At 36.9% G+C, this 55,788-nt stretch overlaps 4 protein-coding genes across 12 annotated transcripts; 3 read left to right on the forward strand and 1 right to left on the reverse strand.

Moving 5' to 3' along the window:
* The first annotated feature begins 2,383 nt into the window (after positions 1 to 2,383).
* LOC149947352 (uncharacterized) lies at positions 2,384 to 17,532 on the forward strand. The gene is made up of 11 exons (XM_090170882.1): positions 2,384 to 2,403; positions 4,177 to 4,403; positions 4,530 to 4,687; positions 5,004 to 5,169; positions 6,632 to 7,165; positions 12,038 to 12,350; positions 12,410 to 12,954; positions 13,021 to 13,478; positions 13,539 to 13,714; positions 13,808 to 15,896; positions 17,443 to 17,532. Exons 1-11 carry the CDS (start codon positions 2,384 to 2,386, stop codon positions 17,530 to 17,532), a joined length of 4,776 nt encoding a protein of 1,591 aa, XP_090027008.1.
* A 100-nt stretch (positions 17,533 to 17,632) lies between these two features.
* On the reverse strand, positions 17,633 to 18,463 carry LOC149947353 (BET1 homolog). Of its 2 annotated transcripts, none has more exons than XM_090171345.1 (4): positions 18,289 to 18,463; positions 18,037 to 18,134; positions 17,923 to 17,979; positions 17,633 to 17,859 (listed from the first exon to the last, which is right to left on the reverse strand). In XM_090171345.1, exons 1-4 carry the CDS (start codon positions 18,311 to 18,313, stop codon positions 17,704 to 17,706), a joined length of 336 nt encoding a protein of 111 aa, XP_090027471.1. In that variant the 5' UTR covers positions 18,314 to 18,463; the 3' UTR covers positions 17,633 to 17,703. The 2 variants fall into 2 exon arrangements, with proteins under 2 accessions (XP_090027471.1, XP_090027472.1); XM_090171346.1 differs by having other exon boundaries at positions 17,766 to 17,859; positions 17,930 to 17,979.
* Snup (snurportin-1) lies at positions 18,179 to 19,602 on the forward strand. The gene has a single exon (XM_090170883.1). It carries the CDS (start codon positions 18,577 to 18,579, stop codon positions 19,600 to 19,602), a length of 1,026 nt encoding a protein of 341 aa, XP_090027009.1. The 5' UTR covers positions 18,179 to 18,576.
* A 188-nt stretch (positions 19,603 to 19,790) lies between these two features.
* LOC149947355 (uncharacterized) lies at positions 19,791 to 54,481 on the forward strand. Of its 8 annotated transcripts, none has more exons than XR_016480621.1 (16): positions 19,791 to 19,938; positions 46,491 to 46,750; positions 46,852 to 47,127; positions 47,199 to 47,334; positions 47,423 to 47,598; positions 47,669 to 47,826; positions 47,895 to 48,042; positions 48,102 to 48,193; positions 48,309 to 48,549; positions 48,614 to 48,931; positions 49,016 to 49,324; positions 49,406 to 50,120; positions 50,180 to 50,258; positions 50,323 to 50,490; positions 50,558 to 52,632; positions 54,003 to 54,481. XR_016480621.1 is itself a non-coding variant. In XM_090173259.1 (16 exons), the coding sequence occupies exons 2-16, from the start codon at positions 46,648 to 46,650 to the stop codon at positions 54,042 to 54,044; spliced, it is 4,551 nt and encodes a 1,516-aa protein (XP_090029385.1). In that variant the 5' UTR covers positions 19,791 to 19,938; positions 46,491 to 46,647; the 3' UTR covers positions 54,045 to 54,481. The 8 variants fall into 8 exon arrangements, 5 of the variants coding, with proteins under 5 accessions (XP_090029385.1, XP_090029389.1, XP_090029386.1 ...); XR_016480622.1 differs by having other exon boundaries at positions 50,558 to 52,357; XR_016480623.1 differs by having other exon boundaries at positions 50,558 to 52,234.
* The last annotated feature ends 1,307 nt before the right edge of the window (positions 54,482 to 55,788 follow it).

A 55,788-nucleotide genomic window follows, 5' to 3' on the forward strand; every position in this document is an offset into this window, starting at 1 on the left:
AAGTAACCAAATCCGACGCTCTGTTTAGGGAAGCACCGCGAATCTTAGCAAGAAAACTCTATTGATGGTGAGCTCGGACTAGCGAAGGTAGAACCATTGAGTTGGGAATAAATAGAGGTACAAAAAAATCTGGCTAGCGCAGGACCAATTTCGTTCAATATGGAGACTTTTTAAACTATATCGTTCAACCGTGGCGGCATCTGTCTCTAGTGGTGGCAACTATATTGCAATTGAATTTTTGCGCGAATCATATAACTTTACAAAATATAGATGGCGCTACCGCCCAATTATAAAGATGAATATCGAACAGTCTTCTCAGAACAGGTCCCGCGTAACCATGGCAACCGAAATGGTAATTGTAATTCTAGCAGTATTATTCCCAATTCAATGGGTAGAACGCTAACCGATCGGCCTTGACATGGCCAACTTCGCGCGCTCACTACGCTCGCACCAGGCGGCCTACCCAAAGAATTTCAAATCCATGTATTGGCGCGAAATAAAAGTTTGGTTTTTAGTGTCTTCGACGGCCGTCGGGAGCGCTACTTCCGGACCTTAAAGTCGGCTCCTTTTACGATATAAATAACATGGTTTTCTATGGCGCGAAACTTGACCATAATGAGTACATAGTACTGGAAATTATTTGAATATCAGAAAATTGTATTTATTTTATACTTAGGTTATAACTTAAAAGTTCAATTTCCATAAATAACCCCTCAATTTTTAAATATTTTGTATGAATAGTAAAGCCTTGTTGGATTTTAGATTTGTTGTCTTTTAAAACAATTTTCGCGGCGGGAAATTCGAACACTTGATAATTACTTACTGCTGAGTGATATCAGATTTATGTAAAAAGATATTTATTTAATTTTTCAATTATTATTTAAAGTTGTTACATATCAATAATTTTTAAATTTGTAAAAGGCAAAACACCTGGAGTTTCTTTCCACGAGTTTCCTTCCGATGCAGCGTTGAGAGGCATGTGGCTAGAAAATATCTCTCGGGATAATTTTCAAATAAATGACAGATCAGAATTGAGCGTTGTATGTAGTTTTCATTTTTGTGAAACAGATTACCGTAAAGGTCTTAAATTACGAACGCTGGAAAAAATGGCAATACCTACGGTATTCCCACAGTGGCAGTCATATTGCTAGTAGGCCAAACAGGCAAACCCTTATGTTATTAGGCCTAACTCCCAAGGGCACGGGTGGTGGCACCAGTGTGGGAGTTGGTATAAAAGGAGGTAGCAGAGAGAGAGAGATAGGGCTTTTAAGAGCATAGAGGCAGAGCTGTAGAGTCAGTGGTTAGTAGCAGTCCGAAACTAGTATGGGAGTGGTTAACTCCCAGCTAGCCTGCTAGTCAGTTCTAGTTTTCCCCCAATGGCTGCCAGGTTGCATTCTCTTCCCTTGGTGGGAATATCTAAGAAATATTAGTATCTTATTATAATAGGATAGTTATTGTATAGTTCGCACTAAGGCCTCCGAAGGCACGCTACCCAACCTTCTAGAGTAGAGTGGCTATACAGTATCCAACTTATATGATACCAAATGCGTTGAGTACAGAGCCTGATACGCAACGAACCACTTTAAAATTGGCAAGTTTGGCTTACGTAGCTGGTTTTGTGGTACAGAAAATGGAGCAGGCTGAATTTTGTAGCTTGTGTCTCGAGTGCATTTCCGGACCCTTCTCTAATTCACCACTTTTAGACTTTATTAAAACATCCGACAGAGGAGGTATAAGTTACCCAAATAAGGATTTTGTAATGGTTCATTGAGGCAGCACTTCCTTATTTACGAGAATCAGCAAGAATTAGCGAAAATATTGAAGCTCCCGTGTTGCCGAAACTTACCAGGTGTCCAATTTTGCATTGCAATTTTTATGTCCCTCATGCCTCGATATCTGCCAAATTTATCTGTGACAAAATAATACCACCCGTAGTTGATAACATAACTAGGACAATTTGATTTGAGAAAGTAAAGGAACTAGTTTACAAACCTCAATCGAGAAAAGGTCTTTCATCTTCATTATGGATTTTCATATTTTGTTCACCATACACCAGTGATACTTCATTGTTTTCCAGGATTCTTTCATATCTACCATTCATATTTACCAGCGTTCATTCTATTCTACCAGTATTCATACTTTTTTTACCAATGTTCATTCATGTTTTCGTTCATTATCACTATTATTCCAACTATATATGTCTCTAAAATTTTATGAAAAAATGCAATTATTAACTTTTACGTCAAACAAATTATTTCATAAAAATATTAAAAGTATATTTTATGCTCATTACACTAAAATTTTAGTTGCATCACTTTAAATATCAGTTTAATTGTTTATCTACTTGCCATAAAATAGTTTAAAATCCAACCCCAAACGTTTGATGAAAAATTCCACATGTCGGTTTGTTTACATTCCATTCTAATCACTGGCGCCTGAGCGGTGGCACTTTTGGAAATAGTCGATCTCGGCGGGAAAAATGAATTAGAAAATTTTGAAAAGGGTTGTAAATCATGGAAAAAGGTTTACTCTACCTCTGACATCGACGAATATATCGAATAGTTTTCAATAAATTCCTTAAAGTAACGAAAAACCATAATCGTTTCATTCGATTCTATGCTAATAGTTAGGTCCGGAGGTGGCTCCAGCGCCTCCGTAGCGGCAAAGAACGAATTTCGCTATTTTTGATCTTTTGGGTAGGCCGCCTGGTGCGAGCGTAGTGAGCGCGTGAAGTTGGCTTGACTTCTTTTAACCAATAGACTATACTAAGTTTTGTCCACTTTTGACCGCTGATACTGGACAAACTATAGGAGCTAGGTAAAAATGGCAACGAACAATTTTGCTCCTTTGATCAAGCTTAACAACATGTTTCAATTTCAGAAAAACCTGTCGAAAGCCAAATCCCACAGAAGAAGTACGATGTCCTTTTAATTTTTTTCGGGTCGGGCTTTTTACATAAAACTGAGCAGGTCGGGTCGGGCTTTTTACATAAAACTGACCAGGTCGGGTCGGGCTTTTTACATAAAACTGAGCAGGTCGGCTCGGGCTTTTTACATAAAACTGAGCAGGTTGGCTCGGGATTTTTACATAAAGCTGAGCAGGTCGGCTTGGGCTTTTTACATAAAACTGAGCAGGTCGGGTCGGGCTTTTTACATAAAACTGAGCAGGTCGGGTCGGGCTTTTTACATAAAACTGAGCAGGTCGGCTCGGGCTTTTTACATAAAACTGACCAGGTCGGGTCGGGCTTTTTACATAAAACTGAGCAGGTCGGGTCGGGATTTTTACATAAAACTGACCAGGTTGGGTCGGTCTTTTTACATAAAACTGACCAGGTTGGGTCGGGATTTTTACATAAAACTGAGCAGGTCGGCTCGGGCTTTTTACATAAAACTGAGCAGGTCGGCTCGGGCTTGTTATATAATAGTGATCGTGCCTTAAAGTTTCTATTTTATTCGCAACAGAAAATCTCTACATACAGAAAGCGAATCATTTTCACGTGTTAACCAGTCTTCTGGCACGTTCACTAATTTTTAAGCGTTTCTCAAAGAGCTCCAAGCACCATCTACTGATAAAAATGGAATCTGGAAGGCAGCTCTAACATTTAGTACAAGCGTATTCTATAAACATAAAAAGTACGAGTTTTTTTGGGTCGTGCCGGGTTTCAATTTTATCCGGCCTATTCGGGTCGGGTTTAAAATTTTCAAAATTTTCTCGGGGTGGGGCCGGTAGGCTTTTAACTTTGGCGAGCCGGGTCGGGTTTTCGAAATGAATAATTTTGGTGAGCCGGGTCGGGTCGGGTTTTCGAAATAAGTCATTTTGGCGGCCGGGTCGGGTCTGCTTTTCGAAATAAATATTTTTGGCGGGCCAGGTCGGGTCGAGTTTTCAAAATAAATAATTTTGGCGGGCCGGGTCGGGTCAGGTTTCAATTTGGTATTTTTTAATCTGGTCGGGTCGGGTCGGGCTTTAAAACTAGCCGGCCCGACTAATCTCTACCATTGTGGTACATAAGTTAATGGTAGTCGAAAAAAGCTCCCTTAGTTCTGCTTATTTAAATTAGATGGAGCTAAAATTAAGACTTTCCGAGAAAAAATGATCTTAAGAATCTGTCAAAATGTCGGTAGGAATTTCCCCTTCAATTTTTTAAATTATTATTTTTTTTTTTTGGTTTCCGCGCAGACATCCGCCTCCCCCGAGCATTTGTCCGCACGGACGCAAGACCATCACTCTTCCAATGAACGCCAAATTTATTTTGAGTTTGTGGTACGAGCAACACAAATCCAATCCTTTCCCGAAACGCCACGAGAAGGAGCTACTCGTCCTTCAAACCGGTCTCAGCATGACCCAAGTACAAACTTGGTTCGCCAATCTCAGAAGAAGAAAATTGAGAAATTTAAGAAATCAGGGTAAAAACGAAATTTTAAATTTTATTTCAACTTTTTACAAATACGCCAATAAACAAATACGTAGCGGGAATTAAATCTTGGATATAAATTTTAAAAGAATACGATTTTTTTCGTTTATCTTTAAAGAATCGTCAAATTACGTCCAAAACAATCCATTTGAGAATTTCAGCCGGCTGAATCGAAGTAACTATACGGACAGGAACGAATCTGATCAGACGTCTAGTTGCGTATCCGAAAGAGATATCGAACCAATGGATTTGTCCACTGCCGCGGCCATTCAAGAGGTATTCATTACATTATTATTATTAGTAGTAGTAGTAGTGGTGGTATTATTATCAAGAATCCATAAATGTAAACCTAGACCCGATGTCAATCTTGTGGCCTATTTTAGCGTCCTCCAGGTTTTATTTTTAAAAACATTAAAATCAGAAATGACAAAAATATAGGAATAAATATCGACAGCTTATTCTAAAATGAGTCGATTTTGACTTAAGTATGTTGAGACGCTATCCTTAACGTCTAGGTTATATTAATGGATTATTGTGAGAATTATTTTCTTCGTACAAATTATTTGAGACTCTATAGCCCCGCATTTTTTAGGCAAACCGCAGTTCGGAGGAAAATCTACTCGAAGAAAGCAATCACGTACCAAGAGCGGCGGAAGTCAGTCCTTCTGCGGGAGGAAGTTCAATTTTGCTTCGTGATTACGCGAAGAATAGCCACTTCTTGGAGGCAGATTCTGGAGGCTCGATGCCCGCTTCGTCGAGTACTAAGGCGGATCTTCCGTCATCGTCGAGAGTGTCTCATTACGCCGCTGAGTCTGTTGGTCCTCAACGCGACGCCACCTGCGCCTTTAGAATCAAATATTCCCTAAAATCCTATTTCGATAAATCGATTTTTTCCGCGGATCGTATCATTTCCAGTTCTATTCGCGAATGCCCCATTGATTTACGTTTACCAACCGTAAAGAGTCGTCGGCCTATTGAATGACATCGTCTTAGACTCGAGGGGTATGGCATTTTGAATCTCAAAGTGACTTGGGTAATTCCAAAATGATACTCTATAGTTGGATTTTCAAGCTGATTTCCATTTTTCATTTTGATATCTAGATATTTTACGATAGTTGAACATATTTTCTAATCAATTCACGAAGTTATTTTAAAATTAATTCTTGAAGATATTCTAAGATTAATTTGTTGAAGACATTTTAAGATTAATTTGTTGAAGACATTTTAAGATTAATTTGTTGAAGACATTTTAAGATCGTTGAAGATATTTTAAGATTGTTAAAGGTATTTTAAGATCGTTGAAGATATTTTCTAATTAATACTGTTGGATATTTTAAGATTAATATTCAAAGATATTTTAAAATTAATTCTTAAGGATATAGTTATGATTAATTCTTAAGGATATACTTATGATTAATTCTTAAGGATACTAAAAAAATAATGAAACCCAGAAATATAAATAAGGAACAGCGTAATTCCCTATTTTCAACCAATAGATATAATCATGACATAAAACACAAGCAATACTAACATTGTAAGTAACCATTCTATTCAACCTTGTCCAACTGACGGGCACCAAAACTATCACTATTCAAAATTGTCATTTTTACCAGAAATGTGTTGCCTAAAGGTGGTAACACGCGACTATTTTGTCAAGTTTCAATGTCAAATTATCTCTCTAGCGTCTGATCGAACAATTTTCTAGTCCATCAATATTTTAGTCAATGAAAGTTTAAAATGCTGTAATGAAATTTTTAAATACTTTAATGAAAATTTAAAATATTTTGTAAAAGTTCAAATATTTTGTGACAATTTAATTTATTTTGTTTTTATTAAATCTTCTAGCCCTTTATAAATAAATAAAGTATGTTTAAATAATAATAAAATGAATATAAATCATTTGGATTATTCTGATTTGGCGTCCCATACGTTGGTCATACTTATTTAGTAATAATAAAATGTGAATTTCGGTATAAACTATTCCCTGCAGTGTTATTTAAAATCTATTTACTGTCCTACAGTATGCAAGAGAGAGTAACAGTTTTGTGTGTAAAACGCTTTTTATTCTTACTGCTAAATAAGCGTCTTATAATCAATCTCGAGATAGCCGTCACTGATATGTCCGCGAGCTAATTAAAAATATGCACGTTTTTATTCGATTTAGTCTTTTTAGGCTTAAAGAATATATGAATATGGTTATAAAAATCGCCTTATTTTCAGCGTTAATATTATTTACGCTCTTTATAAACGCTAACGCGGTGGGTGAAGATCCGCAAACGTTGTTAGACTCTGGAATATTGGAACCAATTTCGCTAAAGCTAATTGAGGGGAGATTTATCGCTAATCGCGCTAAACGGCATTCGGACAACGCGATTGGACCCAGTCCTAAAGGGTCGATTTATATTGACGGAGATCAGATGCTGGTACAATTCAGGGCATTCGGTCAATTCTTCCGGTGTCTCGCCACGCGGAAAGCGTCGGTGATTTCTGGAGAATCTCTGGCGGTGACGGTACTGGATTCGCCAGCTCAAAGGAACTATTGGCTCCGAGAAAAAGACATTGACCATTTCGAAGGACATTTAATTGGCGATCGAAGTCCCTGCTACGGCTATTTGGGCGAAAAGGGTCGCTTGTCCCTAACGATTGAAGATGAAGGTCAAGGTCACATATTCGTCGAACCATCGACGTATTATTTTGACGTGGATGTAGCCGCGAACGATTCTTCGAGGTGGCACAATAACTTGATTTACCGTGGTAAGTATAATTCTTCGCAAACTGTTGCTTTGTTTACGTGAAACCAGAGGCCATTGAAAATAGGTTAACGCTTAGCCATAACTTCCGCCCTTCTAACTAGTTCTGGAAAATTTCCGCTCTAGGTTCCACAGCAGCAGTGAAACGTTTAATTAATTTATTTATTTTTATTTACATCTGCTCAATAAGCCTCTAACAATGCTTTTGTTTGAGCATCGATACATGCAAGTTGAGTTAAAGACGCGAAGACAGTAAAAAAATACAAATGTATTCAATGTTATTACGATTTTGAGGGGAATCTATATCACGCTGAAGGGAAGATACATGGCGGCGAAAAGTGTGGCGATTGGGGATAGAAATAATTGCTTTTGGAAGAGAGTTCCAATCATTGATGAAAATTGACGAAAAGTGATTTTGGCGCTGCGTAGGACAAACTCGAGGGAATGACCTCTAGTTTGGGAGAAATTGAGAGAAAATAAATCATCATAATTTAGAGTTACGTTATTATAAAAAAATCATGGAGTAAACAAAGGTCATTAACACGGTGGCGCAGATGGACAGGGTCAATACGAAGGAAACGCGGACGAGAAGGGGCTGGAAGAGTAGAAATTTTGTGAGGAAGCTTCGCAAAAGCATTCTGAGCTATTTGGAGTGCGAGGAGGTCCGATTGAAGTTGGGGGCGCGAGATAGGGGAACAAAAATCAAAAAGAGTTATAAAGAGTTTGGATCAGCTTGAGAGAACGAAAAAAAGATAACGACGAACAATACCGGTAATAGAGCGAGCCTTCTTCGATATTTTGTTAACATGACTAGACATTTTAAGTAAGGATCACCATAACTCGCAAGTCCCGCTGAGAGAGTAGTTTGAATGGGGACCCTTGATTTTATATACATGATTGGGGTTATTCCTGCCAAGGTGTAGAACGGAACATTTATCGACTTTGAAAGATAGCCCCTTCGAGTCAGCCCAATCAATAACAGCATCGAGATCAGATTGAAGACACAGACAGTTAGACACGGACTTGATACAATTAAATAACTTAGTGTCAGCGGCAAAAAGGGCGACGAACGCATCGAACAACCTCAGGGAGCAGGGTTGGCATATAACCAGCCATACCGGTTATAGCCACCTGGTTAAAACCGGTTATGGCCACTTGAAAAAATCCTGATTTTTTTTTGCCTTTTTTTAAAAAAAATTACATTATGAATATTTTAGTAAATTAATAGTTTTTATTTAGAAATTTAAATTATTTTTTGTTTCATATTTAGAAACCGGTTTACTTTGGCCAGTTTTTCGGTCAGTTTAAAGTTCGAAAGTTCGCTGCCCCGCTTCTGTCGGTGCGTCATACACATAAACTAGGAGGAATTTCCCGAGGAAATCAAATAATTGAGTTATTTTATATAGTTATTTCGCTTTATTTGTTTAGTTTCTTATTTACGACAATAACTGTAGACAATTTCTACTTACATAAGTAAAAGGTACTGTTTATATTTTAGCCGGTTATAACCGAAAAAAAACGGTTATAGCCAATTAAAACCACTGGTCTGGATTTTTTAAAAAAAAGCCGGCTTTTTTTCAACCCTGTAGGGAGGGAGTTAATTAACACATTAAACAAAAGGGGGCCAAGAACAGAGCCCAATCTGAGACGGGGGCTTTTCTGTCAAACACCGGGCGCAGAGAAGCGCAGTTGTAGGAACCGTCCCGTCAGTTAAAGAGTGGGGGAGACAACAGTGCTGCGCTAAAACATGGACTCTCCCCGTCCGTGTTAGGTAAAATTGACTTACTTTCGTTAAATTCTGGTAATACTACGTTCTCCTTTATTTTTACTTTTAACGGTGGTGAAATTTTTAAAATGGAAAATCCGCGTATAAAAATTTATATTAATCCAATTCTTTATATTTGTTAAAATTTATCTCGATCAATAATCAAACTAAATAGAAATTGTTTATTTTCTATCATTTTTATTTTTAATGAAAACCAATATTCAACAAATAAAGAAGCCCAACAAATTAAAAAAAAATATGGAAGACGATTCCAGAAACAAAAGTACAATTACTTATGTGGTTTTCTTCGGGATGCTTTGAAAGTCGATGCACTGCCGATTGTGTTGTCCAAAGTAGATCCCGGAGAGAATCACCTGTTACACTGGGAAGTTACTCCAACAGAAAGGGCAGCCAATTTCTCACTTGATTAAAAATTAAAATTGCGTAGTTAATAGATTTTCCAATCGTATATCTCTGGAATAGAACCTATTTGACTGCTCCTCGACAGTAAATAAAAAAATTGACATTTGACTCTTGGTGGACATCAACCATTTTATTTTCTATATTTAACCTCTAGTTTTTCTGTCGCGCACCAAAGTTTCCGATATTAGCAGCTTCCTCCCGTCACTTACGATATTTTTGGCACTGCTTAGTGGTTTGTTGCTGAGGTAATCCCTAAAACTGTTACGGGTCTTCCGTATAGAGCGCGCGTTACTGGTTATATTCCCTTTAAACATAGTGTTTAATAATATTATTCGGACATAGCCTCCGTTGAATATGAGCGGCTTCAATTTACTAATTTGCCTAAACACTTGGGAAATTTTAAATGAGATTTGAAGGTCAACGTATTTTTAATTCCTAGAGTTAGTATTTATAGTGGAATGGAGATATATATTTGATTGTAACTCTAAGTGGAATCTATTCCTAGCAGACTTCTCAACAATTTCAAGGCCTTTAACTACTTTGCTCTGGGTAAGAATAATTACTTACTTCGACCAAAAGAAGCCTATTAGCGAACTTTTACTACACCCTCTTTCGGTGACGCGTGAAAATAGCAAACGATAATAATAATATTAATTTAGAGTTAAGAGTGAAGGAATTTAGGAGTTGGTTCAAGGCTGAATTTTTGAATTCGTAAGCCCTATGCATTTTTTAATGAAATTGTTGCTAAGAAGTGGTAAAATGTTTTCTTATCTTCTTCATAGACCTTAATGGCTCCTTCGTACTTCATATGCCCTAGCTAGGCATTGTGCTTAATGTGTCTTAAAGTACATAGGCTTCTTGCGTAATTAAAGGGCAACGCAAGCTCTGTGGCAAAATAAAGAAAAAGTAACGTGCTTTTTAACCCCCTACACCCCCCTCAGTACTGGCGAGACCACGCAGAGTTTACCGGAAATTTCGCATTTTGCATACATATTCACACAAATGACAGCTCACTTGCGTTGCCCTGTAAACTATTGGTGAGAAAGAACATCATCTACCGACCGAGTTTTTAACTGGAAACGTGAAAGCTGTCTGCTCATTCAAAATGGCTTAAAAGGCCTAAAAATCATTGGAATTTGGAAGGTGGGGCTACAAAATCACTTGTATTACGAAGGTATTCTTAAGTCACGTAACAGAAGAGCAGGTTGAAGTACATAAATGTGCGATATTCACGTTGGCTTTAAAGCGTAATTACTTAAGCTTTATTTATTTATATATTTTCAGGTTTAAAAGAACAATGAGTAAAAATTACAAAAACTAATTTACGAGGTGAGAGGGGTCGAAACGAACAATGCTTCTGTTATAACCTCAATGTAATTTTTAAGTGTTTTGGTAAATTAGTTATAGAAACTCTAGTCTTTGTTTCAGCCTAAAAAATTAAATCAAAATCTCGCCTGCTAGCTGTTTCGTCACGAATTTAAGTTTTATTTTTCTAAGCTCGAAAATAGTGGACCATTTTGTAGGCCATTTAATAGAATTTGAGCACGGCAAAAACTTGCTCCTAGAGCGATCTCATTCCCTTGATCTCTCCAAAACGGCAGATCAGTTTCGACCGATCTCAGGGCGCTCGATAGCGGTAAATGGAACATGCGAATATTGATCGGGGCAGATTCGAACATGCAAATGGAACAAGATAAGTTGATCGGAGCACTCGAGAGCAGTCAAATAGAAAACGCTTTAAGACAGCTTAAATTTATTTAAAAAAACAAAGGTGATTCCAGAACATTCTCCGGTTGCATCTTAAGACACCGACTACACCATGTGAGGCAGAGTGTTGCTAGGAAACGCACTAGGCGGAAAGTTTGAAATTTCAAACCTTAAATTCTGTATTTTTTGCACTCGTTCAGGATTTTAAACAAAAATAGATTAAAAAAAGTTTAAATGAAGTGATAATTTGGAATGCCAATAACTTTATAATTCTACAGTTTTTATGAAAACACGCGAAACCTAGTTAGTTCACGTTTAATTTACAAGACAGTGGCGGCGCTACGGGGTAGGCCAGGTAGGCCACTGCCTACCTTAAAATTTTGAGGGGCCCCAAAATCATCCTATAAGGGGCCCCAAATTGATCTAGAAAGGGTCTTAAAATTGTCCCAAGAGATAAAATTATTTATAAATAACAATGAAACAATTGTCGATAATGTATTTTTGAGGTAAATTTTCGATAATTTTTTAAGGTATCTCCTAGTAAATAAAACCAGTTCTGTTATATTTGGACTCGTTTTACTGTTGTTAGAACTTTTTTTTTCGTCATGTACATCACTACTTTACTTTATTGAAGCATTTCGTTGAGAAAAGGGGGGTCCCGGGTCGGGGGCCCATTTATTTGGTTTGCCTACCCTCGCGAAAATTCCTGGCGCCGCCACTGTTACCAGATGCTTTTGTGGTTTTCTACCTAAAAAAATTTAAACAGAGATCTTCTCGTTAAACGATTTCTTTGATTTATTTCGATAAAATCCGTGTTTAACACTAATAGTACTGCAGTGAAGTTGATTAGTCTATGGTTTGGCGATTCTACAGAAATTGCGATATATGTTGCGGCAGTTATTTGTTAAACGACTTTAAGTATCAAACTTCTATAAACGTCAAGAAGTAGTGTTTCGTATATTAATAAGTTACAAATGTTAGGTAGTGATTTACATCGTTGCGATCGTGGTTTTTGCTTCACGAATGAGGCTCCGGAAAGAAATTCCGTTGAAGATAAGACTGACCAATTTGTCGGCCAACGCCCCAGTCGTCTACGGCGTTCTTCGGAAGATGTCTACGGGGAAAAATATCAGAGTTCGTTGTCGGAAGATGACATGATGCGACGTTTGAAAAAGTTGAACGGATCACATATCACCATTAGAGCGTTTCTTCACAGTTCACTTTTTTCGTTGTATAAGGACAATGAAGCCTTAGTTATCGGTGAATTGGTAGCCGTTTACACGCAGCTTGACAAGTAATCGACTAATTCTAATTTTTTGACAAGTGATACTTAAAATACACTTCTGATTGTAGGTTATTTCGTTTATTGGACTTGGACAACGATGGCTTGGGAGATAACTTGGGATCTCGCCTAGTTAATATTACGCTCATGAAAACGCCTCTGCAAGGCTTATTGGGCCAATATTACAAGAATGAAAACTCCTACATGGGCAACATACGCGATTCACTGTTTTCCGTTAAAAAAGCTAAAGTAGAGAACCCCGATCTGTTTTCTCCAGTTAGTGTGGAACATTTTATTCATGGCACTAAGATGTTGGCCACCGGACAGGCGTTCGTCAGGACCATCTGCCGCCCTCCGTGGAACGCGTTGTCGGTCACCTTCAGAAGAAGCGGAGGAAAAATAGCTAGCAGACCCAACGCCGTATTTCTTCTCGCGCACGAAACCCTGCACACTATGGGTGCCAGAGACATTCAATCTAAGAACAATATGACGTGTATTCCCAAGCAGAGGCAGAAAAACTTAATAGACTATGGGTTTTCTTGGAGTAGGAAAAATCCATCGGGAATTCAGTTCACCGATTGCAATCGAATGAAAGTTCTTAAAACCGTTACTGAAGGTCAGTAACCGTAGTATCGTGTTTTATTGAAGTATGAAAAGCGTAATTACTCTTCTATTTTTTCAGTGGTGCCATTTAAAGGGTGTTTCACGCGAGATAGTTCCCTAAAATCCGAATGCGGAAATTTAATACTTGAAGTGGGCGAAGAATGCGATTCGTGGCCGAAAGACAAACGACCCAAGGACGGAGAAAGGTTTTGTTGCTCTCCGCCCTATACCGGTACGCATAACGAATCGTACGTCCTGGACAAACCATGCACGCTAGCCAGAAAATCCTATCAAGCCGTTTGCGATCCCCACTCTAGTCCTTGCTGTAACGAAAGTTGCAAAATTGTAGCGAAAAATGAGAACGTCCAGTGTTCTTCACCCTCTGACGATTGTATTCGATCAACGTTCTGTGACGGCCAGTCCGCATCGTGTCCTTCGACCGAATGGCAACCTGATGGTACACCTTGCAACGAGCAGACGTCAGTCTGTTCGAGTGGAGTTTGCGAAGTTTCGATTTGCGAAAAGAACGGGTTTGCGGTATAGTTCCGAAGACCGTTGATGATGCGCTTTGTCGTTTAACTTTGTTCGGTTTCCTAGGATTGCGATTGCCAATACGATATTTCCAATTTTCCGTGCTTTCCTTGTTGTTTGAATAATAACACAGGAAAATGCGTACCTTCGGTCCTCTTGGGAAAAAGTTTTCGAGCCAGAGATGGGAAACCCCTCCTCAAGGAAGACGGGACATTTTGCGCACCCGGTAAATCCTGTCAAAGGTATATTTTCTACTATTATATATATAATAGGCTCGTTCACTTCGGTCGCGTTGTAATAAAACTATTAATTTGGATTTCGTTTACCTTGTTAAGGGGACTTTGTCTAGCCGAAAATGATATTCAGGACAGCGTACCATTGTCATTGGTCACTGAAGATGTTAGCAATAATCCCACAAACGTTCCCAAGATTTCTGAAAACCAACATTCCACAGAAGACACCTCAATTTATTCCACTCTTCGTGCCAGTAAAAGCCTTGCTTCAAAACTCACTGAAGATGTTGCCAATAATCCCACAAAAGACCAGGAGACTTCTGCAATCCAACATTCCACAGAAAACAGCTCAATTTATTCCACTCTTCGTGCCAGTGAAATCCTGGCCTCAAAATTCACTGAAGATGTTTCCAATAATCCCACAAAAGACCAGGAGACTTCTGCAATCCAACATTCCACAGAAAACACCTCAATTTATTCCACTCTTCGTGCCAGTGAAATCCTGGCCTCAAAACTCACTGAAGATGTTACCAATAATCCCACAAACGTCCCCAAGATTTCTGAAAACCAACATTCCACAGAAGACACCTCAACTTATTCCACTCTTCATGCCAGTAAAAGCCTGGCCTCAAAACTCATTGAAGATGTTACCAATAATCCCACAAAAGACCAGGAGACTTCTGCAATCCAACATTCCACAGAAAACAGCTCAATTTATTCCACTCTTCGTGCCAGTGAAATCCTGGCCTCAAAACTCACTGAAGATGTTACCAATAATCTCACAAACGTCCCCAAGATTTCTGAAAACCAACATTCCACAGAAGACACCTCAACTTATTCCACTCTTCATGCCAGTAAAAGCCTGGCCTCAAAACTCATTGAAGATGTTACCAATAATCCCACAAAAGACCAGGAGACTTCTGCAATCCAACATTCCACAGAAAACACCTCAATTTATTCCACTCTTCGTGCCAGTGAAATCCTGGCCTCAAAACTCACTGAAGATGTTACCAATAATCCCACAAACGTCCCCAAGATTTCTGAAAACCAACATTCCACAGAAGACACCTCAACTTATTCCACTCTTCATGCCAGTAAAAGCCTGGCCTCAAAACTCATTGAAGATGTTTCCAATAATCCCACAAAAGACCAGGAGACTTCTGCAATCCAACATTCCACAGAAAACACCTCAATTTATTCCACTCTTCGTGCCAGTGAAATCCTGGCCTCAAAACTCACTGAAGATGTTACCAATAATCCCACAAACGTCCCCAAGATTTCTGAAAACCAACATTCCACAGAAGACACCTCAACTTATTCCACTCTTCATGCCAGTAAAAGCCTGGCCTCAAAACTCATTGAAGATGTTACCAATAATCCCACAAAAGACCAGGAGACTTCTGCAATCCAACATTCCACAGAAAACAGCTCAATTTATTCCACTCTTCGTGCCAGTGAAATCCTGGCCTCAAAACTCACTGAAGATGTTACCAATAATCTCACAAACGTCCCCAAGATTTCTGAAAACCAACATTCCACAGAAGACACCTCAACTTATTCCACTCTTCATGCCAGTAAAAGCCTGGCCTCAAAACTCATTGAAGATGTTACCAATAATCCCACAAAAGACCAGGAGACTTCTGCAATCCAACATTCCACAGAAAACAGCTCAATTTATTCCACTCTTCGTGCCAGTGAAATCCTGGCCTCAAAACTCACTGAAGATGTTACCAATAATCCCACAAACGTCCCCAAGATTTCTGAAAACCAACATTCCACAAAAAACACCTCAATTTATTCCACTCTTCATGCCAGTAAAAGCCTTGCCTCAAAGCTCACTGACGATTTTGCCGATAATCCCACAAACGTCCCCGAGACTTCTGAAAACCAACATTCCACAGAAGACACCTCAACTTATTCCACTCTTCATGCCAGTAAAAGCCTGTACTCAAAACTCACTGAAGATGTAACCAATAATCCCAGAAACGTCCCCAAGTTTTCTGAAAACCAACATTCCACAGAAAATACCTCAATGTATTCCACTTTTCATCCTAGTAAAAGCCTTGCCTCAAAAATCACTGTGAATACGTCAGAGCCCACAATTTCTATAATTCATACCTCTACAAAACCCGAAAGTTTTTTTCCCAATGTGACGACCTTGGGGAGAGATAATTGTTCGTACAATACTAATGTAAGTATTTTTAAACTTTACTAAAATCTAATTTGAAATTATGCAGGCTATAATTTAATTATCATTCCCATTCTGAAATTGAGTTCTTATTTAAAAATATAAAATTAACCATCCCTACACCTAGGCTACCTGTACAAATCCTTTTTATTTATATTTATTTTTTCAATGGTGTGCCTCTTTCCGGAGCCAAAATCGTGACTACGCCACTGAATATACCCATTCATAAATCGCTTACAAGGGCGTCAGAGAGAAACATGTGGGAGAAGGCCTTCGAAGTTCGATTCTAATGTTTTTCTTCATACTAGAGGGCGCTAATTTAAACGCTTTGTCGTTAAGGAAATAAATACTTACTAATTAGCTTTTTCATTTTTAATAGAGCCATGTAGAGGTCAACGAGAGAAGCTCATAAATTACTAGATTTTTGTCTGCAGCTTAGCAGACATTTTCCTTTTTTTGTAAAATTGTAATAACAAATTGTCTGCTTAGCAAACGGAAGTCAAGCCGTTTATGAACTTCTTACGTTTACCGCTACCTTCCTCTACGTTAACGGTAAACTGAATGAGGTAATTTTAAAAAAAAACTTATTATGAAAAATATTAATATTTTTTGCGGTTTCTGATAGCGTTTTCCATTTGACTGCTCTCAAGCGCTCTAGATCGCTCTGATCAACATTTTATGTTCCATTTGCGTGCTCGGATCTGCTCCAATCAAGTTCCGCGTGTTCCTTTTCCCAATCTCTGAGCACCCGAGAGTCTCGGGTGCTCCGACAACGCCCAAAACCGCTCGCCCAAAACTGATCTGCCAAGACATTGAGTTGGGAATAATAATCTAGAGGTCTAATCAAAACGTCGGATTTCAGCATTTCACGAAACAAGTTTTTAAAAAATAAGAATACTGCCGTCTGCTCCCAAATGACGAGAAAACTATCATTCTACCCGTTGCGCCGTCTATCTCTCAATGGTTCGTTCAAATAAGACGCGTTTTCCGGCAAAAACTTTTTTTTTTCAAAAAGAATGGATGGCGCCACGGGTCATATGATAACGTTATCTCGTCATTTTAGAGGAGACGACAGTCACGGCACATTCGTAATTTTCAAAAACTTGTTTCGCGGGGGGGGGGGGGGGGGGGAGCAGTTTTGATTGGATCTCTAGATTAATATTTCCAACTCAATGTGCCAAGACGCGAAAATTCTAAATACTAGCAGACAAAAAACAACAAAGCGCGGGAATAATGTAATGGAATGTTCCATTTGCAGTTCTACGATGTCAGAGACAGATTCGGAGCTAATCTCGAGCAATCAAATGGAAAACGTTATTAAATTCGTGTACGTGGCTTTAAATCTTACCAGATGGCGCCAACAGTCTGAAACGTAGAAAATTGAAATTATTAAAAGCTACTTGGCGCAGCTAAGGTTTACCCTTTTTATGTTTCATGTCAAGATCATTTCCAGCAGGGTTTATTAAAGCCGAGTACTGATAGATATGATAGTATTTTTCTTGTAAAGGTTTTGTCTAACTTCATTCCATATGATTTTTTATCTTTCTAGGATCTTTGGCTAATTTCTACAATGATTTTCTTGGGTTCAATAATTTTATTTCTACTTGTGACTGGATTGTATATAAGTATTACTTTATAAAACCAAATACATGTATTTCTTAAAAATATATTTTTATTTTTTTATTAACAAATAATTAAATACTTTAATAAAGCATCCCATAAAAAACCCGAATTTTATAGGAATTATTAAAAACAATCCAGATCATAAATAATGACTATAAACTGATACAAAATTTCTGGTTTTAATACTTCACTTTAATTTTAATATTATATAAATCACAAAGAAAACAAAAAATGAAAATAATATTAAATATAAAATATATCTATTGTGTCCTGCTTTGGATATTTTAATTAAACGACCCATGGTTGAGCCTAAAAATCCATGTGTTGAATCAAAATCATCATCCTGTAATTAAATGTATAAATATTTATTATTTCAATTATTATATTGCTTTAATCAAAATTTTACCATTTGCCTTAAATATTTGTTTTGTTCTTTAACTTCATGTCCAATATCAATTGAAAGCTGAAATAATTTTGATAGTTAAGTGGAATTTAATTATTTCAGTTTAAATTATATTACCGATTTTAATGCTGTTATTTTATCTTTAAGCCCATCAACCAACCGTTCATTTTCTTCTTCTACAATTTCATTTGAAGGATTTCCATAGTAATTTCCATCTAAAATTGATCCATAATATTTAATTAGGAATGTTATTTTCCAATACGTGGCGCCACTTTCCGGTGGTGTAACAGGAAAACATTAGGGGCCTTGGCCAACGTTTAGGCTGGATAGACTAAAAACGTTTATTTTAACTGCAAGATAAAAACCTACTTGAATGAGTCGCTGTCCGTTTCATTTTGGGTGTTTCAGGAACAAAAGTTTAAAAAAATTGCCAACAAGTATAGGTTAATTTTAAATAATTCGAAAAGGGTTACGATCAACCAATTTTCCGCAGTCTCTCCATTAACACGTCAACTTCGATAATTTTCCAGCCAATGAAATACTTTAGATATTTTGCCAAGATCTAGTATATTCGTCTGCTACATAGTATGATAATTGGTTCTTGTGAGTGATTGTCACTCAGTTTTTCAAGAGTTTATAAATCTCGTCACTGTCAGCATGGCGACGAATTTTAATGACCTTCTTTCAACGTTAAACGAAGTAAATGTTAATTCAGAATCAATTTCGGATCCAAAAAATCGTTTGGTTCAATACAAAAACAATAGTAAGCAGCTTGTTTCCCAAGAGGAGAGGCGATCAAATTTCCTTAAACATTTAAAAGAGAAAAGAGAAAACTATCAAAAGTTAGCAAGAAATTTGGCTCTCGGAGATCTTGCAAAATCAGCTGGTTTGTCTGATGATGATGATGTTGAAGAAATGCAGTGCGAGTCTAAACCTTATCAGTATCGAAAGAAAATGTCAAAAGGAAAACAACTTTACAAAGATCAGCTAATGCTCTCGGAATGGATGCTAGATTTACCATCTGATTTTGAGACTTCATGGGTCATGAAATTATGCCCCGTTGCTAAACGATGTTTGGTCATAGCTTCAAATGGGATAACTAATGCGTATTCTCGTAGAACTGGACAGAGAATGACTACATTTCAATCATTATTACCAGGTGGAAGTCGTGAACCTAACCATAAAAGTTCTAATTATACGATATTGGACTGTGTATATGATCGATCTGTAAAATATTTTTATATTCTCGATGTCATGTGTTGGAATGGGTTTCCAGTCTACGACTCTGAAGCTGAATTTAGATTTTATTGGTTGAAAGACAAACTCTCAGAAGTTCCAAATATTGCAGAAAAATCAACTAAAAACCCCTTTTCTTTTGTGGCATTACAAAATTACAGTTGTGACTCAGAAACACTTCACATAATTCTTAACTCTCCTTTACCGTTTGAAGCCAAACTTGATGGCTTACTTTTTTACCATAAGGGGGCCCATTATACAATTGGTAAAACTCCTCTTGTTACTTGGCTTAAGCCCCATATGGTACAGGAAGCTTTCCAAGTTGCGGTCCCAGAATATTTCATGCAAGACAAACTAGATTCTTATGTATCATATGATGCCTTTGTTAAATCAAAAATTCAAGATATACATATTCAAGACCAAATTAAATGTATGAATATCGATTAAAAATTATTGAAATACATTATTTTTTTATTTTGAAAAAGTTTAAATAGATAGCAGCACCATTGCAGTAAAAGTGTGAATTTTTTCCAATTTCTGTTTCATCGTTTTTAGATAGATGGCGACACTGGTTCTGGATTATTGAAATTTTCGATAAAGAACAAAATGAGATGGATTACGTAGTGAAACGTCACTAGGGAACGACATTCCTGGAAATGGCTGAAGTGCATAGCAAGCGCGAAATGTACCGCTGTGATTAAATCGGCTTATATAATATTACACAGTAGATATAAATATACAGATATAAGTGATTTTCTTCAACAAACACCTAATCCGTACCTAGTAAGTCTAAATTACTTTTTGTCTTTCGGAATTAACTTTAAACCGAAGTATTTTTACGACTACTTCTCTAACCAAGGCTTCGAGAAAGAATGATAGCGATCAATTTTTAAGCCTTGGCTTCTTCGTGGTTCGGGAATCGGGCTTTCTACGGATATTTCCTCGGAAGTGGCTGCTTAGGCAATCCGGGAAGGCACGGTCGATTTTGCGCGCCCATTCCGGAATAACGTTAAGTCGAGGTTTATTAAATCCTCTTTGCCAACATAATTAATACGCCCCCAAATATAAGGAACCTTTTTTGCAATAGGACTTCCTATTTACGAACTTGAAACTTTAGACCTGTGTAAAATTTTATATTCCTTTGATATGGGTTGACGTTACTACGCTATAATTCGTTCCCCCCCCTCAATTCTTACAGACCCCAAACGATACGAATTCGTTTGTTTTAGTGGATAGGCAGCGGTTGAGAGAAACATATCGCAGACATAACTACAGCGAGCCGACTTTAAAACAATAAACAAAGCTGGAAAATATGGCTCCAATATCCCGTTACGAATTTGTTTTTCGTACCCTGAAAAATGCGCCAACCTGCCATTACGACCCCCGTGCCCGGCCAAATACAGAGGCGGTGCAATTTATTCACCCTCTTATTTTTGGGTCCCTCACCACGGTCCCCGCACCACTTTTGACCTTCGGCCTTGACTTTGGTTTTCAATTTCAAAGGCGCGTTTTCCGATCCGCGAATATCGGGGCCCTCCCTCCCGAGATAAATCGCTTTCGCGCGGCGCCAAAACTGGGCTTTCTTTTCACACCGAATAACAAAGTAACCCCCCTTCCTAACAATTTCTCCCTTCACGGGCTGGTTCCATTTGGTGTACGAACGCAAAAACGCTGGAAGTTTCTATTTATAGTGTAGAAAACGTCGATTTCTTTGTCCAGTTTGAGGCCCTTAGAACGAACTTAAAGACATAGGCATGGCCGATGACATTATTGGTGATTATTTTTCGGAAGATGCCTGTTTTCTGGCGCTAATCAGACCCTTCCCTCTGAGAAAGAAAAACCTTGCCTTCGAAAAATTCGAGTCCTTCTGGAAGTTCTGGTAGCAATTACTAAATGCGTATAGAAAAAGAGGTCAATTTTTTTTCCCAAATATTCTTCCTAAAACCTGTTTTTTGTCTTTCCTCATACTTGTTCGGATGGAATGATTTCTATCCCTCAGCCAAAAGCGGAAGAATGACCCTGGCGCTGCTGGAAGGAAATTTTCAATCACATTTTCGTAACGGCTAATCGTTTCATTTAGAAAATCGACATCAATACGAATAATTATTTATTAATTTTGGCATTGTTGGTTTTTTTTTATTTCTAATGACCCGGTCGAATAGGGAAAATGACTCGATACATTTTTCGTCAACTAAGCTTCGTTCGTTTTGTAGATCGTTGCATCGTCTATTTGCCCTGATTGTTTAACGGTTTTTAGACGGATTTTGCGCGCGATGACTTCGATATCTTATGTAAATATTTTGCGGCGATATCCTCGTTAAACGGGAAAGGGTTTTCACCCACCGCGTTGCAAAAACGTCTGGCGTTTATTTACGCTAGTTTTCTCATTCTGGTGTGGGTTTGAAATATTTGCGTCGCCGAATTCCCCCTTTAAAAAAAAATGGCGCCACTTGTTAGCTAATCTCTCCCGCTTAGAATTGGGAAGATGCTAAATTTTTTCCCATCCGGACGTCTTTGACTTTTTTTGTCGTTTCGCTGGTGTGTCTTAGTCGCCCGTCTGGCTTACGTATCTTTTCGGAGATGTCTGTCTAAAGTCGCTATAAATAGCAAATCGCGACGAGAGGCTTTTAAACATCCAAGTAGGATCTTCAATTAATTATTGATTTCCTTAACGAGATATTAAAACAATAACAAGACTTTCTAGAGCGTGCTACGTAAGAGTTATCCTTACCTTTAAAGGCCTCGAGGGGCTGATCACTCCCCGTAATCGGTGTACAAGCCTGTAGCTTTGACTGCACTAAAATGATTACGTAAGTGAGTACAGATTTAGCACTACCAAAGGCTGTACTCATTTTCATATTTGTGTAATCGGTGTACAGATTTTCAGAGAGTGGTTAGCCCCTCGAAAGGCCCAGAAAGGCTGTTCAATTTTTAACTAGTTTTCGGCGCGATCTTTTAAAATTGGTTTGGAGAAACTATGATTGGCGGGATTCGCAATTTTAGGCCAGGTTTTTTTCAAAGGGTCCTTTAATTTATTTCAGATGGCGAAACGATCAAACGACGTTCGTCTGGCAAAATGTACATATTTTATGACCATTTTTTAGGAAAGCTTTATTTATTTCAATCATTTTTGGATAGTTTGCGAAATCAGATCTCCGCAGCTTAGTCGTCGCCATAATCGTGTACTCGTTGATTTGATTTATCTAAATGATAGGTCGCTATTTCGTAGAAACGTTTCCCGCTCCCACAATACAAGTTGGCATTCCGTTAGTCTTGAATTCATCATCCATATCATTTGCAATACTAGTTAATCCTTTTAAAAGAATCAAAGAAGCCCACCTCGGATTTGAACAGGTTGACAATTTTATTCCACTTAAATCGTTGTAGTAGTGGAAAACGTTTGCTGAAATATTTATAAAATCGAGATTTTAAAATCGTCTCGGCGGTAGACAGGTTTGGGAATATTTTGGCAGTCAGGATTACTATTTTACGGTAGTTGACGTGCGTATCGAAAATACTGCTACCAGAAGTTTATAATGTATAAGTATCTGTCTAAACCAAAGACTATATAACGCTTCGCTTACTAGACAGGCGTGTTCCTAGGAAAAACCTGTTAACACCTCTGTAGCGCTGTAAAAACTGGGGTAATATTTGGACCCGTGGCTAGAGGCGCCACTAGTAACACAGCTCAAGCTAGGGGAAATTTTGGGCCAGCGTCGAGATGGAGCCACAATCGGTATGCAAGTTGAGCCATAGAACACGCCTGTCTAGTAAGCGAAGCGTTATATAGTCTTTAGTCTGAACCCTCTTTCCTCAAAGACTTATTGATCCGAGTATTTCGTCAGTTTTATTACTTTAAATTTGTGAGGGTTTAGCTTTTTGGTCGCCTTTTTACTTTGGACGTTTCTACCTGTATTTTAACAGGATTATAGTCCATTGCTGTTTTTTTGTAATGATTTACCGATATTTATGATTTCCATTCATTTTATAGTAATTTAGCGCTGTTATATTGAAATTTCCTCGTGTTCAACTTAATCTTCCTTCGCTATTTCGACTTAACAATATAGAGTACTAGTACCGCGTAGCTAGCGGCCATTTTGGGGACGTGTATATTATTTGTATCACTATGGGAAAATAGTACGAGTGACGTCGTTGCGTGTCAGGGGGAGGAGTCAGGCGTTGTTGAACGAACGCGCCGGCTTGTTAGAATGAGCCGTTTTATTTTATTTAGCTCGCTACCCCTCGACCGAAAATTGTTAATTTATTCCAATGTTCTGGAACCAGTTTCGAGCCTTGTCGGATTTTAGCTCGAGACCCGTATAGATTAGGGTTTCTCTCTCCGCAGACTCAACTAGACCTAGAGGGGACGGTTTAAAACCATATTTTTTTTCATTTCTGATTCGAGTGAAGGCGAGCTCCGTATCCCCGAAAGCTCGTCATATCTGACGGGCGTTTCGCGTCGAATTCGATCCTGTTATGGAAATCCATCTTTGGCGACATCGAGCCTAGACCCAGGACACCAAACATCGTCGACGAGGGGCCCCCATTGATTCTCTATCTCGTCAAAATTCGCCCAGTTTTTTTTAGTCGCGCGGGGGCCTGACAAATTTACCTTGATGATAATTCAGCGGGATGATGATGATCTACGACTTTTTTCCCACCTTTCGCTCGTCGACGATGCCTTTTGCGTAATAGGGGGAAATATGAAAATTTACCAGAAAAACTAACCCGGCGAGTTTTTTTTTGCCATTTTTTTTCGGGGTATCTGGAATGAATAAATTTATTAATAAACCTTTGCCGATTTCTTCCCAGCTAACACCGCTAATTAGTTAGTCGATATTTTAATGTTTGAACAAGAACTTGAGAATGCTAATTCAGGGTTGCCACACGTCAGGGGAAAATCGGGGAATTTTGCTAATTTTTTTAACTTTGCAATAACCTTTGTACTGAAATATACCGATTTAAATTTGGTAACTTCTGATAAAAGTAAAATATAAAGTTAAACATTGTCTAATTTTACCCTTTAAAGTCGTGGAATTTGAATTCGAAAATATTGTGGCAACCATGTAATTTGAAAGGTTATACAAATGAATGGCTTAAACAGGGTTCTTACACGACCTGGAAAAGTCGGGGAATTTGAAAATATTTCCAAATGGTCAGGGAATTTGAAATTTGTCCAAAAAAAAAACCGGCAAATAAATTTTTGAAAGATGTATTAAAAATACATAATCAAGACTTTTACCTCAAAACATAAGTTTATTCAACAAAAATGGTCAGGGAAATTGGAAAAAAAACCTTGAAATGTCAGGAAATTTAATTCCGGAAATTTTGTACGAACCCTGTTAAAATAATACGAAATTTATCTGTGGTTTAAAATAACCCGAAAATTAAAATGTACCTATGTGGCTTAAAGCTATCGTCTTACAAAAATAAAGAGTACTCAATCTATCCGAGACGTGAGTTCATCTAAGGGTGGGTGAACTTGTAAAGGTTAGCGTAAAAGGGTATGAGAGCGACCAGTTGGATTCCTGACCCGTTCTTATGTGAGTAAAATTTAAAGGTCATGAATAAAATCGCTCGGCATTGTAATTGTCTGGCCGGCTTTTACCCCGCCCACATTTGGTTTCGTCATTAGGCGATAGGTAGCGCCTGCGTACCAGGTGTTTTTGTTACAATTTAGTCTGCAACAGATGGACTCGACAATTGTCGCGTGGTAACTCGTTTACAAACCCTTCATCTACAACGAAACAGCGGTTGAATACTTGACGCGTTTTCCACTTGACATCCAGTAAAAGCGACCTTTGGGCAATTTTTATAAGCCACTCGGTTTACGAATTAGTTTTCCCTATTCCGTATGTAAATTTTCGTTGAGCTTAACGAGATTTGGTAAATACAGGATGCTCTTCAGACCTACGGTCATTTATCTAGAAATTGATAATAAGGCCTACCCTCTTAATAGTTGATTTTATAAAATAAAAAGTAGTCTCGCCCAAATTATTAAAATGTTGCTTTTACGTCACAAGACATAGCTTTATTAGTATATTCTTCGCTCTAGAAAAACATATATTCCTCTGGCGACTGTAGCGCGCGCTCGTAGACTTATAAAAAGCCGCGTTCACACCTACCCTCTGAAACGATGCGAGCGCTCCGGCAACGTTTGGATGCCGTCGTGTGAACAGTGACCGTTGCGCGTCCCAGCGTTTCAGATCGCTTCGTCGACCAGTTTGGCAGCGATTCGTGACGTCATCGAGTCGGTTTTTCGCGAACCATGTTCTTTAATTTTTAAGAAAATCGACAATTGCGGATTTTTCGCGCCTAATAAAATGTTTATGAATATTTTGCAAGAAAATAATCTTCCAGTTTTTTGCATATTTAAATACGAAGATTTCTTCCGTGTGCATTCGTTTTTAATTAGATGGTTTGAAATCGTGACTAAAATGCGTGAGCAGACGAACTCCTAATTACGTGGCTATACTACGCGCACCCAATTTTCTTCAAAACTCGCTGGAAATCAAACTTGTGAACGAACAGATTTCCAAACGCACCGCAGTGAAATCGAAACGAGGCAAAATGTTTCCGAGGGTACGTGTGAACGTGGCTAAATTAATAGGCTGACTAGAGCAGCGGTTCCCAATAGGTGTTCCGCGGAAGGGTCACAGGGGTTCCGAGAATTCGCAGCGCGGCCATCTTTGTTTGTGTCAAGAGTCTTTTAAGATATGTAAAAAAATTAGTTGGGGTTCCGCCGGAATTTGGGGGATAATTTAGGGTTCCATAACAAAAAAATTGGGAACCGCTGGACTAGAGCATAGGGACTATTTAATTTCAGTCGGCGGCGGCGTTTGGCAAATCTAATTTTTTAAAAATCCTCGGCAGCGTGAAGGGGAAATAATATCTCCTCCCCCCCCCCCCTTTTGATAATTTCAAAAAAAAAATCAATTTACGTAGGAAAACTCAAACTATCTCAAAATTTATCGGAGGCGCGCCGAATAGTAAATGACTCGGCGGCGCTAGTAGCTCTAACTGTGACATAAGATTAACATTACTTTATAAAAAGCACTATATGGCCAAGCTTGGCACCGGTTTATAAAAGGGGTCGTTTCGCGGGAGAAACTCCCGTAACCACGGTAACCTTGACGAAGCTTAAAACAATATGGCGTCGCCAACTGTAAATCGAATGTTCAACGCGGTTGGAATTCCAACTATGAACCACCGAAGCGTAACGTCCCTCAACTCGAAATGTTCATTTTAAGCGCTCTAGCGGATTATTACCCGCGTTAAAATAACACTGTTTAAAGATTTTAATTATCACTTTTCGTTCCACAACAACAACTCGGCCCGCCCCGCTGGTGAGGGGAAAGGGGTGCCGCTTCTAAACAATTCTACTATCCGAGAGACTTCCACTAACGACGGCCGAGACACTATCTTCGCCCGAAACCAGCACGCTTCGAACAGGGCTGCCACACGTCAGGGAAAAACAGGAAAGTCAGGGAATTTAGAAATGGGCCTAAAAATCAGGGAATTTTAAGAATTGGTAAAAATTCAGAGAATTAAATTTTATCTTGGCACTTTTGAAGGTAATTTAACTCTAGATCTATGACAAATTCCACGATTATCATTTATTTCCTTGGATGTTTGGCTAATTTTTTCAACATTGCAATAACCTTTTTACTGAAATATAAGTTCATCTAAATTTATTAACTTCTGATAAAAGTAAAATTTTGGCCTTAATAAGTCGGGGAATTTGAATCTGAAAATTTTGTGGCAACCCTGTCGAATGACTATACTCGGCCTTCGCGTTGTTGTTGTTGTTGTTGTTGTATTAAATGTTTTTCTTCTCGTCGTCCGAAATGTCCGTCTTACGTTTGGTCACGCGCTTCTGCTATCGAATGTCCAATATGTCGTCGGTGAATAGGACAATGTTTTACGCGCCATTAATTGGTCCGAAATAGCCTTTACCGTCTCCCGTTACTGACCAACGGGCAAATAACGGCGGCGAAAGGTCGAACGATTCGGAGGGAACTTTTTGTTTAATTCGTGTTGTATCGGCCCGTTGATGGCGGTACTGGATCTACGCAGTCTTGGCGTAATGGCGTTATGTCCTCGTGTTTACTGGAAAGATGAAGCTTCGGGAAAATTGATACGTGGACGTAGAGAGAGTGGCATTCGAGACGTGGGAAGCTCTCACTTAGCCTCTGCCTTCATCAATAGTCGCGGATTTATCTATCTTTGTACAGAAACGTGCTTTTGGAAATCCCATGCAGTAAGTAGCGGAGTTAAATAGAACTTCCATCTTGACGAATCTCGCATTTCTGACACCAGATCTAACAGACGCTAGCGATGATTACGCTAGTTACGGAAAAACAAGCCGTCGCGCGTATTCACGGCGGGGTTGGCAATTTTTTATTTTTTTAAAAACAATCAAATTAATCGATTTTCTTTATTTAAATCGGATTTTTATTGATTTTTTTGATTTATTTGATTTTAATTAAAATTTCAAAGTTTTATATAATTTAGTATCATAATTTTACCTAAAACAAATATGTTTTAATTTTTAAAGACTAATATGTATAATGAATTTATTAAATTTAAGCTAATAATCATATAGAAATTTTTATTTTTTAAAACCTATTTTGGTACTTTTACAAAACCAATTCGGCGGAATCTCCACCCACAGGTAGAATCCAATGCAACACTAGGGGGAAAGTACCGGAAAGATTATATTTAAACAAATTATAGCAATTGGCGAGGTTTTATATTTTTCATAAATACTTTATAAAAATTGATTTAAATCGTGATTAAAATCAAGTTGATTTAAATCAGCCAACCCTGATTAACGGACGATTTTTAGATTTAATACGAGTTACTTGAAATTTATATGTAAAAGTACTCTGTACTTCTTTTGGTGCAAAGTTCATTTTATTGGATACGTTCGATATGTTCAAAGAGTCAGTGTGTCAGAATTTGTAGCCCGGTGTACCGGTAAGATTAAAACCACACCACCGGAGGACTATCATCATAGTGCCCTACGCCAGCGTCCACAGCCCCGACAGGTGACAAATCCAGCGTGGGTAGTAGTACCCTACTACTGTTGGTCTCACCTTAGACGCGAGCCACTCAACCCAGCAGAAGGTGCATCAATGGGACGACCAACCCCCCACTTCGCACACAGCAGTGGGAATAAGAGCGGATGCTATAGCAACTCCAGCCGACACCCTACCTATGGAGGTAGAGAGCCATACCTTTAGGAGAGAGCTCCTAAAGGGGAACGACGGGCACACAGCGGTCCACGTCACCCGGCACAGCTGACACCGGAGATCCCGGTGGACCCCAAAAGGCCGAGAAACAGGACCACCGTGCCCTTATACGGAGGCCCGCTGCCCTAAAGCAGGCTACCCAATCCTCCGAGGCGGACAGTTTGCCTGGACCCTCTCCGTTAGACTGAGTCGAAGCTCAGTTTTCAGCCCAAACCTGACCGAAGTCGGAGATGGAGATAAGACCATTTGATCAGAGCTAACATCTCCCAGTGCGCCACCGCCCTTATGGGTTACAAGAGCCGCACCCCGATTCCCCGGTAAAGCCACCAGTTATTGCACACTTCAACCCCTTAAGGGCCAGTTCAAAGGGTCATAAGTAATAATTCGAAACCAAACGCAAAGCGGCAATTTCCTTTGTAAAATTAAAAATTAATCAAATGGTCGAAGTCTGTAGGACCGCCAATGTTGAAGACGATTTGTAAAAGATTCCCTCGAACGAGCCAAAACAAGAAAAAATCAACGGAACAAATTCGGAGAAATTTCCGAAATAATCGATACATTTTTTATTTGGAAATCAAGCAAAATCAAACTTGATTCCCTCTAAGAACGAAATTTGAATTGTTAATCAAAATCTTTTTTGAACAGTGGTATAGCGTTTTTAATATCGCAGCCAGGTGAACCAGCTTGGGTAACTAAAAATGGTTTGTCTGGAATTTAGCCTGCGCCAGTGACGTCAGCCCAGGTGTTACAATATTTTGTATTCTATATTCGCATTTACACGCATTTTGGCTTCCGTAATTACATTTTAATAGATTTGTGTCGGAATTGTTTCGTGCTCAAAACACCCGTTATCGTCATCGTTCGAACCAAGCTCGGGAATTTTTTATCCGCAGTTTTCGCTTTATAATCTCTTTTCTGGCGCTTCGTCGGCGATATGCCATTGTTTCAAATTTCCATCTCCTCCCCTCTCTGAACAATAAAAACATCTGCTCGACATAAATGTATTATTGTACTTTGCATGTTTTGATTTTAGATCAGAGCCCGAGATACTACTTAGGCAATTTATTTTTATGAGGATTACGATCATTTTCTGTCGTTACCTGTTAACGATTAGTGTAACGAGGGTCAGCGAGATATACGGGATCTATTATACTTAAAAAATTACGAGTAGTTAAAATTAAATAAAGATAATTTACGTTCCCTATGCGCGCGAATTGATTATTAATTTATTCTCTAAGAAGAGAGGCATAAAATTTATTAAAAGCATTAAAATTAATAATTTTTATTTAAAAATGAACATGATAATTATTATCATGGACTCTGGATTTTTAAATATAAATTAAAGTAAAGGGAGTATGATCTAAATAACAAAATTGTTTGCCCACTCACGCTACGAATGGAAACGTAACTAGCGCCAATCATCACTAGCTTCTTTTTAACTTGGTGGTAGAAATTTTCAATTCTTTGATCCCCCACCAAACACGGAAGTTCGTTTTCCCATTGATATCGAAATCAAACACGTGATGGTATATTGATTTAGTTTTATCTGCTATTTTTCAGTGATTTCGTGGTTTTTTTAGATCACATTTAAGATATTTAGTGCGATTCCTGATTTTGTTTGAGTTTTCCTTTCGAAATTACGGTTAACTATCGTGATTTTCTGATAAATTACTTGAAAACAGAAATAATCGTATATCTCTTTCGAGATAGTTTTCATCAAGCGAATATCATTATCAGTATAGTGTCATGAACAATTTTATACAGGGTGTTTCAAAAGGTTATGCAAAAATTTTAAGGAGTTAATAATAATAATCAGCTAGGCTAATACCCAAGGCACCACCTTAGGCCCAAGTCATCTAGCGACTTATAATGCCTTTAAACAGGTGGCCGGGTTACAATGCGTAGGAGGGTGGTGGCAAGCCCTTCATGTTGTAAGTTGAGAAGTATGCCTGTTTCCCCCCCCCCCCCCCATTTTCCTACGATGAGTTAAAAGAGCGCTACAGAGAGCTTCAAAGGGTGGCCTACTAACCCCTGGGAGTAGGCTGCAACAAGCGCAAAACCAAGCAGCAGGGAAACGCGAACATTAAGGTTTGAGTTCGTGTGATAAGTAAACAAATCAAGCTAACCAGAGTAAAAAAAGTACACTTAAACAGTATTTACTATTTAAAGTCCCTGCTGCTTGGTTTTGCGCTTGTTGCAGCCTACTTCCAGGGGCTAGTAGGACACACTTTGAAGCTCTGGCGCTCTTTTAACTCAACGTAGGAAAATGGGGAAAAACAGGCATACTTCTCAACTCGTTAAAAAATTTGAATCACCTTTTGAAACACCCTTCATATTTCTGGTGAAATATATGCGATTTTTCATGACTTTCTCGCTAAAATTGTAGTTCACCCAAACTCAACTGTTTTATTTTTTTATCTAATAAAGAATATTTAAAAGATTAATATTAAAATGATTTAGAAATTAACACTTTACAAGAATTTGTCAGTAAATATTCCTGGGAGAAATGAAATACTTTGGTTGTCGATTGGAAGATGAGCCGGTTTCGGTGTAAGGCCTTTTGCGGGGACATCTCGTTCCCAGCCAGTCGGTAAATCGTGGGAGGCTCAATAAGCTGACGTCGTAGCCGCCAATTTTCTCTTTCTTGTTAGTCGGCAAACAGTTGACCTTACGGACGTCGAAGGTCTTTGCATCGATTTACTATTACTTTTATTGGTCGCGTTAGATGTAGGCGAATAAAAATAGGGCTTATAGGCTCCCTCCCTTGTTAGCCAAAGTCTCTATAAGAGTTAAGAGATATATTATGCTCAAGAAACTTTTAAAGGGGGTGCTACTTACGCACCCTCGCCCTATCCCGCCTAATGGAAGTTTAAACTTTGACTTATTACTCCGTTATTCAATCTCGAAAAGAGAGACTAAGTGCGCGTCAGAAAATTATTTGGCAGAACTACCAAAAATATAACAAACCACTATGTATAACTCTAATTGACCTTACGTTAGTAATGATTAAAATAACTATTGTTAACGTTTTCGATATATAGACAGGTTTACTGTAGTTGACCTCACGTGCGTACCGAAAATACTGCTACTAGAAGCTTATAATACAGGGTGTCCACTAAAAAACGAAATATGATTTGTCAAATTAGGCCAAATCAAAGTTATTTGAACTAATAATATAGCGAGAAACAACTTTCTAATTGGAACCAAATCCGTAAACGCAACGGTTCTCGAGATAGATTTTGAATGACCTTGAAGACATGGTTCAAGGTCGTAAAATTTTACACTAGTAAATGTCCCCCTGCACGATAAATTGTCCATAGAAAGTTGAAATTTTTCATAAACGTTTTTCAGTTATCATTTTTGTTTTTTTTAGTGGACACCCTGTATATCTACTATACTATTGAAGCGACAATTCTAATAGAGTTTAATAAAACTCGCGCGAAGAATACACTAATAAAGCTGGGTCTTCTGACGTAAGAGCAACATTTTATTTTATAAAATTAACTATTAAAATAAGTCAAATATCTGATTACATTTTCGGAATTCGTTCAAGGGTTACGCGTTTGAAGAAGGGGCTTCGAAATATTCTAATAAATGAAGATTCAATATCTGGAGTGTAGCGAATTCGATTACATTCTCGGAATTCGTACAGTGGTAAGATTCCATAGCTGGTCCGCCGGTTTTTTAAAAGATGCGCTAGTGCCCCGGAATCTTACCTAGTTTTACTTACGTTAGTGACGAGTGATTAGCTCGAACCCCCGAGTATTTGTTTACTCAGTAGACACGCGTCCGATGTTGGGGGACGCTACTAGCCATAGTAACGGAAGGGGAACGAAATGGGGGTACGTGAATGTTATTTGGAAAATATTGACGTGGCGACAATTTCTTCGATCCGTCGGTCGCGCAAAAATGTCCAACGTCTACCCATTGAAAAGCTTTAATTATAACTAATAGGTGACTATAAGTATATATACGTACTATAAACTCGTTCCCAAGGTTCCGCCTCTACTGATCGAGCCACCGATTTACGTCATTTATAAGATATACGAGATTAAGCGTATGGCGTTTGGAACGGGAGCGTCTAGCAGGGTAGCAGTGGAAAACCTGGAATTCCTGGAAAGATCAGGGAATTTGAATATGGGTATAAAAGTCATAGTTTTAAAAATTAGTAAAAGAATCGGGGAAATGTCACGAAATTTAATTTCGGTTGCAAATAGGAAACTTTTATTAAAATATTGGTTAAAAAGCACAAAATAAGTCGGGGGAAATCTCCGGAGATGGTCAGGAAAAACCTGGAAAAGTCCCCCCCCCCGTTCCGCCGCCACTGGATAAAACCATGGAAGTACGATTTTCCACGCGGTTTTTAACAGGAACACAATAGGTGGAAAAATTTAGTTTTTTCCACCCTTGGCAAAATTGTGCCAAACCTGCAACTGAATGAAAAAATTCTTTCCTCTAGACCCCCAAACTATCCCAAATTCGAGCTTTCGTTCCTAAAGTAAATCGAATGATTTTCTTAAAAAATTAAATCAAATTGTTTTTAAAATCATTGATTTAAGTCGTCTTTGGTGCATTTACATAATATATCAAAGTACTTTCTGTTGCTATGCCAATTCAGAACAAACTAAATTATTCAAGTTAGAAGCTATTTTTTTATTCAGATTAATTAAAATTTTAGTTTACATTATCACTGCACTCCACTTATTAATCAATTTGCCAAAATATTTTAAATATTTAAAAATAAAAAATAAACATTTAAATAAAATCTAATTCTTTCGTTCTTTAAAAAATAAAACCGTGATATTTAGAACTTAAACCTAAATCAATTTTAGGGATACTCTAGATGAAATAAAGATAACTTTATTTTACGTAAGTCCATATTGATTTCTTATTTTCGAAAAGTGGGTTCCTATTTTTATCGTGAAAAGTCCCTTTTTGTCCCTAATAATATTTGAGATCCGAAGCCCTATCTTACGCGAAATACTTTACCAGTCCTCCCTGAATTGTAAAATATTTTCAGCGCTTCTCCCGGGAGACGTCAGGGAATTAGAAAGTATGGCTGGGGGTCGTTGCGCCGATAACTTGGGAGTGGAATAAGCAATAAGACGCCATCAAATATATCCCGAAACCTTTTGGACATTGGTGTCTAACGTTCTTTTCCTTTAGCCGCCACCTTAACTCGATATTTTCGATAACGTCTTAAGAAAATTCCTAGAGACGCCTCCCATAGGTTAAAAAGGATTGCGCCCGAGAAAAGATGGAAACGAATTTTCCAAAGCTAGTTTGGACGGTGATTATGGATTCCGAAAGGAAGCCCAGTGATGAAGAGCTAAAAAGAAAAGTGTATTCTATCTTTTTCGCTCCCCCATTTGGGGCGACGTAACCGGTAAAGAGTAGACGTAACCGGTAAAGAAGCGATATCTTTTTATAAGCGCCCCGACTTAAGCCTTTTCCTTTAGAGGCCTTAGACCGAGGTAGTTGCCGCCTGGTCTAAGCTCGGACGATTTTAGTTGCAATCTCGGACGACGTTTGTCGTTTGTTTTCCGTTCCCTCTGGAAAACAGTGTCATTTATTTTATCTTTAGGGTGGGCCTATCCACTAAAGCTGGGTTATCTTTTTATACCTGTGTCTCGTCGTATCCAGGTAGCGAATCAATAAGACGTCGCTCATGGTATCCAGATGGTTTCCGCTTAGCTATCCCGCAAAAGGCAGCCGATCCGCTAGTTTTCCCGGGTAGGATTGTAAAGCCTTTATTTTGAGAGACGTTTTCGCACTGATAAAAGAAGTTTTACGAGTGAAAACTAAGCTCCAAATTTATCTACTCTCGGGATGTCATAATACCAACGTATTTGCGAATTATGATCTCCATAGTGAAAGTTAAATTTGTTTTTAAACAAATTTCGTAGGAATAAGACGAAGAAACGAGAACTGTAATTAAATAATTAATTGGGAAGTTTTCCATTAATCCCTAAGAAACGCGTTTCCGAGAAAAAGAAACATACGGACTTGCTATTACTGTAAACGCTACAATTTTACGAAGTCGTGTTGTCCAGGAATTTTGCATTAATAATGCCATTAATGCGATAATCTATTCACGAATGAATTATTTCGCAGCGCTCATTATTTGATCATGAAAACCTAAATACTTGTATTATTTACGCCAGTATGTATTTTTATTTCATTGATTTAAATAATATTAATATTTCATTAAAGGTATTATTATATATAAATTGATTTTGTAGCAATTTCAATTCTAGGCAAACCATTTTTCAATTTTCAGATTAATCTAGACAGTAAAAAATCGTAACTTTTTAAAATTCGAAATACAAATTAATCTAAAACCTCAATTACAATTTTAAACGTCAGTAAAAATGTTACAAATCCTAAAACAAATAAAAATTTAAAAACAATTAAAAGTTCTAAAACAATTAAAAGTTCTAAAACTCCAAAAAAAAGCAATTAGAAAGCAAAATAAATTATTTAAAATTCAAAAATATCTATTAAAATATAAATGTTTAAGTAAATAATATTTCTGTGAAAATGCGTAGCTTTTAATAACAAAAAGGTAGAGGTGGTTCTCGAGTGTGTCTACACAATTCGGACACACTCGCCGCTCCCATAAGAGTCTCCTCTCCAGCAACGGGGGGAAATATGTATTCAAATAAAAATACAGAAGGTTGCGAGCCAGAGCTACAACTGTACGAGATGATATAGAACGGGAGGGGGAGTCTTCGATCCGCGCAGAGGCGGCGCTACTTACAAGCGCGCTTCCACCGACGTTCTCCGCCAATACTCGATTGGAATACTAAATATTGTTTTTCTCCCTTTTAAAATATATAAAGAGACGAACGCGGCGGCCCTTTCGCCGACAGCCACGTGGGCGCCGCCATGTTGTTCTTAACCTTGTCAAGGCTGCGGAATGTTTCTCTAGCGAGCGGCCAACTTCGAATCGGTTCGCCGGCGTGGCGGTATTAAGAGAGTGGAGGACGATTCGCAACCGGTCCGTATCCACGATTCCAGCTCCGCCCGAAGGGACGAAATCGCCGACGGTCTTTTCGTAAATTGGCGGGCTATCAGATTCGGGGTGTTGATAAAGAACCCCTCTAACGTGCTATTATTCAATCAAGATTTAGCCGGCTATCCTACCGTTTTTTTTTTTGGTCTTTCTCGAAATAGTGTCGGGAACATTCGTATCGATTTAAGCGCCGATCGTCCTCGATCGAATATTCGCTAATTAAAATCAATTACCCCCGGTTTAGCCTGCCTCAAACGAACCGCGTATTTAAGGATTCATTTCAAACGACGCCTTAGGTCAATTGAAAGAATTAGGTAGAATTACGCCGGAAGTAAATTTACCTTACTCGTTCTATTTACTTAATCAGGATTCCTTATTTAGAGACGGATTTGGAAAGAAAAATATAATATCGTATAGCGTTACCAGAAAACCTTCCAACTAAAAATGAAAAAGAGACCTATTTACATTTCTTCATTTAAATTAATTTATTTAAATTTGAAAGAATGAGCTCTGTCGTACTACTTGAACGAACTTGCGTGTTTCGCTCAGCTCAAACCATGCCAACTCTAATTTTAAAATAATAAAATACTCCTCCAAAAAGCTTCAAACGTGAAATAATTTGAGACAGAAATGGTTTGCGCTGATTGGTTTGGCTTAGTTTCTCGATGAAATCTTTTGTTTCCAAATCTTTTCAAAGTGTAGTTCAAATTTAGTTAGATAGATGGCGGTAATTTTCCGTACTTCCGAGCATAAAGGGCAGTGGCGTAGACAAGGGGGGTGTTTCCGGGTCCAGACCCCCCTTGGGACTACCTTTGACCGTACTAAATTTCTACCCCCTTCTCGACCCCCCTTGACGAATTTCTGGCTACGCCACTGATAAAGGGCAACACCGATATTTGAAATGGTTGGCAGGGTTGCCACGGTAACTGGAATTCCTGGAAAAGTCAGGGAATTTGAATATGGGTATAAAAATCAGGGAAAAGTCAGGGAATTTTAAAAAATTAGTCTAAAAATCAGGGAAAACTCAGGGAATTTAATTTCGGATGCAAATAGGAAACGTTTACTAAAATATAGGTTTAAAAATGCAAAATCTTGGCACAAAATAAGTCAGGGAAAATCTCCGGAGATGATCAGGGAAAACCTGGAAGAGTCAGGACATTTGATTGTAAAAATACTGTGGCAACCCGGGTTGGGTGAAAATCTAGTATAGCTCCTCCTCTTACGTACCTCGTGATAGCGGATCCTTCCAATCAAATTCTGGTATTTTCCAACCCTGTTTCCGGAATTTGCGTGCGAAACTACCGAAATTCGAACGTTGATGTGCCCTTTAATTATTCCCACGGTAAATAACGGCCACTAGAGGTTGCTGGCCTTATTGCCAGTGCCGTATTAACTAGAGATGCACCGATATGGGTACAGCCGACGGATATCAACAAAGTTATCTGTCATAACAGTAGTGTATATGATAAAATCATTGTAAAATACTGTTCAGTACACGGTCAGACCATTTTATTCTAATTTTTCATTACAAAAAGTTTGCAACGATGTATACGAATGTTTTTTTTTTTTTTTTCATTTTAAAGAGATGGTGTCAGAATTTTCTACGTATATGAAGTTTTTTCATCAATTATTTAAAAATATAGTAAAGAAAAATATAGCTATAAAACATTTGGTATAATTATAAATATTCACGATTAATTTCAAATTTTAAAATAGAAAGATAGCGTAACTTTTTTTTATCACATACTGTCTACGTCATAGATAGGTTGATGTTTATTGGCTGCTACTAGAGCGAGCTGGAAATATAATTTTTAGGGGATTACAGGAGGAAATTTGACTCCCATCGCTTTCTTTTGATCCGAGTTTCCCGCTTTCGCACGCTTTAAGACCCTCATTCGATGGAAAGTAATGGAAAGATAAGCCACTTTTGTTGTTATTATTACTGCAGGAAGGAACTGCACAATACACGGTCTTCGGTGCTTTCGGTGGAATCTTTCCGTAGAATTTAAATATTGTTATAATGACTACGTATAAGAAATAATGATATAATTTATAAACAATACCTTGTTATCGATTTTTTCTTCAATTTCTACTTTGAAAATAATATTTTCACACGTAGCCGGCTCGTGAAGTCGTGATTCGAGAATCTCGAACCGCGTGGTCCGCGAGAAGAAAGTCAAAAAACGCGCTTACAAATCCTCTACGCGATAGTAGAAAAAGACTACTGGAAATTCCCCGCCGCTCGAGCGCGCCGAAATCGACCAAACTCATGACGTCAACAATCTGTAAAGTTTTGCGCGGCTATTGAAATACCATTATTTTACATTAAAATATAAAACTAAATACTAATTGAAAGTGCTAATATGTATATATATTCTGATTCCAGACTTAAAAAGCTATCATAACGTGTAAGCCAAAGAACAAAATTTTAAATTAATCTGAGTTGGCACTATCTCTTTAAACTAGATTTTATTAGCTTATGACATTTGAACGCAATCCCTTTTTTTTTGGTTTTTAAAACGAATAAAATGCTGCGATGAAATAACGAAAATGTGAAAAATTATTCTGCAGGAATTCAAAGTAAACGAAACACGATAAAATTCACTTTACTCTCACTTTACCCATACCAAGAAACCGTCAATCATTAAATGTATCGTTAAATGTGTAAAAATACCTGAATTATTAAATTAAAATGAGAAAAATTTCCATCGTTCGTTTTTTCGATTTCCATTATTAATGAAGGCGTATAATTTCGTTATTTTGCGCTCGTTTCGTAGATTAATATTACGATTCCCAAATATTTTAGTCTCGAATGTCGAATTGGAGTTAAGGACTGAAATAGGCAGACTTGGGATTTCGAAATTTAATGAAAACCCGTTCTTAATTCCCGAATATTCCGGTTCTTGAGAATTTGTATCCAACTCTTCTCGCCAACTTTCGGTTCCTCATTCGCTTTTCTCGAGTGGCCGCGGCGATGGGGGAAATCGAATATTTTTTTATATATTGCTTAATGAGATGATGGCGAAATCGGCGTACCACTAAGTAGGGATTAACAAAAGGGTTCTGGTGAAGGGCTCGTGTACCCCTTCAATTCGATTCATTGCTCAAACATTTGGCGGACCGTTCCATTTTTAGAAAAGAACAAATCTTGGAATATTAATAAATAGAAAATATTATCGGATCAATTTATCTAATTGCAGGGTCAAAGTTGAAAATAACTGAATGCTTTTGACTCTGGCGAATTTTTTTATCTATAGTTTTCGTTAAGGCATACGCAAAATATTCCGCGAATAATATCAGCCCATAAAAATTTAAACCTATTTTTTGAATAAAATGAATGGTAATCATATTTTGCCTGTTTGATATTTTTATATTTTATTACTTTAAATTACTTTTAAACCCCTACGAAATTTCAGAAAATCAGATACTATTATTATTGAAATACCGCGCAACGGAATGTTTTCAAATTTTAGACTTTAGAAATTTAATAATAAATAAATAATAATAATAATGATCAGCTAGGCTAATACCCAAGGCACCACCTTAGGCCTAAGTCATCAAGCGACTTTTGAAGCCTTTAATTCAGGTGGCCGGGTTACAATGCGTAGCAGGAGCTTAGTACAGGGTTCGTACAGAACCTGGATAAGTCAGGGATCTGTAAAATGGAGGAAAAATGTCAGGGATAAGTCAGGGATTTAAATAATTTCGTTGAAAATCATGGATTTTAGTTAGTCAACCAAACCACACATTAATAAAATTTTTTTTAACTAAAATAATAAAAAAAATCCAAAAATATAACCAAAAAGGTCAGGAATATTGGCAAAAATTGGTCGGGGATAACCTTGAAAAGTCAGAGATTTTAGATCAGAAATTTTCGTACGAACCCTGTTAGTAGCATATTGGTCCCGAAACCATTTTGAAATCGGTGGTCCTTCGAAGTGAAACGTGGCTTACAGAATCGTAGGATCTTTCCCACTTGGCCAGATAGCCATAGTCTCAAACTTATAAGGCGTCATCATTCGTCAAAGAACTCGATATAAACTACCAACTAAACAAACAAAGTTAAATATTTGTTCTGGCATCCGAAGAAATGTAATCACGGTAGGAATTTTTTGTAGGCGCTCATTTCTCACAGAGGGTTGGGACCTCGAACGGTGGATGGAGGAGACGCCAAATTCTCATTAAAACAAAAAGATCTCTACCCATCTAGTTCGTACGAGAAACGCTGGCATACCGAGAAACCACTCTTTATATATTTGAAATCGTATATGATATGATTGATATTCGTAAACATCCCCCGTTGCTGCCAATTGATAATCCAACTTGTCAATGCTCGACCCTTGTGCTTTTTTACTCGTTTTCTTTTCTAGTTAATGCCGATTTAGGTCTTAAGTTGAATTAATTCTTGGTAATCCATTCCGTTCTAACGAAATACGACGAATTCTCCGGAATTATAACGTTAAGAGAGACGCCGTGATAAATGAAGCCATTTAACAAACATTTGACCCCAAGAGTGTCGTTCATTTCGACAGTTTGACCTTCTTCATCCCCCTCCCCCGGAGGTCAAGGATTGATCATTCGATACACCCTTTTCATCGCGATTTGACGAAATTAATTTTTGGAGTTGAAGGAAAATGAGGGCCCTTCGCGCTGTGGTATTTTTAAAGAGAACTATCTCAAATGAAAACTTCTTTGTATAATATACGAACTTTAAGGGGGGTCGAATAAATTTGAGTTTCCTATTTGACCCCCGTTTCGGGAGTTCAGACGTTTATAATCGGCCGCGCTTGGTGTGTTATATAAAATAATCCAACCCAAGAGAGAGACAGTTATTTGGTTCCAGACTGGAGAGTGTGAGCGGCATCACGAGTGTCTCGGAGTGCCAGTACCGAGATAGAAATAATTGTTCCGTTCTGCTCCGTTCTAAGGCTGCGATCCTAGCCCCACTATTTATCCATTTTCCACGCCAATGTAAGACACTTTGCTCTATATCGTTCTGTATTGTCTACTGTCTCGTTTCTAATTCTTTCATTCAATTCGCTTTACGCTCTTCTTACCTAATACTTACAAGGAGAGTACCCGAGGTTATAATATCCGAATTTGTTCCAAGTCGGCCGTAATGTAGACCTATATGAGATATGAAATTTCCCAAAAGGAGACGTTGCACTACCCATTCGATTTGCCATGGTAACCGAAAATGTTTTTGACCACTTAAAACAAGAATAAGATTTTTTTCCTTATTTTACCCAAAAATGTTCCAGTTTACCCAAACTTGATGAAATTTACCTAAATGTGGTCCAAATTACCCATTTCGTGATTTTAAATTTTTTTTTTTTTAATTTTCGTAGGTGAAACCGAGAAAATCCCATGCTTTTTTGAATGGAGATTTTTCTGTTTTAAGTGATCAAAAACGTTTTCGGTTGCCATGGCAAATCGAATGGATAGTGCCACGTCTCCTTTTCGGAAATTTCATATCTCATATAGGTCTACATTACGCCCGACTTTGAACAAAATCGGCCATAAACACCTCGGGTACTCTCCTTGTTAGTGGCGGAATACGCTATATCAGAAGTATATAACCTTCGATAGATGTATTCTAAAAATCGGTATTACTCCGACTAACGATGTAAAATGTAGAACTTAAACTACGTAGGAATATTTACTTATCTACAAATTATATTTTTCCGCAGGGTTCGTACAGAACCTTGATATCCTGAAAAACCTGGATAAGTCAGGGATCTGTAAAATGGAGGAAAAATGTCAGGAATAAGTCAGGGATTTAAATGATTTCGTAGAAAGTCAGGGATAAGTCAGGGATTTTAGTTAGTCAACCAAACCACACATTAACAACGAATTTTTGACCTAAAATAATTTTTAAAAAATTCCAAAAATATAACCAAAAGGTCAGGAATATTAGCAAAAATTGGTCAGGGATAACCTGGAAAAGTCAGAGATTTTAGATCAGAACTTTTCGTACGAACCCTGTTCCGGTTTAATCGCACGCGCTAGTTTTTCGAAAACTTACTTTTAAAACTTCCGTGTTTCTAGCTTATAACAGGGTACCGATATAGATATTTACATCTACGAGGCATATTATCTACTTTTGACTATAAAGCATTTTTTATTGTTTTTCGCTGACAGTCGATTGAAGTGTTAAGTCATCTGCATTTTTTTTTAAACATAATTTTATTGTAGTTTTGTTAACTCGGTGTAACCATTCGGTTCCTCCCGTATTGTTTTATGGATTTTTTTCCCATAGTCATAACTAGTCATTTTGTCGGTATAACTTCCTCATCCCTGTTAGGCAATAACCGGTTTCGTCTCGTTCATTGATTCAAACACTCTCTGTCAGATTCGCGGCCGCCCCCTCCATTTAATTAATGCTCTATTGAGCACGTGTACGGGCTTTTTGAGCGAGAGACAGAAATGACGATTTATGAGCTGGTCGTTTTAGCCGTTTTGTCCCCGTTTCATTCCGATTTCCGAAAGTTAGTTTTTACGCGTTTCGATCTCCTGTTTTGAAGTAATGGGGTTGATAAAGAGATGTCTTGTCTCTTTGAAATACCGTTTATTGCCGAATTTTGAACGCTTGACAGAAAAAAATATTAGAGACTAGGGCTGTGCGAATAGTGGTTTTAGGCAATCGAGTCTGTTATCGAGTATCATTTTTTTCGAGTCGAGTAATATTGAAGTCGAGTAATCGAGTACTTGATTAAGGGGAAACTTTATCTTATTCGAGTCGAGTAATATTTTTAACGAGTATTTGATTGGGAGCTGGTTTTGTTCAAGTAATTATGAGATTAAATTTAAAAGGAGTATAAAGTAACTTTCAATGCTGAAAAATATTCCTTTAATTTAAATAAACCATAGTATCCACAACTTTGTAGGTACCGTTTATTGCCTCCAAAAAGTTGTAAAAACCCCTCTTTAAACTTTGAAGCAACGAGGATAGAAAAAAAACAAATATTCCACGAGTTTAGAGAGAAACTTATTCGAGTAATCGGGTACCCGAATGTGCAATTTTTTGGTACTCGCTAATCGACGAGAATTCTACAATTACTTATTCGAGATCGAGTTCGAGTACTCGCACAGCCCCATTAGACATTAGAGACATCGATCTCGTTAAGGGATTATTAAATAGGGATGCACCGTTATGGGTACAGCCGATATTAACAGTAGTGTATATTACAAAATCATTATAAAAGACGGTTCAGTGCACTGTCATACCATTTTATTCCAATTTTTCATTAAAAAAAGTTTCTTTTCATTTGCCGTGATACATATTTTCTATCGCAAATCGAATATCCAGTGTTCCAAGGTGGAAAAAGCCAGGTGGACAATTATAGTGTGGAAAATAGTGGACAATTATAGTGTGGAAAATAGTGGAAAATTCCAGCCTGGACAAAAGTGAATTTAGTGGAGAATCTGGCCAAAAGTGGACAGTAAATATTTAATAAAAAAACATTTTAACACAGAAATTACAGATTTGGGCTACTTAAGGCAAATATATATGCTTAGAAATATACAGATTCTGATTAACATTAGAATAGTCCTTTAATTGTTTTTGGAATAATTTATTCTAACATTGTAAGTTTAGTGAAAAACTAAAACATTTTTACAATAAACTTCTTAAAAATTAATTCCAATTACTTTTTCTATCTTTTAAATGCAATTTTCCTTTATTAGCCACTATTTGACAATTTTACACTATTTGCCACTGGCATGGACTTTTCTCCAAAAAGGTTTACACTCTTTGTGCCTTTTAAAAACGATTTTTGCTTAGTGGCGAAAAGTTCTTATCATTAGTTAATCGATAATTTTCTTATGTAAAAGTTTTTTCTGAAAATATTTTTCTTGTATCAGTATTAGAGAAATAGGCATCCATTCCTCTTCCTAAATCATCTTGAAATAACTTGTCATTGGCGTCTAAAGACTAAAGGGTGTATGAAAGATAAATCAGTTCAGAAACAATGGCATTAATACATTGTGGTGTTAATCCTCATATGTAAAAATTTTAATATGTAATAGCTTTACAATTATAAAATTAATTAACGATAAAGTTAATTATAGTCAAGAGGGTAATATTTTAATTACCATATGCAGAAATCATCTATTTTATTTGAATCATTTAAGTTTAGAATTAATTCTTCTATCTCATATTATTTTTATTTTATAATTTTTAAATTGAGGTTAATGGTAAAAATAATTGTTAATTTCTAAAATCTAATGAAATAATAGAAAAGTTAAATGTTTTTTGGATAACACTGTACAATTTGGAGAAGTCAAACCAAACTAATTATAAATAAAATTAGTAGGTAACTTGTTTAACTGAAATTTTTATATTAGTTATTGCATTAAGTTTCTTTATTCGAGTCTTAGGGTTAGTATTATATTACCTTAAAAATGTATGTTAATAATTAAAATTAATTTTTAAAGGTACTATAATTATAACCCCAAGTCTTCAATAAAGGCTTTGTTATTGACTTATGTACTAACTGATATCAAGTTTTCAGGTAAACAAATGCCCCTTCTTTAAAGGTGAGACTCTGGTTCTAATTTGTGTATTTGTAGATGCAAATATATTGTGACTAATTCATTTAAAGAGAGTATCATTATTATTATTATTTTTAATAATGATCTCAATTTTATATCTGAGTAATGTCCTTTTTCAATTAAACTATATCTTTAATCTAGAACTTGTGTACTTTAATTTAAGAAATTGAAAGAAACTAAGTCATTTTATTGGAAGAACAAGTACCATCCCTAGCATTGATTAATTTGGGTATATTTCTATTGTTAACCGACAATTCCATCTGCTTCGAATTTCGATTAGAACTCCCATGAAAAAGGTTCAAAGCCTCAATTTCCTATTAATATGCAGGTGGGAAATTCAAAATTGCGCATTTAATCGCCATTGCTCCATCGTCAAAACTTAACTAAGAAAAGTCAAATTCTTACAAAACGCCCTTGGAATGAAATTCACATTTTTGGATGAGAGGGGAAGGCATAGTTTTATTCTCTTGAATAAATATGTTAAGCTGATGAACTTATTTATACAGCAACTGGTGTTGAAAAAAACTTGAAGGAAAAAATAGCTAATCGATGGCACCTCAAGCCAGTTTTTCGCATGCTAACATGTTAGTCGGAATAAAATTCTCATTTAGAAACAAATTATATTTTTATGGTCATAGATGGGGAATTTTTATCTTCCTGATTTACATATTTCTTTTCTCCCTGCCATTATGAGAGTTACTATCTGTATAAACTTTACCCCTTTTTTACCCTCTACCCAAATATCAGGCTATCCTGGTTTGAATCGCTTTATATCCATACCGCTACCCATCTTAAAATTTTGGAGGCAAAACAACTCCCTTGAAATATTTTGCCCAACCCCTTGCGTCGAAATTAACATAACTCATTAGAAAGAAAACCTAATGAACTTGTTATACTTCCTTTCAATCACTCTTTGCGCAGTGCTACTTTTTCTACTACTATACAGGGTGTCCACTAAAAAACGATCCAGGGCGAATATCTCAGAAACCGTTTTCTCTAGGAATTTAAAATTTTTATGTTACGTAGCTCGTGCAGGGGGCCAAAGAAGAATGATAACCTCGATGACCTTGAACCATGTCTTCAAGGTCATCCAAAAACTATCTCGAGAACCGTAAGTGTTAGAAAGTTGGTTTCAATTAGAAAAGTGTTCCCCGTCACGTTTTATGCCTACATAGCGTGAACATGATCGGATTCGACGAATAGTAAGTCTATAAAATTGTTACCAAAATCACAAAGGTCGTAAAAGGGAAAATTGCAAGACAGCGCTAATAACTCCAAAACAAGTCGTCTACATTATCGAAATTTGCTAGACAATCGCATCATGGTAGGATATTTTAATATTTGGAAAATTGTACGACCTTGAACCATGTCTTCAAGGTCATACTAAAATTATCTCGAGAATCATTACGTTTAGAGCAAAAATTCCAATTAGAAAGTTGTTCTTCGTCACATTTTATGTATTAATAACTTAAAATTATAATTTCTAATTGGAATTTTTGATCTAAACCTAATGGTTCTCGAGATAATTTTAGTATGACCTTGAAGACATGGTTCAATTTCGTACAATTTTCCAAATATTAAAATATCGTACCATGATGCGATTGTCTAGCAAATTTCGATAATTTAGACGACTTGTTTTGGAGTTATTAGCGCTGTCTTGTAATTTTCCCTTTTACGACCTTTGTGATTTTGGTAACAATTTTATAGACTTACTATTGGTCGAATCCGATCACGTTCACGCTATGTAGGCATAAAACGTGACGGGGAACACTTTTCTAGTTGGAACCAACTTTCTAACACTTACGGTTCTCGAGATAGTTTTTGGATGACCTTGAAGACATGGTTCAAGGTCATCGAGGTTATCATTCTTCTTTGCCCCCTGCACGTGCTACGTAACATAAAAAAAAATTAAATTCCTAGAGAAAACGGGTTCTGAGATATTGGCCCTGGATCGTTTTTAGTGGACACCCTGTATTATAGTAGTGTATAGTCCGCCTAAGCTTTTCCATGTGTGGTAAGGTGGGACTGAAAGGAGCTTAGTTTTCTTAGTAGAAATAAGGTTTTAGGAATAATTTCTACTATCTAGATCTCTGAGATGATTCTTTATTTTATTGTGAAGCATAATTATTTATAGCTTGTCACTGTCGAATTTTTTTGAATAATTAAAATTAATCTATGGGTGAATTTTTTATTTCATTTAACAGAGGTTTCATGTCATTTTACAAAGTGTTGATTTTTCAAATGAGAATTCTGTGTTGTAAAATCCTGTCCTTTAACTCAGGGTAGTGGTTTTTCTTTTTCCTGTCTTTCTCTTATCTATCAAAGCCACTCGCGTTTCCTCTTAAAATGGGTCTTTTTACCGAAAAAATTTAGGTGTTGTATAATATTTACTGTTTTATTAAATTGATAAATTCATTCTGAATTTGTGAATATAGTGCTGGGAATATTGTCATTTACAGTTCAAACACATTTTAATTATTAAAAAAAATTCATGTTTGTATTTTTATTTTCAGAGTTTCATTGGTAAAGGTGAAAGTGTTGGTTCAGTGTCCACAATCACTCCGGCCATTTTGAATGATTGAACGCAAGTGGAAAAACACATTCTTCTAAATTATGATTGACTGAGAGGATTTTGTATTTCAAACTCTCGTTACTTTTGGAAGATTGAAAATGTTACAATTGATTTCGAAGATTTTTTCTTTAATGCTCTTCTTAATGTGGAATGTGCAGCCAATCATTGGCTGTTTAAAAGGCTCTAATCATAATTTTGGGTGTACGTATTCAATAACATCATGCAACTAAAGTAGACTTTAAGCACAAAGTGTAACAGATCAACTAATTTTCATTAAAACCCTATTTTTCTGTTTTTAATAGATTTGTATCCACATGGGGATAATGTTTTCAAAGTGAATACCTCTCATACCTTCAATTGCAGTTTGCATAGTACTAATTTCACCATAAATAATAAAACAGTACATGCAAATTGCTCCGACCTGAAAGTTTCAGTTAATAATCGAACTCTCGCTACTCGTTGCGTTGATAACTTAACTGTAGAGTTTGATGTTTTAAATGCAACAACGGATGATTCTGGTTTTTATATTTGCAAAGCTCATAAAACTCTAATATGCATGTCATCGTACCTATTTGGATGTAAGTTAGAAGATTTTACTTATATATTTACCACTATAATGTATTGATTTTTTTTGTTGATTATGTGATAGACGAGCCAAAACCAGTGGAGAATTTTACTTGTATCAGTGAAGCTTTTGTAAATCTACGGTGCAGTTGGAATCGTACCTTTAATCCAATTCCGACAAACTATACCCTTAAATACATACCTGATTACCTGGAAACTTAGTAAGTTCACAATATATTGGGACCCAGACTTGGAAAATGTTTGTTGGATAGTTTTCTAATTTTTACTTGATAATGATTTTGTTAATAGTGTATTTGGATGTCCTCAAAATGCTAGTAAATCTCGGGCGAAAGACTGGTGCGAGTGGACTCTACACACACCTCAACTCTATTATCGACAAGCTAACATGTTGTATTTTCGACTAACTGGAGTAAATGCTTTCGGTACATGGTTTAAAAAGTACACCTTGAATCACCATGAATTAAGTAATATATTTGGGGGATTTTAAAATTTAAATAAAATTTCAAAGTACTAAACCTTTTGGGTTGTAAATAGTTCACGCCGGTCCACCGACTAAACTCAACATTACAGAAGTTGGGAAAAATTCTGCAAATCTAACCTGGGTGCACCCCAAGGAAATGCCTGAAATACTTACTCCTCCAGTAGTTTATGAGCTTGGATACAAAGCTGATGGATATGATGACCATTTTACGGTGATTAACTTTTTCCTGGAATTTGTTGGATCTTAAAAGATTATTAATTTTTAACTGTCTAACAATAGACCGAAGATGTTGGAACAAATGTTTTTAATAAGACAATACAACTGATTCCTAATTTGAGATATAGCATTCGAATTCGCTGTAGGGTAATAAATGCTACAAACTTATGGAGTGACTATATCTATGATTCGCTGAAAACATTACCAGATGGTAATAACTCTTACTTTGGTTTTTTTGTATCAGGAACTAATCAAAAGTAATTCTTACAGTGCCATATATTCTACCAAAAATAATTAATCAGTCATTTGATGTGAAAAATTGGGAAAACCAAGGCCGTCGTTCAGTCACTCTATATTGGCAGGTAAATTATAGTTATTTCCCTTTAATGTTTCTTTAATTAAACATGTCTACAATGCCATTGAAGAAAATGATGTCATAAAACACATTTCTGAGATCTTTTTCTAACTCAAATTTAGGGAATTGGTAAAAAAAACTGCAATGGTGAAGACTGCAAATATATCATCTATGTCTCAGAAACCAATGTCGAACGGCGTAAAAGAACTAATGGCGAGATGAAGGAAGTCGATATAAATGATACGTTTGTCACTTTTTCGACTCTAAGTGTAAATAAAGACTACCAATTTGTAATTAAAACCAAGAATAAGGAGGGAGAATCAAATGACAGTGCTAGTGTTATTTTGCCAAAAAAGAATAAGAGTGTGTTGAGAATAATAATAATAATTAGTTTAATTTTTTTTTCTAATTCAATGTATTTTTTCAGTACCAAATCCACCGAATGAAGTTTCCGCATCTTCGGATGATGACGGATATAACGTTACTTGGATACCACATCATAGTTACAAAAATGGCGATATTGTTAGCTATACTGTAGCCAAATGCCGTGTTTTGCAACCAAGGCCGAAAGAGGGTAGATGCGCTGGTGAAATTGACTGGATTGAACTTCCAGCCAGTGCTAAATCACATTTTTTCCAAATATCTGATAATAAACACATTTACAATTTTGCGGTGGCTGCCAATAATAAATTTGGTTCATCTTCTGGTCTGGAGTGGGTACCATGTATAGTACCTTACAATAAAGGTGAAGTTAAATTATTTAAATATTTAACTATAAGTTGTTTCTACCTTACCTTTTATAATTTAATATTTTTATTTTATTATTCAGTTCTTGAAAAAATTAAAAATGTAAAAGTTAATAAAAAGAGTTCAACTGAGCTGATAATAACTGGAAACTTGGACTGCATAGCTTCGTCTGCTGTTGTGGAGCATTTCAACATTTCATATAGTCGTTGCCTTCAGGACTGCAATCCGCATTCGTGTGTTGATCCAAAATATGTAAATCTTCAACCCAATTCGGAATTAACACTGAGTGGTCTTCAACCATTCACGACTTATTCCGTGCGAATTGCTGTGAAGGTAAAAGCTGGCTTGAGCGAATACAGCGATATTGTATGTGCCACTACTAACCAAGCTGGTAATTCTATTTTTGTATGGCTTTGGTATTTTTCTCTATTGTCCAAGTTATTATAAAACCTTTTGATTTTTCTAATTTCAGCACCTGCCGATCCTCCTCGAGATTTTCGTATTACAAATGTAACTCCAAATTCGGCTACTGTTTTGTGGAAACCACCTTTAACGCCTAATGGAATTATAACAAAATATATTATTTTGGGCGGTCCTAAAGAGATCGACATTGTTCCTGGGAATGGAAAATATGAAATATTTAACGCAACCTTTGCGAACCTCACTGCCTACCATGAGTATTCTATAGGAATTAAGGCTTGTGTGAATGGCAATCTTTGCACAGCAACATTTGTAAAACTTTTGAAAACTGGCATAAGTGAACCGGGAGTCATGAACAAACCAGACATAATTGAAAATAATCAAACATCAGTTTTGCTTAGTTGGACACCACCTCTAAACCCAAATGGCCCAATTGATGCTTACATTATCAGTTGGCGTCGAGAACATCAAAGGCAAAATGAATCTTACGTTAATGAACTAAATGTTAGTGGAGACACCAGAGGTTTATCATTGAATATCGATTGTGGAAGTGATGATCAAGCAGCAACTCCATTTTTTTTCACCATTCGAGCAGTTAATAAACTAAATGGAACACTGTTATATGGTCATGAGAGTCCACCAAATAAAGAAACATTATGTTACTTGAGCTCTGATGCAAGCTTCAGTTCTTTGACAGTTGGACTGATCATAGGTGCTGTTTTGGCACTAGTGCCATTAATCGGAATTCTATACATGCTTGTTCGATGGTATGTATTTTCTGTTGCTTGCTCAAGGTATACGTTATTATATATGTTATACACTTTAGGATGAGAGAAAAAGTTCAAAATATGAAGAATGTCGGTGGTGTTGAATTACCTCCTGGTTTACTTAATTCTCCACATTCTGTAAGTGTCTTTAAATTAGCAGTATATTTTTTAATTTTATGTTAATTGGGAATATTTTACCAAGAATCCTACAAGCTCTTATGAGAACTTTAAAAATGGTCTACAGTGCAATCCTGATGCAAGTCCAAAACCAGCCTATGGTCGTTTGGATTCATTTATTTCAAATGATGACAGCTTTAAAAATCGACATGGCTCTGGAACGTCTCAATTTAGTGCAACATCAACCGATGAGGTATCTAAATATCATTTTAATTATCGTATTGAACTTAATAATTAAATTTTTTCCCTACTTTTAACAGCTTATAACCAAACAGAATATAATAACAGAGAAAGCTAAGCGCAATCCCAGTGGGGACAGTAGCGGGTGCGGCAGTACTGGTGGACATGATAGTTTATCCTCCTCTCTAACACATCGTACTAACCTCTCATCAGATAGCGGTAACGAAGCTGATATTAAAAAGCCACCTTCACCAGAAGTGGCACAAGATGGCCAAGTGTTAGATGCTAAACCAGAAGAGAAGTCTTTAAATGTTTCTTGTGTTTCTGGAAGCAAAGACTCTGGTGTGGATAAAGGAGATGAATCTGATGAGAAGTCCAAATCACCTGCGAGTCCATATTCTCAGTTTTCAAGCTGTGTGGATTCTAGAAATAAAGCCTTGGGAAGTTACTCTCCTCCAGCTCCTTACAGCAAATTTGCAATAGAACAATCTTGCTACGTACCAATTTCACGTGGGCAAAACTTACAGCTTTATGGTCACAATTTGGCCAATAGTGAACCATCAATAAATGAAATGGATGAAGTTAACCCTTATTCTTGCGTTCATGCAGAGCCAAGAGTGGATGGAACCATTTTAGATCCTGCCGTGGCTGCGCAGTACTCCAAATTAGGACTGTCTCGAAGTATTCAAGATATCCTTGGTTGCAAGAGTTTTTTCCGTGACAGAAACGAAACGTTAACGGAAAATGGCTCTAAAGTTGAAGAGGGTGCTATGTTGCCTTATTCTAGATTTGGAATGCGACGCATGGAATCACCTTCTAATATAAACAACCCTTACATCACAGTTGGAATGGCTTTCTCTATGGTGGATAAGAACCCTAAAGAGTTCTTACAACAAAAAGAAAATCAGGTGCCCTGGTTGCCCAATGTAGCCTTATTAAGAAAGAACAAAAATGCTTCACCAGGAAAAGTTGATCTTGATGAAGGATTTGAAAATTCCGAGCCTGTTGATAAAGATATGGCCTACTCCAAAATTGGACTGGCAGAAGCTGATTATGCAGCAAATAAAAATTTTAACTTGGCCATCAAACCATTTGAAGCCCCATCTACAAGTAGACCAGGAGAGGGTTACGTGGGACTAGATACCTTGAAGATTTTTCCAATATCCCAATTGGTGGCTAATTCTGAAAATAGTAATGACCTAGAAATTGAGGAGATTGAAAGCAGAGATTTGGGGTATGACAGTGTGTTAAATAATTATCCGCAGAGAGTGGATGGTGGTGGTGGCATTGCCCCATATAGCTGTATAATACCTACCTTGAAAGATGATCAGGAAGAAACTCTGGAGCCTTTTTCTCTTCAGAATTCAGACAATATCTACACTCCTCCAAGCTATGACGATTTGGATGAGACTTTTACACCAGCCAAATTACCCCCCAGTGCGAATGGTTATGTTTCTCAAGATGTGTTACTGCAGAACTCTAAACGAAATTTAGATAGGACATCCTTCAACTCAATGAATCCGTCAAACGAGCTTCTTCCAAAACCCGAATTGAAAGAAAATACACTTCCTGATGTCAACATTAAACGCAGTAATGGCTACGTTTCTATCGGCGAGCTTCCTTCAATTTGTGGTAGAAAAGATGTGCAGTTCGACATGCCAATAACTGATGTATGAAGAAAGAATAGAATGAGCTTTTTTGGATATAACTTTTGATTCTAAACAAAGCACAATGTTCCTCAGAAAACAAAGTTTCAGGTTGAAATTTCTGAAACATTTTGTTTTTTTCTCTCAAAGACACACTAGTTGAAATGCCCAGATTGGCTGTGACTTTTACACGCAATGGTACAGATCGAATTGTAAAAGTTATATTCGCTATGGGTATGGTATTGCCTACAAATTCTTTAGCCTCACAGTACCTGTTTTTAATTCAACGCTCGTATGTACAAAGGACATGGAATTTTTAGCGAGCTAATTCTTATCAACTCTTAGTTTAGTTTTTATTCAAGCTCATACTTTAGCCATTAAACTTTACCAAATTTCACAATGATGAGAATTGTGATTGTTTTGAGATTCTACTTGACCTAAAAAATATGGCATTCGTGGAGGTTGAAAAAGCCATTGTTTAACCTAGTCAAAAAACACGAATTTTAAAGGTTCGTATTACGGAACAATTTTCATATAAAATTGTGCAAGTTCAACAAACAGAAGAGAAAAAGGAACCTAGCTTAAAATTAAACAAAACAAATATGCTCACCCATTATAACTAAAAGTTTTATAAATGAACTAGTTTTGTTTAGGACTTAGTCGTGTGCCTTTGTTCTTTTGCTTGAAATTTAGCTAACTGAAAATATATTCCTTCCATTTTAAAGTTAAACGATACAACCTCTGCGAAAAAAAGTTTTTCCTTCTCTTCTTCACTACCAATATATTGAACCATATTGCAGGGTATAAAAACGTGTAATACCGTCTCAAAGCGAGATTCACTACAAAAGTAACTCTTCAAATCCTTGTCTATAAAATTTCCCCCTCCAAACATTGTATTTTTACAGTGCGCATTGTAGTGAACCTTTGTTAGTGAGCCTATTAAGGTTAAAAAGAGGGGGAAAGATAGTTACTTATTTTTTGGCCCTTAAATGTTTGTTCGGTGCTATTTTTAAATTAACCACCTAATGCGTGTTGTCCATAACATTGCCAGTTGTGTAGTTTTTTACGCTTACTACTGCACCGTATTTTTTAATCATTCTGTAGGTGTAGGTATTTCTGGCATAGATTAACATGTTCAATTCTGTAAAAAGAGTAGGACATGGTAAAAACCATCCAATTGAAGGATTGCAAATATCCATGCCACATATAACAATGTGCCATTACTAAGTCATCTGTCTCGTTAAGTAGAATGTTAAAGTTGAACAGAGATGACTTATTAGATTGTGTGCTGGAATGGGTGCAGTTTCTTTAAAACTTTCCTGTTGGGAAATAAAGAACATCGATTGAGCTACTTAAATATTTGTTAAATAGGAGGTAGGGAGGTAATGTAATCTCAAAGTGTTTTAAAATTTATTTTAAGAAATTGAATTTTAAATTAATGGTCACATAATACAGGGTTCTGGTCCAGCATGGAAGGTGTTACGAGTAACAGAATTTAAAAGTAGTCTTATGTTTTTAAAGTTGATAAGGGCTGAAGTATTTTAAGATTAAAAATAATGGGCCCCCAGTACTTCCTTGAAAGAAAAACGACAAAGCTTAATGATTTTGCGAAAAATATAACTAGTTTTATGTATATAAGAAGTTTTGATTTATTTGGTTGTTCAAAGTTTACTTATTTTTGGTAACTGTAAATCAACCCTTTGCCTTTTCTAGTAAGAGAAGGCAATGATCAACCAAACCTTTTTATTTTATTAGCTGTATAATTAAGTTTATTTATTCTCTTGAATGTATGTATACATAAGTATACCCATACACCCAAAAGAAGAAATATTCTACTGGATATTTTAAATTTTACCTTTTTTATAATTCATTGTTACAGAAGAATGATCGCCCAAATGAGATTAAAGGGAAAGTATATTAATATTATAGGACTTTAGCGTGTTAAGGTTCCTTCCAGTTGAAATTTTATTGAATATGGGGACAATATTTGGAGCTGGAATTAGCGAAAATTGTTGTCAAGTTGCGATTTATAAATGGGTATATTTTATAAACGAATTGAAAAAGTGGAAATTAAAAAAAGAAATGGTTTATTTTGAGTGTAAATATACATACATACTAATTGAAGAAAATAACTTTGATATTTTGTGTTAAAAAATGCACAGAAAATTGTATATAACAAAAATGTTGCCATATCTTGTAAACGTCCATGTTCCAAATACTTCCCCCACTCCCTAAAGAACATATATATATAAAAATGATATTTCCCTCAAATAGAAAAAAAAAGTAGGATAAACAAATATTGTCTGGTGTTACCTCCTGTATTTTGTGCTTTCCATAAAATAAATTTTTGTTCAATATGTTAAAGCTGATTTGATTTTTTAGGGAAAGAGCTTATTTATCAAACATGAGCGGATTAGGCACCGCTAAAAATCGCGTCAAAATATCTTAACAGAGAAGCATCCATCTAGGCCATTAAAATGAAACATGTACCTTCGCGGATTCCGTTTCGCTCATTAAATGCACTATATTTTCTTCCCAAAATTTTTTGGAAGATCAACGGGAGCCTACGTAGGTACATTAGCATGATAATTAGATTAATAGTTGTGCGCCACGAAGGCGTATATTGCTGAAGTACTGCGGTTTTTTTTTACTATTTCATCTTGCATTACTTATGTATCGACCGTTATTGGTTTCATTACTTTTAATACTTGTTTGGTACGACATAAATTATTTACTCCTGATATAAATTAACAATTCTGGTTAGAAAAAGAGCGCTCCAGAAGTTTTAAAAGGTTCTGCTTATAGATACGATTTTGAAAACTTGTAACGTCACAGCTGTAGTGTTAATAGTGGGCGCCATGACAGTTACCGTTTCTTATCAATAGGCAAATTACAATGGTGACGTCGCAGGGTTTCAGACGACAACACTATTGTCTATGATTAAGCGAGCTTATCTGTACTTTACAATGCAAAGGATGAAGAAATTAGCGAATAAGTAGATTAGTCCATTAAGAAAAGTGATAAAAAAGCTAAACACTAAACAAATTTGAAGAAAATTAAAAACTTACAAATAGCTCGTACCGATAGGTCTTCGAGCAAACAAAAAGACGCGAAACTCGGACCAAATAGAGAGTGAAAAACTAAATTAAATTTAATGGACTAATCTATTAAATCTATTTATTCGCTAATTTTTTCATCTTTTGCATTGCAGTCCATAGGTGGTTCCTTTTAACGTTGTACTTTACAATGGTCGGTTTTACTCTAACAAATGGACAGCATTTTCGTAGTTACAGCTACAGGTGTGATTAAATTAGCTTAACTAGTTTTTACGGGTCTCTGTAAAGTTTTGCCTAGGGCCTTGAATATGGCTAACGCCACACGTTCGTAAACTCCTGGTTTTCGTCTGCTTAGAAAACTTTGGCCATTATGACACCTTGGAGCTTTTATCCTCCAAGATAATACAGTCTGCTTAGCAGACGAAAACCCAATAATCTAATTATAAAAAGTTTCTTTTCTGGGAACGAAAGGGTCGACGCCTTGGCCAAGGAAGGTGTGAAGGCTGGGTTCATTGAACCGGAACCTGCTCTCCCTATCTCCCGGGGACTTGTACGCAGCTTGATCTCCAATTTTATGTCTGATCGTCAACTCAGACAATGGTCTAAGAT

This window comes from Leiobunum rupestre, chromosome 4 (assembly GCF_980474605.1).
Source record: "Leiobunum rupestre chromosome 4, qqLeiRupe1.1.hap1, whole genome shotgun sequence".
NCBI classification, from domain to species: domain Eukaryota; kingdom Metazoa; phylum Arthropoda; class Arachnida; order Opiliones; family Sclerosomatidae; genus Leiobunum; species Leiobunum rupestre.

Coding starts and splice junctions, on each gene's coding strand:
- LOC149947352 (XM_090170882.1), top strand. CDS start 2,384: ATGAAAAATTCCACATGTCG. Junction 4,688..5,003: donor CTGCCGCGGCCATTCAAGAG/GTATTCATTACA, acceptor CGCATTTTTTAG/GCAAACCGCAGTTCGGAGGA. Junction 12,351..12,409: donor GTTTACACGCAGCTTGACAA/GTAATCGACTAA, acceptor TTCTGATTGTAG/GTTATTTCGTTTATTGGACT.
- LOC149947353 (XM_090171345.1), bottom strand. CDS start 18,313: ATGAAACGGACAGCGACTCATTCAA. Junction 18,135..18,288: donor ACGGACAGCGACTCATTCAA/GTAGGTTTTTAT, acceptor GATCAATTTTAG/ATGGAAATTACTATGGAAAT. Junction 17,980..18,036: donor AAATAACAGCATTAAAATCG/GTAATATAATTT, acceptor AAATTATTTCAG/CTTTCAATTGATATTGGACA.
- Snup (XM_090170883.1), top strand. CDS start 18,577: ATGGCGACGAATTTTAATGACCTTCTTTCAACGTTAAACGAAGTAAAT.
- LOC149947355 (XM_090173259.1), top strand. CDS start 46,648: ATGTTACAATTGATTTCGAAGATTTTTTCTTTAATGCTCTTCTTAATG. Junction 48,550..48,613: donor TTTGCCAAAAAAGAATAAGA/GTGTGTTGAGAA, acceptor GTATTTTTTCAG/TACCAAATCCACCGAATGAA. Junction 52,148..54,002: donor TCGACATGCCAATAACTGAT/GTATGAAGAAAG, acceptor TCATTGTTACAG/AAGAATGATCGCCCAAATGA.